General features: G+C 42.7%; 1 protein-coding gene across 3 annotated transcripts; it reads right to left on the bottom strand.

The window, feature by feature from the left end:
• Positions 1-12,978: 12,978 nt before the first annotated feature.
• PGAP5 (Per1-like protein PGAP5) lies at positions 12,979-52,650 on the bottom strand. Of its 3 annotated transcripts, none has more exons than XM_084590211.1 (10): positions 52,447-52,650; positions 44,541-44,646; positions 36,362-36,531; positions 31,231-31,301; positions 28,943-29,084; positions 28,023-28,215; positions 24,517-24,585; positions 21,573-21,695; positions 15,799-15,939; positions 12,979-13,138 (listed from the first exon to the last, which is right to left on the bottom strand). In XM_084590211.1, exons 2-10 carry the CDS (start codon positions 44,622-44,624, stop codon positions 13,007-13,009), a joined length of 1,125 nt encoding a protein of 374 aa, XP_084446337.1. In that variant the 5' UTR covers positions 44,625-44,646; positions 52,447-52,650; the 3' UTR covers positions 12,979-13,006. The 3 variants fall into 3 exon arrangements, with proteins under 3 accessions (XP_084446337.1, XP_084446336.1, XP_084446338.1); XM_084590210.1 differs by lacking the exon at positions 52,447-52,650 and adding an exon at positions 52,340-52,412; XM_084590212.1 differs by lacking the exon at positions 52,447-52,650 and adding an exon at positions 51,751-51,775.
• Between the last annotated feature and the right edge of the window lie 1,699 nt (positions 52,651-54,349).

Genomic DNA, 54,349 nt, shown 5'->3' with positions numbered 1-54,349 from the left:
TAGTACAGTCAAGCGTCGGACGGAATTGGTTGTGACGGAATTTAGGACTGGACCTAAGGGGGTTAAAACCAAGCCCGAGGGCACGGTCCGGCGTTCCGGACTAGGTTTTGATGCTCGGCATCGTCGGCTATGCCGAGGTGGGAATATTTCCCTTTTAGCCGGTTCAACCTTACATCTCTGTCGTAAATGTTGTAAATATTTGCTGTGTGTGTATAAAATTCAGTTTTCTTCTCGTCAACTCCTGCTCTCAAGTCTTCGCTCTTACCGTCTCTGGCGCAAGGAACCTCCGCTGTAACACGTATATACCGTCTCTGGCGGCGCACAAGGTAAAAAGAACCACCATCGGAACTTCACTTTTACCTCTGCAGCGAAGATGGCACGGATTGGGCGTCTTCGCCGAAGTCCAAGATATGCAGCAGCCATTTCGTGGGAAATGCAAAAGCGAAGAAGGGCACCCGTCATGCGACACAAGTATTTTCCCGTCTACAAAAGAGCGCAATTCCCCCAAAGCATGGAACAGCACAAGGCGGACGTTTTACAAACGAGCAGAGACCGTGGCGCGAGGGCTGTACACTGCGAGATATTCCAACGCAAAAATGGCTTGGAAAAAAACCCCACTGTGCTGGACAAAGAGCCGCGCTCACACAGGATACTCTTGCTGGAATCATAGTAGGCGCAAGAAAACATAAACCTGGGCCCGTATTTTGAGTTTAAGTCGCTATCTAAGTATTGCTATCTCACGTACTCGACCTCGAGCCGTCTGATTGGCTGAAACGCTGGAACCGGAAGAGGTGGCAACATCATGTTCCGGCGTATCCACCAATCAGATGACTCGAGGTCACGTGAGATAGCGACACTTTGATAACGACGTAAACTCGAAATACAGGTCCTGTACTAATCCCTCCAAGCACCCCCCCCCCCCCAATCATACATCCACGGGCTACGTTCGGTGAACTAGCGGATGACTGATCGCGGAATAAAAATAAAAAAAGGTAAGCTGCAACTCCCGCACCCTGTCCCTTTAATTTCCGCCGTCCGCAGCTCCGGTGCTTAAGATATTAGATACCAATTGCCGCGGCCGGCAACATTCCGTTACTTCCTCTTTATTTTTAATAAACCACCCCTACCAAGAACTCACTTGCAGTTACACCTGATGAAGGAACCGAGTAGGTTCCGAAACGTCGTTTTTCTTACGCTTCTTGTAGCCGTTCTTGTCTATCACACGTTAAATCCGCCTTTTGCGCGAGTTTTCTGCGCATGCGCAAAGTTGTAGCGGCGACCGATGGAAACACATTGGACGGCGTCGACGGCGTTTCTCGGCGCCGCGCCGCCAGTGCACGGGGGCTGGCGCAACACCCTCTAGACTTTGGCTGGCGGCGCCGGGCGGCACGGTGACCGTCATAGGCTTGGCAAAAGCGATGCCAACCACACCTGCCGCGTACGGTTGCCACTCTCTAAACGTGCCGAGATGCAAGACGCGGTTCTTCAGGTTTCTTTCGGCGAGCCGCGACCAACAACGACGTGAAGCTTGAATTAGGGCCACCAAGCGTCAAGATGTGAATGCCGACCTTAGCAACCGACTGCGTACGCTCGACTGTGCGAAAAACACCTCGTTACAGTCATGTATGCATCTAAAGGAAATGTGCATGCTGAAAAGTATCTACCGGAGTTTGCACCAAGCCTGTAACCCAGTAGTGATAGCCGCAATGAGCATTTGTTCGGCGCGCCTGATAGCGATGTATTTTGTCGTTTGTTTTCTTTATGTGTGAAGGGGCCGGGTAGCGCAGATATCACAGGTGGCTGTGTGCGCCACACCGTAATATTTAGCGTGTTTTATCATGACTGCCGCCTGACTAAAAAGAAGAAAAAAATAGGGCGTTTGTTGTGATGCGTCGCCGTTCGCGAGCCGATTGGTTGGGCTGGTCATGAGGCTCGCGAACGGCAGTGCATTAAAACGCCGTATTAACGCGGCAGCGTAAAGGAGCTCGTGTCGCATAAAAGCCGGTGTCGTCGGCGGCGTTGGCCGTGAGCGATAAATCCCGGCATGCACTTCATAAATAAAAAGCAACTTCCAAGATGGGCTGAGTGGAAATCGAACCAGGGTCTCCGCAGTGTGAGACGGAGACTCTACCACTCAGCCACGAGTTCGATGCTTGAAAGCGGTACAAAAGCGCTTCTAGTGAATGCAGTGTTGCCTTAGAAACGTGCCCTAGAACGTTATACTGCGGTGTATATCGGTAATTATGAGCATGTTACTTACAGAAGTCGCAGTTACACGAGTAGCGAAGTACGTTTCCGCTACATTTCTTCTGCGCTCTGCGCACATGCAGAGCCATCTTGCGGCAAACACAGAACCCCTCCTCGCAATGTGCGGCGCTGCCCCGACACGTGGCGCGCCACTCGCCCCTGACGTTTCGCCGTGCACCCTCACGGGTTGTAGAATCACGCGTCTTTCCTTTCTTTAGATCACTATCTTCGCTCACCCGCTTCTGCCCTTCGGGCCGCGAGGGTACCGGTGCGAGGATGCCCCAATACCCTTGCGTTTAATAAGTTTTCTCGACGAGGTGCAATAACGCTATCGCGTTCCACTCTTGAAGGCGAAGCTTAAGCGTCCTCCAAATTTTTTTTTTCTTGTTAGTCAGGTGGCAGTCACGATAAAACATGCTAAATATTACGGCCTAGCGCACACAGCCGCCTGTGATATATCTAAGCTGCCTAGCCCTTTCGCACATACAGAAAAGAAGCGACAAAATACATCGCCTTCAGGCCCCGGCGCAACTAAAGCAATCACGCACCGAAGAAATCCTCATTGCAGCTATCACTGGTGCGTTACAGGCTGGGTGCAAATTCCAGTAGGTACTTTTCATCATGCATATTTCCTTTAGATGCATACATACCTGTAGTATCTGTGTTTTTGCCGCTCGGAGCATATGATGCACTTGACACTCTTGCATGAAGCACAGTATTTTTTTTTTTTTTTTTACCTTAGAGGCTCGCCTTTGTGCACGCCAAAGCATTCGGATTTTGTTCCTTTGGCGTACGCAATCAGATGCACTTCGTTAGGAAGCTATCGTCGTCTTCGTCCAACCGTTTGCAACGACAAGGAAACCGCGATGAGTCTCCTGGAGGGTTCATGCTCGTTCACTTGCAGAGTGGATCGCTCAGAACGTAGAACAGGGTTGATTCCTGACCGAGATGCGCATCCGATATGTAGGAGATGCACATGTGTCACCAAGTCGTTGATTCCGCAGAAATCGCGGCGGAGGCAGAAAGGTTGTGGATCCCTTCACAACAGAATGACCATTCGCTGTGCACTGAGAACCTTTTCACCACTGCGACCACATCCGTTCTAATTCCTGAGGGCAGAAACCGGCTACAGCTGCTACAGCGCTGAATCATTCGTTGCCAGAAAAATGCCGTGCGTTTCCTGCAGGTGTGCATTCCGGCCGGGACAATGACCTTTGACAATGACATTCCCCCATACTGCGTGAACATGATATACTTCACTGTCACTACTTTCTGCCCCGAGGCCAAAAAAGGGGGGAAGCTTTCGCTTTCTACCTGCGTTGGCGTGGCCTTTTCGTATGGTGCGCTTTCGCGTCGTCTGTTGCACTGCCGTCCAATGTTTCTCGCCCGCTCCCGCATGATGGCGCCACATCCTCCCGCAAAAGGCGGATTGCAAGAATGTAGCGGTAATCCGGCTCAGCTGATACATTGCATAAAGCTAGCAGCGCAACAGTCAGCATGCTAAACGCCAGTAGATATATTTACTTTTGATAGTTTTTGATGGCGCACTGATGCTTGTCTGCACAACGCATTGAGATATTACTTGGACCTCATCACACGAAATTATCTCCTTCACATCGTGTGCACGGCCTGCTTCAAAAAGCTTCGTTCCTTTCCTGATGTTTGTGCCTTGAAAGAATGTTTCAACCTCATTAACAGCTCCAAATCCCGCCTCTACAATCAGTGGCACATCGCTAGGAGACGACATCCCTGCGGAGACGTGGAGGGCGCCTCCACGACAGGGACGAGGAACCGGCCACATGGGGCGCTGAACGCAGCCTCTACGGTGGCGGCGCCTAGCGGGTGAAGGGTCCGGTCCCTATAGGCGGATTTCTACAAGAGATTTCAGCAAAGAGCTCTTGGAGAAAAGGGCACAGATAGGTTGGTTCACCCTTATTGCAAAACACAATTTTTTCTTCTCACCTTTCGATGAAAACACCCTTTGTTCCCTCTGACGCCCCTTTGGGCAGCAGCAGTGGTGAAGGACAAGAACAAGGAGATTTGCACAAAAAGCAGCAGCTTCTTCTGATCTGGTCATCATAACTCGAATCGTAGAGCAACTAGCCTGTTTCAGTTTCAGCGTGGCCTCGCACCGCGAGTAAGCGTTCCAGTTGGTTCCGATGTCCCGCTAGGACAATGCAGTGCCTTACAGGAGAACATCAAAAGTGTGCGAATTTCACACATTCCTGTTTGACATATACCAAAGAAATTTCTCCTAAATGCAGCCACATTTATAAATTACCATCCAAACCTTAATGAGACGTGTGGCACTCAGTGCTTACTCTGTGGATGCAAAAAAAAAGACAAAATGGACAGGATGTTGCACCTTATACACTTCGGAAGCACCCTAAACGCCCTAAATATCAGCAGACCACATTCTGGGCCTTCAAAAAACCGTCAAATTTCCCAACAGACTATTGCGCTAATTTCAATCGGTTCTTTTCGATGACTAGGCCACTTTTTCTGATGTTATCAGATAAATCCCTATTTTTTCAGGTAAACAAAAATTTCCAAAGAATGTCTGGTTTTCCAGCTGATGACGTGTGCGATCACTGAGATACAAAGGTCTAAAGGGCCTATGAAAACTAGTTACTAAAGTTAGAAAATTCTCACGAGCAATAGGCCTCCCATCAGACAACTCCGCAACACAAAATTTTTTTACCCGGAGAACGTCGGCGCGCAAGAAAAAATGAAGAGAACAAACGGCGCTCCGTCCCGCCCCGTCCGCGTCACTTGAGGGTGTCCAATGAATGGGCAAATCCAGTAAGCCCCGATGACGTCATCAGGGAGGTTTGCGCGCAGGAAAGTGTCGCCCAAACTGGTTTCGAGCTGTCATAAGGAGCACTTTCCAAAAATTATTGGAAATTATAGGCTCCATGCACAGCTTTTAAATTTGACTCATATACTCACGATGGCCATCTCTATGGATTTCTTGCATTAGAATATTCCCTCAAGTAGAGTTTCAAAGGCCTTTCAATGACGTCTCTATAACAGAAACAGGTGATTATCTGGTCTATTGGCGCATTCCGAGCGTCAAGTGATTTAGAGCAAGTCCCCCCCCCCCCCAGAAATTAATGAACTTTTTCAACGACCGATTTGAACTCTGATCTTAAGCTCTGATGGACCGCGACAGGACGGTCCGTATGTCGTTTGCTCCGGCCCGGACTCGGAGCGCTCGGATCGCCGATTGGAATTCGCGGCAACAGGGCTCAAGAGGTCAGGTTTTAAAGGTATGCTAAATATGAACAGCGATTTCGAATTCCAACGAGCGATCTGGAGCAGCCCTCCTAATTCTGTGAAACACGATATCTAAGCAGTCCAAGGGTCCTACTTCTGTGGTCCAATCCGAACAAAACATAGTGTTCGGTTTCGCACAGCAAAGAAAACTTGCTACGGGTCTGCAATCAGAATATGCCATAAATTTAGCTTGACTGAAAGATTAGTGTTACAATATTACAAATATGCCCCTTTGACGTCAAACACACAGTGTTCGAACAAAAGTTCGATAACTCAAATGATTGCATAAATGCAAAAGCAGCAAATGACTGCAGAGATGCCGACTGGTTCGAGTCTTTCGCATGCGACAGGACTTCGACAGGAAAAGAAGTTGAAATACGAAACGTCACTCGTTTTGCATGCCATGCATTTGGCCTTCGTGAAACATCGTGCACAGCAAAATGCAAGCCAGGCACAAGCCCTCAAGGTCGTATGAGCCCTTTCCTTCCGGTGAGGTCCTATATAACAGGCCTCAAGGCAAGCAAATATGGTGGCACCATCTAATAAATATTGTAACAAAGGTCGGAGTGATCAGGCCTTATGTCATCCTTGCAACCAATGAGTTTTGTGTGAATTGCGGATAAAAGCACCAGTTTTGTTTTCAGTTGCTTTCATAGATTCTCAATCGCCTTTTTGTTCAATTTACCGGAGGGATATGATGCACAACGCCAGCATTTCGCAAAGCTGTAAATGGAAAAAATCAGGGGCTTGATTTTCGATTTTCTAAATATGCACCGAAAAAAAGTTGTAGCTTGTTGCTTTTGTTGACTTTCTCTTTAATGATAGCTTCAGTCTGAAATTAATTTAGTTGTCTACCCTATCGGTGTACCATGCATTAGTCACTCGAACGTATCAGCTCATTGTGCGATAAGACATGCAATGCCATTTACCTCTTCGTATGACATTGGGGCATATAAGTCCCATTTTGTTCTCCTAATTCAATGGCTAGTAAAAGGCAGCAAGAGGCAGGAGTCTCATTAATGCTGTGCTGTCATCTATCTAGAGGTTCAACTACTTTTTTTTAAATGGATTCGGCCACATTCATTAGATGTGGTATAGAGTCCACAGCTTAAAACTGTTTTTTTTTCAGAGGTGTTGCATATTTTTGACTATACACAAGACAGCAGAACCGAAAGTTCAAAAGCCCAAAACATTATTCCTTTTTTCTACATAGAGAAAAAAGGAATAATGTTTTGGGCTTTTTAACTTTCTGCAGAGGACAAGAACACTAGATCGCATGGAGCTCAAGGTTTTAAGACCTGACGTGCTAAGTAATAGCAGAAAAGCAATTTTTTTGATTACGTGGAAAATAACTGGACATTTCGCTAGGCCTACCTACTGAATTTTGTGCGGTAACTATCAAATATCTTAAACGGTTATAACCTTATGTTCAGTTCAGTTTAGTCGTTCAGTCGTGTCCGACTCTTCGTGACAATATGGACTATGTCACGCCACGCTTTCCGGTCTCTCACTACCTCCCTAACATCACATAACTTCATCTGCAGTGCCTCGAGGATGCCATCTAACCAACGCGTTCGCTGCCTACCCCTTCTCCGGCGACCCTCAACCTTTCCCAACATCAAATCTTTCTCCAGCGACTCCTCTCTTCTCATCAGATGACCAAAGTAGCTGAGCTTTAACTTTAAAATTTGACCCTCCAATGAGCAGTCAGGGTTTATGGTCGACAATATCGACTGATATGATCTTCTGGCAGTCCAAGGAACTCTCAAGAGTCTTCACCAGCACAACAATTCAAACGCGTCAATTCTTCGGCGGTCAGCCTTTTTCACAGTCCAACTCTCGCATCCATACATCACAACTGGAAAGACCATAGCACGAGTTATACGGATCTTGGTTGGCAGACTAATGTCTCTGCTCTTTACTAGGCGGTCAAGGCTAACCATTGCTCTCTTTCCCAGAAGCAGGCGTCTCCTAATTTCATGGCTGCAGTCTCCTTCCGAGGTAATCTTGGAGCCCAAGAACAGAAAATCTGTCACAGCTTCCACTTCTTGTCCATTGATGCTCCAGGACTTGATAGGGCAAGACGCCATGATCTTTGTCTTTTTAATGTTCAGTTTAAGCCCAAACTTCTCACTCTCTTCTTGTATGCGCATCAGAAGTCTCTTGAGTTACACTTCACTTTCTGCCATTAAAGTGGTATCATCCGCATATCTAAGGTTGTTGATACGTTTTCCAGCAATCTTCACTTCAGCTGAAGACTTGTCCAGACCGGCCTTCCTTATGATGCACTCTGCATATAGGTTAAATAGGCAGGGCGACAGTATGCAGCCTTGCCTCACTCCTTTCTCGATCGGAAACCAATCAGTAAGACCATGTCCAGTTCTGACTGTGGCCTCTTGCCCTTCATACAGGTTCCTGAGGAGACAGATGAGGTGAATTGGAACTCCCATCTCTTGGAGAGCTTGCCACAATCTGCTGTGATCTACGCAGTCAAACGCTTTCGCATAATCAATAAAGCAGAAGTAGATGGGTTTCTGGAACTCTCTTGCTTTTTCCATGATCCAGCGAAGGTTAGCAATTTGGTCTCTAGTTCCTCTGCCGTTGCGAAACCGAGCTTGCACGTCCGGAAGCTCCCAATCCACATACTGCTGCAGCCTACCTTGGAGGATTTTCAACATCACCTTGCTAGCATGCGAAATAAGCGCGATGGTGCGGTAGTTGGAACAATCTTTGGCACTGCCTTTCTTTGGAATGGGGATATAAACTGACCTCCTCCAATCCTGTGGCCACTGCAGGGTTGTCCAAATCTTCTGACATAATGTATGCAGAATGTTAACAGCGTCATTGTTGAGGTTTTGAAGCAACTCAGCTGGAATGCCATCAATTCCGCTAGCTTTGTTCTTAGCAAGGCTGGCTAAGGCCCATTCAACTTCACTCTTCAGGATGCCCGGCTCGAGATCAGTAATCACAGCCGTCTTATGTTGGGTTTGCACATTCGGGTCCTTCTTGTACAGTTCTTCTGTGTATTCCTGCCACCTCTTCTTTATCTCTGAGGCTTCAGTGAGGTCCTTGCCTTGTTTGTCCTTTATCACGCCAAGCTTAGCACAGAAGCTTCCTTTGATATCTTTGATTGTCTTATACAGAGCTCCAGTGTTCCTTAATTGGCTGTTGTCCTCAACTGCTTAGCACTTATGTTCAGGAAGGCATTCTTATCTCTCCTTGCTATTTTCTGAAAATCCGCATTGAGAACCTTGTATCTTTCTCTTTCCCCCATAACTTTTGCCATCCTCCTTTCCTCAGCTATTTGCAAAGCCTCTTCAGATAACCAGTTTGCTTTCTTGCATTTCTTTTGCTTTGGAACTACCTTAGTAGCAACTTCTTGTATTATATCACGAACATCAGTCCACATCTCTTCGGGCTCTCTGTCTTCCAGATCTAATTCTTGAAATCGATTCCTCACTTCCACAACATATTCTAATGGAATTTGATCCAGATCATACCTGAAAGTCCTTCTAGTTTTCTGCGTTTTCCTCAATCGAAGCTTAATTTTGGCAACAAGAAGCTGATGATCGGTGCCACAATCAGCCCCAGGCCTTGTTTTTACTGCTTGTATAGCGCTTCTCCATCTCTGCCGGCAAAGAATATAATCGATCTGATTCCTGTACAGACCGTCGGGTGAAGTCCATGTGTACAGGCGCCTCTTGGGTTGTTGAAAATGAGTATTCGCTATGATCAGGTTGTTTTCTTGACAAAACTCTACTAGCCTCCGCCCAGCTTCATTTGGCTCGCCAAGACCGAACTTGCCTATAATTCCGGATATTTCTTCACTCCCGACCTTAGCATTCCAGTCTCCTACGAGAAAAACGACGTCTGATGATGGGGTGCGGTCTAAAAGGCATTGTAGGTCCGCATAAAATCTCTCAACGTCAGCTTCTTCAGCAGCAGTGGTCGGTGCATAGACTTGGATAACTGTTATGTTGAAAGGGTGACCTTGGATGCAACCTTATGTAGAGATAATATATATCAAGTTGCCAATACAAACGGTTACGAATAAGGCAGGTAAGAAGAATGGCCAAGAACTGGTTTGCATGTGCTATATAGTTTGGTTTGCTGGAAAGGACTACAACCATGCGAGTCAAGAAAGGGCACTATGAACAAATTTTTTGTGCAAGAAATGCTCAGTACCGCTTTGTGCCACATTTGTGCCACATTTGGGACCATTTCATGATTACAGCTTTTGGAAAATAATTCAGTGCTAAAACCTCCGAGAGTCAATAGGACATATAAGTCCTACTTTTATCTATTTATTAAAGCATTTGCAAGAAAATTGTGAAATCTGTTTAGAACTGTTTATGTGCACCACCTCATCTGCATATACAATAAAACCTATTTCACTATTTCTTCAAAATATATTTGCCACGAGACTGCCCTAGAGGTAATGCCGCCGTCACTCTGATAATGTAGATTGACAGTCGGCAGCATTTGCAGAAACGTACGTGGCGCGTTTGTTTTCAAGTTGAAGGTGGGTTTTCTGGCAAACAAAATGTGACCTCTACGATGGAATGAATGAGTTACTACTTACAGTGTTCCAATTTTGAAGGAAAAACAATAGAATATGCCAATGCTCCGGAAAATAAGCGTGGAATACAGGAAAAGAATGGCACACAACCACCTCTCTTTTGGAGTTATTGGTGACATTTCGCACATATTTTGCGTTGTATCGTGCTCAAGGGACTGATATTTTCGTTGACAGGTATCAGATTAGTTTTTTCTTCGCTTTATCACCAGCGTGCGCACGCCTAATACTGGTGTTGGGCAGGCAAATTCAGTGTCAGTTCCAGCAAGTGCATTTCACGTCATAAGATCTCACTGTGGCGTCACGGTTCTATGTAGGGAAGAAAATTGCCACTGAAAATTTACTTTTTGTGAGTAACATACAACACATGCGCTTTCCCTCATCCTCCTCTATTTTTGTATGGCGTAGCCGTTGCCATTTTCCATGACTGGTGCACTGCAGGGCATGATGGAATGCAGAACAATATGCCAGTTGCTGTGGTAGCATCTTCTAAGCCCATGTTGATGCAAACTTTGTTCTGACCTGGCTTAAGAAAGGATCGGTACAGCATGGTTTCCTATATTTTCAGTATCTACAGGATTAATACAGTTCAGACAGCATACTGCCCGGTGAGTTTGCCACAGACTAACCGCACATCAGTTGGCTAAACAACACTGGCACTGCTGCGACAGTCTACAGGAAATCTGGCTGCACAGGAAAGCTGACTGTTAATGCATGTGTAGCGCGCTGAATGGAGTGAGTTCGTCCAACTCTATGAGGCGAATACCTTTTGCAGATGTCAGCAAATTTGAAATTGCAACGCTGCGCCGATGGATATAAAACTGATTATAAAAAGAACGCTAGCATTCACCGAAACCGAATAAAGCATATCGGAACTTTTTGTGTATGTGGCGTTAATAATTGATAAATTATCAGTGCAATAATTTTTGGAGATGAGACTAAATATGGTTTTATGACAAGAATATACTGCACATTAGCGAAAATGTAGTACCCTCTGGAATTATTTTTTTCAATGAAGAGCAAGCCACGAATATTAGTCGCAGCGAATACACTGAAAATAACTGTGCGTGGGTATGGTTTTGCTCGGGCAAGACGCTCTGAGAGAATTATTTCTTTGGTGCTGTAAATATAGAGCAGTGATCTCCAGTCTTATGCACCTCAAAAGTTTAGGATTATTATCTGAACAAGGGCCAGATATTAAACTGTTTTGAAAGAAATGGATTCTCTACGCATTCTTGCGACTGTCAAATCTATTTATATCCCCAAAGTAAACACGGTCAAGCTAGAAGGAAAGCGAGATAGTCAAGCCCATATGAAATTTGGTGTTTTCTGCTTTTCTCAGCAACGGCTTTGCCCAGAAGTGAGCAGCAGCACCTTGCCGAATAGAGACTTTACCAAAATGATTCACATGGCGAGAAGAAACTATTCAACTTGATCGTCTGTACAGAGGGCACAGAATGGCCCGTGAAACTGCATCTGCTCGGCAAAAAGTATTAGGCCAGCTCATGATTCAGTAGCTGTTGCATTCCGAACAGAAATGAGAGTATATAATTTTTGGGCGATTACATAAGTTGTACAGACATCAGCTACCTGTTCATATTGCTTTAACATGACACCTAATTACATTGTTGCTGTGTATGCTATGCCGCGCGGCAAAGAATATCAAGCGCCAAAGACCGAAAGAGGGTGTCATCATCCAGTATGACGTACTCGATAAGGGCAATTATTGCCTTCATTGTAGTATGAGAAGATAGCCTGCTCATATTTCGTTCATAAGAGGCAGACAGGTAAATAAAAGCACACTGGAGTCGCAAAACAAACAGCCGACACCTGGCTGTGCCTGTGCATGTAAGCACTGCTGGCTAGCAGACGACGCGAGCACGCATCCACTTGAAGTAAGATTCACCACTGCGCCACACAGTGATCTTGAGGCCAATTGCGTGTCCTAAAAAGAATCAAGGCGCAAAATACAAGAAACAAATGTTCTTCACCCACCTAGAGAAAAAGCAAGACAGGAGCCCCCCCCCCCCCCCCCCCCCCCCCCATAAACATTTAACAAAGAGGCAGTATACTCAAATTCACTGCATTGTATGTGCATTTTTCAAAAGTGCCACAGGCCAATCAGCCACCAATATTTATTGTCCACCAGTTTGTCAGGCAATTGCTGGTGAACAGTAACATCCTGCAACATTTATAAGCATGACGAAAATCCTTCAAAACGAAACAGGCCTTGGCGCATTATAGCACTATGGATATGAAAAAAAAACACAAAATGGCCTTGATGTTAAATTTAATAGTACCACGTCTCAAAAAAGAAATGTAGCAGTACACATATTTACAACTTAAAACCTCACAGTTCTAAACAGTACCATTGACTTGCGAACTTGAGCAGGATTCCTGCCTCAGACTTCGGGTGTGAGGTCCATGAATTTTCTTCGAAGAAAACTTTCTTGAGCAGGATGAGCCTTAACTTCATTACAGGACACAGCGAAGGGGGGAAATTCCAGTGCTGATAAGTCGAGCAGTTTAACTGATATGATGCGGACAGGATTTCAGCGCCATGGGAGAAACCAGGCCTATTTTCAGGAAAATTCTTTTCCACTACACCTTTACACACCCCAGCTGCAAAGTTTCTAAAGTGCGGTATTGACGGTTCGGATGGCACGAAACCGGTGTGAGCACTAGATTTTGGCAGAAAGGGCGACCTTGTTCGCTGTCATAGGCACCCTAATGACTGCTGCAAGGTGTATCTTCACAGCCGCTCCATAAATCTCATAACAAAAAGCTTTTAAAATTAGCTTCAAGTATATTTACAAGGGCACAAAGCAAAGAGTATGTAAAACTGGCACAGCACCATAATGTAAAGCTACAATCCAGAATGAAAACAAACATACACAATTTATTTAATTAAAATCTTTGACGGCCATGTAGTGAAAACACAATCAGCACAATGGTTGCTATAATGTACAAAAAGATCACAGTTGTCTCTCTTGGTATGTAGCACTTTGATACTGCCATGTCATTTGGTGTAAGAACTGCCTGTGAAATGACAAAAGCAAGAAAAAACACCCCATAAGAAAAAAAGTGAATGCTTGCAGGAACATCTATCACTCTTCAAAGATTACAACGCTAAATTTTGGTTGTGTGGTCTTTCTTTGTAATAATGCAGAAAACATTAGTAAACATAGATCAATATATGAAATTCACCTGTGCTCACAAATAATTTCTACCTGAATTTATTTGCGTGTTTTATCACTTTCGACTTCAACAGCCATACAGTGGCTGTGGAGTCAAGTTCATTGTAGGTCGTGTGCAGCATAAAAAATTTGCTATATTGTCACTCCTCGTTCATTTGTTGTCATTCCGGCTCTTGGAACAGGGTACTATAATAGTGAAACTAATTAAGATTATGAAGCAATGATTACATCACAGTTTCTTTACGTTTACCTCACTTGATCTAGAGTCAACCTTGACATCAGTGGCACCATTCAGCTGCTGACACCAAGAAAGTGTGACATCAAAAATTCAATAAACAAATTGCACGTGGCATTCAATCTATTTATGCACCACTCCAACAAGGAATATATGGAACTGACAGTTTGGTGTCTGTACGTCATTAACAACCAAAGCTGGCATATATACAAGGGAGAGCTCTTCCCAACCTTCATTCTATACGGGCAGTGCTCTTGTTAGGCATCCCCAACCCCATCCAATACAGCAAATTGTTTTGAGCCCTTCCCCACTTTGAATTCATTATCAATATGAATTCAATATTCATATACCCCTTGATTTCAGAAGTAAGAATAAATTGAATAAAAATGACAAAAATAATGCAAACACAAAAGTCACGACACATTCATATTGATCTCAATGAGAGGAAAAGCCCAATTGTTTGATTGTAAGTTTAACACAACAGTTAATTCTTGCATGACACGCAGCTGACCTATACTTGCGCAGAGTATATATACGTCTCTCAGTACCGAAAAATTGGGGCTTTGCATGGTTTTCCAAGAGAATTTTTTACTTTGGGGATGTGGGGCAGCCACCTGCCACTACGTACGAAAATATTCCGGCTGCTCGTCAACGTAGCTGCTGTGTTTTCTGCACCCAGTTAGCCTGTCCGACAGAGGGAAAGCATGTGCAGTGAGAACCACAGAATATGGCGGAGGTGAACAGACAAGCTGACTATTATATAATCCTTAACTAACCTGTGGTTCAGTCAACAGGGTGACAACAAGTTTTGAACAAAGACTTCCTGAATTAAAAAAGTGCATTCTACGGCATAGCACTGGCAGTGGTACAGTGCGTCCCAATACAGCTAAGATGTTCCAAGAGTGGGCTGGTTAACTTAATACCATTAGGCTCCTTATTTTTTAGAGGCTTGTAGCGCACTGTAAGTAATATCCTTATCATTTTTAGAATTCTAAAGTTGTAGTCTTCTTTGCTGCTGTACCGAGAGGAATTTCGAGGCCTCACTCGGGTGAAAACAAAACTAAGTGACCGGGGGAAGCACTTGCCATGCCTATGAGCGTACGTCGCACAGCACTGTGCCTATCCTATGGTCTCATTTTGTAACGTCCAGTTTGGAGTGGTGAGCAGGGCCCGTATTCCGAGTTTGCATCGTTATCGAAGTGTCGCTATCTCAAGTGACCTCGAGTGATCTGATTGGTCGAAAAGCCGGTACCACTACAGAACCAGAAGAGGCGGCAACATCATATTCCGGCGTTTCCACCAATCAGATGACTCGAGGTCGGGGAGATAGCGACACTTTCGATAATGACACAAACTCGGAATACGGGCCCAGGTGGAAACTTTACAGATGCTCATTACAGTTTCATCAGTGGCTGCAAGCAGAAGCAGCACAAAGAAAACACCTTGTATCTGTTCCATTGTAACCTGTGGGCTAAGAAACAGGCAGGCGAAACACAAAACCCTGCTGGCAGCGTTCTAATTGCCGTTTCAGCCACATGAGAAGCAGCTTTCGGACAGGACGTTGTGCAAAGTTTAGTAGGAAAGAAAATCTGCATAAAGTGTCAAGCAACTCTGCTCTCTGAGAATGCATATGCAGGAACAGTAGTACGGCTTTTGGGCGGCGGCACAACATGTTTTCACTATCCGTGTGCTTTAGGCGGTGCGGGCTAGGAATTCTATTTTCAGTTGCATTTCAGCAGACCACTCTACTTCACATCCAGCGTGCACTATGCACATTTCACTATAACCTCCAAGACCTTCTCCAAGTTCTTTCTTTTCCTGAGCAGCTGGAGCAGATGAAGGAAGCAGCAGCCGAGTAGCACTAACATGATGCCGACATGTGTAGGCCGCTGCTACATAACCGTCATCTGTTTGCAGAGACCAGCTACCGAACAAGTGTGAAATGGCCTAGTGCGGGTTGACGCGTGTGCACAACAGTTACTTGCTTAACCTACTTCCTCCTTTTGACAGGGCTCCCTTTAGTACAAATGATGGCTAATTGAAACAAACTTTCCGCACCTTTCAAGTTCACATTATCAACACCCACTAACACTAGCATATGAATTTAATTTCACATAAACTAGTCCGTTTAATTTTTGTAACCCTCTGACAGCTCGCGTACAACTAGATATGATTGAAGGTTGCAGATATCTCTAGTTACTGGTTAACTGAATCACACAAGCTACCAGTTCGTTTGCGAAAGTTAAATAAAATTTACATTTCCTTACGAGAGCAAAGCTGGGGGCCCGCTTGTTTCTCCAGCTGATTGATGGCAATGTCCATTCTGGGATGGACTGGCGGTGAACTGTCAGACAGCCATGATGGGTATGGCCAGTGAAGACAGCACGAGGATTTAGGGCATCCAAAAGCTAAACAAAGTAATGCACAAAAATCACATATACCTATTGTACAAACAATAAATAAATAGCAGTCATGTTCTAACATGTACCACACAGTCTGCTTCTGTATGCAAGAGCTGAAAAAGCATTTTCAGCGAAAACTAGTCATAGATTAATGGTAACAAAATATGCTGCTTTAGGTAATAACTCTAGACTGCTGGCCGTAAAAGACATATTTGTTACTCCCTCATGAAAACTGAAACAAATTTGTATTTGCAAAAGAATACCACAATTAGCTTAATCATTCACAGAAGTAACAGTATCTGCAATGAACAGCAAGGCAACACTGCCAAGCAGTTGCTGGCAGAATGAACATTACTCTGAAAATGAACCAAATTATCAGCAATGCACCACAGCTCAGTCAGATTCCATAAGATCAAGGCAAAACTGTTTTGAGCCCTGTAATAAAACATTCCAGAAGCCTAAGTGAACACTAGGAGGTTATGGCATCATTTCAGCTAAAAAGCTATGACTAGTGAGCACATGTACTCTATCTCGGTAGTCCCATGCAGCACTACCAAAGCTGAGAAGAGTGCAGAGGCAACATTCTGATGCTGAGGAATCTAGTGTCAGTATAAAATGGCAATATGGGCATATAGGCCCATGAGATTGCGTGCTGTAGTGTGTCCAATTGCCAAACTTCATTTCAAATTGAAACTTAATGTACGTTTAAGTTACACATGCTATTTCCAGAGTTAAGCATGTGCAATTCTTGGGTACGAATAGCATTGCTAACATAGTGGACCCACCTCAAAGCAAGATGTCTTTCCTCAGAGTGAGCTTACTGTTACATTAGCTAAACGTAAATTATGCATTGGGCCTTTGTTTGGCCTCATCCCACCTACAGCAACAAAGAGCTGAGCATGCGCTCAGGCCAGCCCGAAACCCGTACATGGCCTTGCCCACGGACCAGGTTAGGCCTGAGCAAGGGTATACGCCTTGGGCGGGTCGAGCTCCCTAATCCTGGATACATGTGAATATGGCCATGGTGCCCTAGGTGCCTTGAATGCACAGCAACAGTGTTTTTCTGCATCCTCTCCGTGTGTGAGCGTCTAATTTCTCTGTCCATCCCTCCAATCCCCCTCTTTGTCAACGGATATCTGCTAGCCGCCAACAACCGAACAGAAAGGGTCACCTGTGGGCTATTGAGTTTTGATTTTCACACCTCCCACTCCGATAACACGAGCCCAGATGATTCAGTATCCATTCCATGATCCGTAGTGCACTGTTGCCTCTCATGCATGTCTGTTGTGGCGACTGAAATTATTTCTTTCTGCGTCGCCACTTAAACTGCAATTATAGCAGGTTACGCTGGGCTCAAGTTCTTTTATCGTTGGGCCGGGTCATGGCCCAGGATTAAAAAAATTCATTATAGTAAAGCTCAATGAGAGATGGATGCAGATGTGTACGTCTGTGCACCAGCATCAAACCACAGTGACAAAATATTCAATAGTTTCTATGATGTCAAAACAGTAATGACAGTAAACACACACTAAAAAGTATTTTTGTGGGTGTGCAGAAGTCAGTAAGCACAGTGACAAAATATTCAATAGTTTCTATGATTTCAAAACAGTAATGACAGTAAACACACACTAAAAAGTATTTTTGTGGGTGCGCAGAAGTCAGTAAGCAAGAAGGCGGTTAGAAGCTAGGGCACAAGCTCTAGAACTGGTTGAAGAGAAGTAACACAAAATTTTCATTGAAGAAGACCAGCAGGACAAAAACGTAGTGAAAACAAAGCAGACCAAAATAGTCACAGAGTTGCAAGGGAAAAGCGAAAGGCAAGGAAATTGTACAAAGCATAAGCATCGTTTAGTGGAAAACAATGGACTTCACTAAAAGGCACCAGACAGTTGTTAAAATTCACCAGTGAATGAATGAAGGCAGCAATTAGAAGTACTATAGATAGGCAGAGCAAGAAAGTATTTAGGCAGATAGGGCACAGTAGGGTTAAAAGCTTCCCCTAACATTTCCAGAAATTGAAAAGAAAAAAAAAAAACATTTAAATTGTTTTACGGTCCTTTCAAAAGAGAAATTTGAAATGAGCAGGGCACAAAAACATAGTTGAAGGATGGCAGAGAGTAAGATAAACAGACAAGTCCAGGAAAAGTGCAGGGACAGTGTAGCCAAGGCTGACACAAGACAGGAGTAACTAGAGGCCACTGGGATGGACATTTGTGCTCCAGTGAACTTAACTCAGCAACAGTGGAAAATGATAATGATTATTATAATACATGTGCAAGAGTATATGTACATATTATGCTTAATGTTTCGAAGCAATGCATGGGTTATGGGGTGCTTTAGTGGAAGGCTCCACATTAAGTTAGGCCAGCTGGGGTTCAGTAATGTGTGAAAACAAACAACAAAGCACAGTACATGGACACTGCAGCATTTTGCCTCCGTCGACATGCAGCTGCCATGGCCAAGATTTGATCCTGCAATCTCCAACAATGGTTGCAAAGAGGCCCGAAATCACAAAAATTTTTTTCATGTCATCTGCATCATCTACAGAATCTGTGGAACAGGAATGAAGCAATGCTATCGTAATGATGTCACTAACTAGCACTGCTGCCACATCTATGAAATTTGGGGACATTCAACAGCTAGCACTCTGAGCAGCTTCAGTGTAAAGCTTGTAAGTTTGCTATTGTCAAAGTGGCAGAAATAGCTGTAACAACCATTCTCGATCTCCTTCCTGTACAGCCAAACCACTCTATAAAGTGCTAGCTATAATTTCCAATGAGACAATGAAACTGGTACACTTTACATAGCAATCAGAGTAATATCCTCTGGTAACATCAATATTCACAAACTGCTATAATTCTTACTTGCAGTCAAAACCGCCTAAAATGTGACAACAATGTGGAAGCATTACCATTTCTTGTGAACTTTAACAAGCCCAAAATGCAGAAGACTGTGAAGATTCTCTGGCTGCTGTGAAATTCACTTGCAGGCAAAGGACAGCACAGATGAAGTAATACGTGGGAACAATGGCGCAAGTGTCGGGTGCTAAAATAATATTATGCTAGTCTCTCTCTCTCTCTCTCTCTCTCTCTCTCTCTCTCTCTCTCTCTCTCTCTCACACACACACACACACACACACACACACACACACACACACACACACACACACACACACACACACACACACACACACACACACACACACACACACACACACACACACACAACTTTCTGGAAGCCAGTTTAGCCTTGATTTATTCCCAGTTCCAGAACTTGCTCCCAGAACAGTAGCAGCAATCCACACAAGATCGCCACGGTTGGTCTAGCCCCCACCTTTCCCTCTTTCCGACACCCCACCAGACTATGTGCCTCCAATGTCCCACATTTGTATAGTGCATATTCCGATTTATGACTGGCATCAGTAGCCGTGCTGTGCAGTCTCACCTGGTCTATGTTCATCCTAGTGCTGCAAGTAGCTTTTGAGACAGAGTGTAGGCCCACACTGACACCCAGAGAAATGATGTCTTTTGTGACATGTGCACACACCCCCTCATAGAGGGGTAGAATTGTCCCTTGTACGAATCCCACATAACTTGCACCAGTTGCCAAAAGTCCGCCACACATCCATGGCTGAGAACCACTGATATAAGGAACTAACAAGAACAGAATGAGCACAGAGGGCAGTACACCATGGCATAGACTCGCTGGTCTCTGCTTACATTTTCAGCATGAACAATATTTATAAAGGAATCCTGGAGTCATATAACGATTCTCCTAATAAGTGGGCACCTCAGAAAGGAGAAAAGACCAGTGCACAGGCATTCAACATTTACTTTGATTTTTTATCAGTTTTTCTTCACAAGAATGACTTACAGATAGGAGCTATGATATATAAAAATATTTAACACGAAGAACGCTCGATACATTTTGCAGGCCTTTCCACTCCTGAATTGAACTAACTGCTTAGCACATGCCGCAGCTAGAGCTTCCTTCTCCGAGTTGCACGAAGCGGAAAAAATATAACACCTCTCATTTATGTAGGCAATGAGAGCTACAAAAGACCTGATGCAAAAACTGGCACCCAACTCACGTTTCTGCCATGTTGGGGGATTCAGGATACCGCAGTATATGGTAGTGCAAGGTTAGCGATGCACAAGTTGGCATTTATTGTCATCTAAGGTACCCAAATACTCCTCTACCTCGCTCAACAAAAAAGAACCTATTATACCCAGGGAAATAAGATGAAGCTGCTAACTAGCTTAGTACACTGTTTTCTATTTCTCGCCGGGAGCTCAATGCTAGGCAGGTGGAAAGCCGCTTATGGATTTTCAGTTTCTTTCGACAGGTAATAATGTCACAAAAGTTGCATTGCAGAAAAAGACCCAAAAATGAGCTGTTTGCTTATTTTGGTCAAGAAGCAATCCTGCCAGCTGGCACACTAAGTAGATCACCTAGTAGTTTCTCACGCAGGATTAGTTTTTCATCTGCCTCTCGGCTTCACGTGCGCATTTTTTATCCTTAATGTTTGCTCTGTTTTAATGCAAGTCTTCTGCACTCCTTCGTTTCCGAAGTGTGACAAGCGAACGGGTTCACGCTGGATCTTGACATAGCCCCAGTGTATGGAAGCACACACTAGGCCGCGTAAATCAGTCATCTACCGCTCGTGGTCAGCTGTTCGGTCTTGGCATACTTTGCGAAGATTAAATTTTCAAAGAGGAATTGCCCAAGCGATAGCGTGCACCCACAGTGCAGCATTGGCAGTGATGGTTTGGCCGTCACTCCGCCAAACGGCTGCTATCGTGCAGCACAGAAATGCAAGCAGCAACGCAAAATATCAGGCCACTTTAACTTCTCGAAACTACACCAGGACTATGAGGTGCTAAGCAGTGAAGGGCTAAGAAATAATTTCGAGAACCTAGGAATCTTTACTGTGTGCTGAAATCTCGACACAAGGGCGTTTTCGTTTTTCACCATCAGAAAAACTGCCGCCGCACCTGGAATTGAGCCCGTGTCCTCTGGCTCAGCAGTAGAAAGACATTGGATGGCCTTAAAAATTTTAGCAATCTGCAAGTTTCACCAAGGTGTACTTATAACATAGTGTGTGATCGTGGTATGCCGTCGTCTACGCAATGTGTGCACCGTAATTACCTTAATCTCAATGATGTGATCGCCAACGCAATAAGACTGCGAACGAACACAGCCCAACAAGTGCAGATAAGGTTGAGTCTTACATTTCAAAATGAAAAAAGAAAAAAGAAAACTGCCCAGTACATTTCCTAGTCTCTAAAGTCGACAGGCTCACATATGACACCATTGTGAATTTCTTCGCTGCTGGTGCCCTTACGCTGCATTTTTGACATATATTTATAACCACAACTGGTACCTGCAAAGTTGCTCAGCAATGTGGACAAATCAGAAAGGGCCATGGGTCACCTGTAGCTATCATTTCTCTCTTAAACCTTAAAGTAAAAAGATCACCAAATCAAGAAAGCCGCTGATATGCTCTGCACCAGGCAATCCTGCGATCCCAATCCCCCAACATGGCGTCACTTGCTCGTTTCGATTTCCTTCAGGTAGATGGCAGAATTTTTGCATAAGGTCTATGTGCAACCATAGAAATCCATGAAAAGGTTGCTTACCAATGCTGTAGCCTCTCGTGATAAGCACTCCCAGTTTTCACGAAACAATTCCTGTTTCTCTGCTGGGGATGCAGCATCCGGTTCTGAGCATGCACCATCAGAGCTCCTATACAAGGGGAAGTGCTGCAATAGACAGCCATTTTAAAAGCACTCAAGTTTGTGTACTAAGAGAAAACACACTGAGAAAAAGCATTCGTGGCTCTAACAGTCCTTTAAAACTTGACCGCCTAAGTTGCCAAATCACACAAAATACAATAAATTAATAATTGAACGCTTGTGTGGTAGATTCAAATAAATGTTAAATTCCAGTTTTGGACTTACAAAAACAGGGCAGGCATTTAAAAATTGCGGCATTTCCAAAGAGCAGTATCCTGCACTCGTCCCGCAAGTTAACCTACCCTTTCTTCATATAGTCAAGGGCCAGTATATGTGGCACAGGCCCTTAATGCAGTGTTAGAAGAGTTGTGCATCACACTCAAACGCACTATCAGAGATGGGATAACAATCACAACATTGACAATTACGAAATATGCTGCCTTCCTAAGTATCGTGTTGCATCATTGTTTTAAGCTTAAAACATGAACATGATGAAACTTTATATAAGCTGAAATATTCCCTACTTATGTCACTTTGGTCCTTTCTGGTCATATTCTGAAATCACTCGCCCAGTTCGACAGCAGTGATAGAGGTCACATTTAGCCACTAACATAAAAGAAAGTCCCAGTGTAGCAACGCGTGTGGCTGGCACCGGCCACGTGCCCAAGAGAACAAGCCGGCACCGGCACGACCGATTCAGAACGCTCGGGACTTTAGCCTCAGCCGGCCGCTTGGCCACTGCTCCTCCAACTCTCTGCAATAAATGTGGATGTGGTCGCTCCTTGCCAGCGACCTCCACACCAGAAGTTTTATGAATGATCAAAGGCTAACAGCATATAATAAAACATAAGCATCATACATATGCAATCCGGAGAGTGCAACTGCACAGCAGTTTAAGAATTGTAATTTCCATGCATTATGTATTATACTAGAGGAGGCGGTAGCCACCACCCTCAATTCTGCGGACTACACCGCTTTCCTGCTTCATTCAGAACTGCACGGGGAGTATGTTGCTGATAACGCAGCGAACCCCTCCCGGTGTGTGAAGCTACAACAGCTGCATTCTGAAAAGTCAGTTTATTTTGTCTTCATAACGCGCCAATGTCATTAGGGCAGTATCCCTTTCCGAAATCTGAATCCCCCTTTTCTTCTTGTCACCATGCTACAAACATCCTGCCACAGTCTCTGCTGCAAACAATACACTGAGAGAATTTATTCATGAGCTTGAAAGCAAAATCTGAGTTTACAGCATCCTAGAATTTTGTCTTCACCAATGTAATACCCCTTAAATGGGGCCTTTGAGGTATCAATAAATAAATAAATAAGTCTTTTTTTGGGCTTCCAGTGTACTGGGTGCTTTAGCAGACACTTTGTACATTGATAAGTTTGAAATAGAAAAAAAAAATTTTGGGTGGGGGGTAACAAACTCTTAGCCACAGAAAATGTAATTTACTGCAAAGATGTATCTAACTGTGTAGGTAATAAACTAAAATCACTAATTAACTTTTAAATTAGCCTAGCCTGCTGGTTAGCACTCAAGAGAAGTCCGAAGCTGTGGACAAGACGATTCCACACCATATTTTGAAATGTAGCATAAGAACATACAGTACATTTTTCCACACAAAACTAAAATCGCTGGTGACATGTAGCAGTAACTACAGCACCAAATTTAAACTGCCTGCTCTACCATGCCATTTTATGCCGTACATTTCACTTTGTCGTTCTAACATATGACCACACAATTGGCAATGACTGCCCTTTTTCTTGTGTCAAGCTGTGGGGCAAAAGAATGAAAACGACAAGGCACAATAGCTCAAACAGTTTGAACTGAGCTCCACAGTCACTGCAACCTGTAATCAGCGGATGTCATGTTTCCACACAGCTTCCTGTGCGTCTGATGCGCTCAGTTTCGGTACTGTTCAGAAAAAAAAAAAAAGAGCAGGATTTCCTCGGGCTGCGGGCTTTTTCAAAAACTGACACAAGCATAGTCCTGTCCATGGTTCCGTGGCATGAAGTTGGGCTACTTGGTTTTGGTTCAGCATAACTGAAAACTGCATGCATAACAGGATCAAAAAACATAGCACAAAATGAGGGCTCATGTTCTTTTGTCCTGTTCTGTATGCAATTTCTGTTTTTTTTTCTGTTCTGCGGATGGTTTTCAGCTATGCTTTTCTATCGCTTTCAACTCCAGGTTAGCACAAGCCAATGAACTAAGTTAATCAAAATATGAATTAGTAAGTTTTGGTCAGTTAGCTTCATAATTATGAAAGTTCTCACAGAGAGTTATGTTCGTCACAGCTGGAAGTTCGTTTTCGAAAAAAAAAAAATTCTATTTAGGACTCCCTATATTTAGGAATTTTTGAAAGTGTTTGCAGAATTTAGGTGGTATTGTGTTCCCGCTATTTAGGAGCACAGCTATTGCTATAACATGCCCGTGCTTGCTCAAGAAAGCAAATACTCGAGTGTTGTATTACTTAAACTCAGCTACTGGCCCATTCTTTCTGAAATTCCATGCACATCCAGCCTGCTTCGGTTATGCACTACCAAAGACTATACATACATCAATTTATTTCTATCAAACAGGCCGGAACAACACCCAAATGTTGTATTAATCATGCCCCAACAATAAAATGCCACCACAAGCTGTCGAACAAGAAGAGAGTGGAAGGTGTGAGTTTTACTCAGATCCCAGTTGGCTCCAATCAGCTGATTAGTCCACACTTGCCTGAAAGCTCAAGGGGACTTCTAGAGCTAATGAATGCCACTTTTGTGCACAACCTGATAATGACTGCTGAGCCTGCAGCTTAATAGATAAAACCTGAGCGTGGAGAACATAGCAGTGTCTCACCATAAGTATAATAGGACGACCACTTGTCCCCAGATGGTCCCCTTTCTGGCAGCTCTTCTGCCTAGTCACCTGCACAAAAGAGCAGTGACTCAGGCTCACATGCAGTAATAGCTTTTGATAGGATCTTAGTGCAGCATTTACAGGAATCGTGCAGAGGTTTAAACCAATATAAAGCAAAAGAAACAACTATTTAATTTTAATCAATCAAGGGCAGTTTGGCCAAAGAGTATGACAAGCATACTTTGGTCAGCATGATGCGGGCCGAAAGTTCAAATTTTTCCAGGCATTTCATCCGAAAGAAGCCAAGCACCACGCCAGGTAAAAGCTCATCAGGGAGCCAATGGTGCCCTAGCAGTACTGGGGATTGAAACCCGGCACTTACTACATATGAGGCAGATACTCAAACTACAAGGCCACTTGTAGGGAGCAAGAAAAAAAAAGCCATGTTTTTTGTTTTTTTTTCCTACATTTGGTACGCCAGACATAAGCAACTATTGCTTTTATTTTTGTTGCAAAGAGAGAAAAATATATCAAAGTGTCAAAACTTGGCACTTGAATGTTATCATAGCGAGCCTAAAAAAGTAGTCACAATAAAGAAACAAAAGCAATACTTCCAATACTGTAAGCCTCTTAAATGTTAAAAAAAAAATAATAGTAATAAAGCTTTGAAATTTTGCATGACAAAAAGACTGTAATATGCATTTTCAAGAGTTTAAAATAAAAAACTACCACTTAATAAAATAAAATTATTCACTGCAGCATGCAGCACCATGAAATGGAAAGCACTAAGCGGTTACCTTCACACTAGTATTACGCTCCGCTGGCCAGTCAGAATAAAAATGTGTATGCCAGGTGTGCCAGCCAAATATAACCAAGCTTTAAAACAACATTCGAGTGTTCTAGCCCAGTAGCCCAATTATAGTCTACAGTATCTTTTTCATTTGTGAAAGTTAATTAAATATTAAAGACTAGATAGATAACTTTTTAATTATTCCCTAGAGGAAGAAAGCGAATTGACTATTGCTAATTTGGCTTTCAAAGGACCAGGAAATATTTTCGAATTACGGGCATGAAAACCACTATAAATTGTTTACATCACAGTAATTTAATTCAAAATTTGCATGATGGCTCTCTGCATTTGGCATAAAACTCAGATGAGAGCGATAGTTTTTCATGATTTCGTCAAGTGCTTCACTTAAATCCAATGTCCAAAATGGCGTGGCTGGCAGATGCATACACCTGATTGCAGCTGCGACATGGCATGAAGGTCAGGAAAACGAAACCGAAACTATGCGTTCGAGCTATATTTCGAAAATGGAGAGCTTCCGATTCTAGTTTTGCCTGCCACAGCACGCACAAAGTGTGCGGGCACTATTGTTTTATGGAATTCAGGTTCGGAGAGATCTATTTCGGTGACCGCTAGTTGCGTGGGTTGCCCCTCGGCATGATCCCTCGTTCGAATTAGCGAGCGTCCAGCGCCGTCACAGACGTCATAGGTGCCAGCCAGGACAGTGCTTCTAGTTTGAATTTCTGAATTAATGGGGATCGAAATAACGAGATTTTACTGTAGCAGATGATCTTGAAAAACAGCTAGCTACATTGATTCCATCAGCCTACGACTTATGTAGCTTTATTTAGTAACCTTCAAAGAAGGGTATCATGCGACCAGCAGCTGACTTGCATCTCTCAAGCGCTCCAGTGAAAAGTGGACTTTGTTCCATGAGGCACATCTCGGGACGCTTAGGTAGCACTGCTGTCACATAAAGCTTTTTTTATTGTGTGAGTCATTGTTTAAGCCAGGTTAAAAGAATTATTCTATGTAAATGCTAGCCTGGTGTGAACATTTAAGTCAGCTGTTCAAATATTCAGGGGAATCCCCTAAGGTAGAGTTGACCTGTAACAAGCGAGTAATTACTCATTGATATCCACTTAAATATTCGACCAACACAGTTCCCACTTCCGAGTTTTTGATCAATTTGCTCTCGCCCTATCATCTGACCTGCAGACTGTACTGGTTAGCTCAGTTGGTGGAGAGACTGTCCCGGAAAGGTGGTGGTCCCAGGTTCGTTCCCCGGACTAGGACGAATCTTTCTTTAACAATGAAGTTTCTGGGAAAGCTGTATAGGTTTCCTTTGTAGCCATATTGCTGCATTTGGGTGGATGTCAATAAGTAATTACATCCTTATTACATTTCAGTCAGCTATTTCTCAACACGACCTACAACTTCTGCATTGATACTTTGTTCCTGAGGCAAATAATAAGTTAGCTAATCAGTTTTCGCTAATCAACAGTTTGGAAAATAAAAAATACCACAGGCTAGGCCAAGCGACTCTCAAAACAGCTTTCAGTCATTTCAAAGGGCTAGGACAACTCGTCTTTTTTTAAAAACTTGGCTACATTTAGCTCGGACATCCAGTGCACAAGTCACTCTGAGTAAAATTTAGAACACATTTAGAACCCTGTACCAAGCAAAACTTCAAGGACTGCTAAACGCCATGAAAATGAAAAACAATCCTGCTAGCCTAAACAGCCATCACTGCGCATATCAAACACAAAGCGAATGTAATGCTACCGCACAATGTGACCTACTACCATTTTTTGTACCAGGTGAACCGCACTGCTTGCCAAGACTTGCCTTTGCCGCACACAAGTCAACAAAGCCACTGGCTGGCCGTTTTCTACATACAACTTCAACTACCCTATCTAGCATGGATTTTTTTATTGTGCATTATATTTTCACATGAAATTGGATGTGACTGGCTTATTTTCTCATTCCCATTACATGCAGCTGTTCTTTACAACAGCAGAACAATATGCACCTGAAATATATTTACACCAGCCAATTTTGCTACCCTCAGCATTGAATGGGCCCATGTATTAAGGTGGATAACTGATGTAGGATTTCACTTTTTTCTTTTATGGCTTTAACTTTAACAAGTACTACCGACAAGTGCCAATTTACAGAAACTGCCTCAGGTTATGGCAAGAAGCAGCCACAATTCCAAGAAAGGAAAGAGTTAAATTTCAAGTCAATTGCCACCTTAGAACACTGCATCAGAAAAAAATACTTTGCTAAAACCTTCGCTGCTGTACACTGTATTCATCAGAAACTCCCTCGTGATAAATCAGTCAAACGGAAACTTGAGCTGCTTGGTAGGCCATTATTTGTAGAAACAGCCCCACGATACTACAGACAAGCAAGGAGACAGGACAAGCATTATTCAGTCTTCCTGCTGATCTGCTTTGTTTAGTGCTGTTTCTACGAAAAATTGTGCGAAAGCACCGTAAGGTAATTACAAGCATAGCACAATAGCACAATTTGACACCAACTAGCAAAAACACATCCCTTTTCCTCTAAATTAGAAGTTAATGCTGCTTACACATCAGTTTTCCATAGCAACAATAAAAGGAAGGGTCCTACATAGCATGAGCTGCTTTGGGACATTAAATGCCATAAAAACAAAAGATGGAAACCAAATAAAAGAAAGGCATTTATGATCACCAACCTTTCCTTCTGAGCATCGTAGCTTGTGTCGAATTTTCTCCAGCTCCATTTTAGCCCGGGCACAAAAGTTGCAGTTGTCCCCGTACATTGCCATGCTATTGACGGTGATGAACAAGTTGCCCTTTATAATAGTCAACTTCACAGCAGAAATGTTGAAACTGTCTTCAAAACGATCCACAAAATATTCATGCATCCTGAAATAGCAACCAGCCAAGTTACAGGCAGGCAAACGTTTCCTGCTACACATGACACCTAGCATACATGGCAAAATTACTTTTGAAAAGGAATTAAATTACATTACTAATTACCTTGCTGAAAATTGCAGAAAAGTAATTAAATTACATTACTCATTACTGCTCCCCAAAAGTAATGAAATTACATCACAATTACTTCTACTCAGTAATTCAATTACTTTAAAATTACTTTCTAGTTTCCATAAATGCAAAAACTAAGTAAAGCTATTAAACAAAACTATTCTAGTTGACTAAAGTTCTGCTCAGTTCTGTCTCCTTTTGCCAATCCGTTACGCTGGTTTCGGATTGCAGCACGTCGTTCCTGCTTTCGCGCACTCTACTTCGTTTTCTATTGAAAGAGTGATGGCGCACTTTAGTAAAAGTAATTTCGAGAGGAATTGATTACTTTGCTGTGAAATTACTACCAAAAAGTAATTCTCTACATTACTAAATTACCAAACTGAAAAAGTCATTACATTACAAATTACCGAAAAATGTAATTGAATTACAGTAATTTCATTACTGCAATTCAATTACTGCCATGTCTGATACCTAGTAATGCTGAAACAAAGAACACTGCAAAGAATAACACAATGACATGTGGCCTCTTTCAGCCCTCCTTGGCATCACATCAGCAGCCACCACTGATAGGATCACATCTTGCTTACAGCTACCTACCTTACCTTACCTGTAATGAAATCCAACATCATGGTTGCCAACTGCAACAAGGACCTTCACATTAGCAGGCACATAAAAGAGGTCCCAGAACCGCTTCATGTAAGCCTTGAACTCGTCATCATTGCTCCACTGGCCTTCATCAAAAATGTCACCTGTAGAAGTATATAATAAGTTGTAATTTTTAAGGCAGCATAGCAGTTAGCAACCGTTTTTGAGCACGCTGATAATACCTGGCTACTCAGCATAAATATATAGTTCTACATAAAACATTTTGTGGAATCCCAATTCTGCAAAAGAAAAACACTTATGGAGGTTGAACCTAACCTAACCTACCCTACCCTATAGCCTAACCTAACTTAGGAGTTTATTTTAGCATCCCAAAGCAACTCAGGCTATGAAGGACATCGCACAGTACACGGGTGCCTTGCTGCTCACTTGAGTTGAAAAGTTGCTGCCACAACTGGGATCGACTACACTTTCATGGGATCAGCTGCTCAGCACTTAACCATTGAGTCGCGATGACAAGGGCCTTTTTTGTCAACTATTTTTACATCACACAAATTGTGTAGATGGCAAGTGATCTAATTAAAAGAGTAACACTGATTACCAGTTAAAATCAAAACAAAGAACCAGAAATAAGGATGGGAGAAGTCTTAGTATAGCTTTCATCCTGTGCCTACCTTTTCTGCAGGTCTACATCTTACAAAACCACTGGGCAAGAGTGGTCATTACTGAATGAACCATTTCTGCACAAAAAAAAATTCAAAATACTGAGCTCTTCAAGAGGTGGCATGTCATATAATGAATTACAATACAAACTGTATTCAGGAATCACCCCCACTTAGCTCTGAAGCAACACTGTACAACAGTAAACTGGACTTAAAATCCTTCTGAAACGACTTTAGTGAAATCTTGCATTTTTATTTTTCTGTTTTCATTTTAATTCACATTTTAGAGTACATTCTGACACATCAGCAATTCATGCTGCAGGCAATTTGCGAAGCAGCCTAAAACATTTTTTCTTCAAAGGTGGCTTCATAAATAAAAAGGTATCAACAAATTATAGGCAACCTGCATTTATTTACAGCTTAAAAAATTGTGCATGCCACATTTTCAACATTAGAAGTTCGCGTGCAGGAAAAATAAAAAAAACATTGACCTACACACAATGATGATGAAAAGTGAGCCACCCATGATCTGCTTCTGTACACAGCTGACCAGTTCTTAAATAGAAGAAACTCCATCACAGTTAATAATCCTTTCACCATAGAAGCCTTACAAATTTTTTTGCTGAAGGCATAACTTAGCTTTTAATAATTTTGATAGCCAAAATCTTTATCACAAAATTGTCCTCTGTATGAGATTTGAGAGGAATAAGCATTTTACTGCTTGCACTACAGTAATCCAACAAAATGAAAAGAGGAAGTGCATATATGGTTTGGTTGGTTTGTATATATATATATATATATATATATATATATAATGAAAAAGAATCTAAATATACATATAAAGGCATATAAATGTATATAAAGCATATAGAAATAAATGAAAAATACAAAAGAAAAATCCATTCCTTATGATATAATGGTAAACTCAGCCACCAGCCACACTTGCCAACCAAGTGAGCCTTAAGCAATCCAAATTTTGCATTGCCCTAAACTACTCAGTCAAAAAAAAAAAAAAAAAAAAAAAAATGATTTCAAATTTTTTTAAGGGCACCTGGTGAGTTCTACTGCACAGCAACAGCATTGGCTATTATCAAGCGAAAGCTACATTCTTGCAACGAAAACTATCGTTGCCCATGGACATGTGAATATAATGCTGTAAAAACGTAGTAACTTACAAAACATTATGGAATGCTGATTCACTGGAAATTATTTTTGCGCTGCCTGACTAGCTAGTCAGTCTATACTTATTCCAGCAGCAACGTACCTGTCCACTCAAACTTCTATGCTTTTCACAGACCTGCTTTGCCTCGCTGTGGAAAAAAATTTTTGGACAAGACTTCATCCAGTAAACTTTTGCACGTAATTGTACAAAGCAGTATTTGGCCTATGACAGCAATCTGGCAGAAGTCTAGCAGTAATCTTTAGCTGCTTTAGTTCATATGAAATCACTCTAGAAACATACTCGACTGCCCTGCTTTATACAGGATTTTAAGGAGCCTCAGTTTGCAAATAAGTTTTTCACTATTTCCGAATATCTTTATTTCTCCCTTTTCATTTTCGCCCACAATGAGAAGCTTCAAGCAGTACAAAACAGAAAAATGCGTACAAGACAATATGATAAAAGCCTCACCTAGAAAAGCCACCACCTCTGGACGATGCAGTGCCAAAGAAGTCTGAAATGTCCGGTGCATCTGCCATTCCCTTTGAAGAAGACAAAATTAAATTTCAAGTTGTTATAATCAAATTTCACTGCCATTGTGGACGTACCTAGCCATTGTGGTCTTCTAACAAAAAAAAAAATGAAATGAAAGAAAGAAAGCTAAGTCTAGCATGTTGACAAAAACTGCTCGGAACCTTTGAGAGAGAACCTATCTCAGCAGCACTGTATCAGTCAGGTTTGGTTTAAGGGGTTTAACATCACAAAGCGACTCAGGCTACAGGGGATGCCACAGTGAAGGGCTCTGTATAATTTTGGCCACCTGAGATTCTTTAACGTGCACTGACACTACACACTGCACAGGCACAATGTATTTTGCCTCCATCCAATTGCAGCCGCCGAGGCCGGGATCAAACCTGCTTCAACAGATCAGCAGTCAAGCACTCTAACCACTGAGCCACCACGGTGGAGAAATAAAAGATTGGATCCATTTTTCACAGTACAAAATTTTTTATATTCCTTTACTCCTCACACATCAAAAGACCAGAACTACTTTCCCTTGCCTTCGTTTCCATTGAAACACGACTGCACTGTCCGTGACCAAACCCAGGTCACTCAGCTCAGTAGTTGGCCCTCATGTTAACCCTATAGTCATAGTCTGCAGCATCTAAACCCCAGGCAGAAAATGCAGTTCCACAACAGAAGGTGTCAGCTGACAACAGTGATTTCCGGTAGTACATATAAAAGAAGGGCAATTTTTAGTTTCAAACAAAGTGGCTGGCTGTGTTATGTGAAGATGCACACTGGTCAAAATGGACGGGTTTATTTCAGCATCGTTTCCAAATTGAACTCATTAAAATGCAAAACAGGCGTGGCAAGACCGCTTATGTAGTGTGATGTGATGTGGTGTGATGCATGAGACATACAGAGCAAAAAGGGCTTCATGCCCATGCAAAGTGCAAGCTCACGACTGCAGCGCCGATAACAGCCTGGTCGCGGCCAAATATACAAAACCGCAAAACACCACATTTCCTCCTGCTTCAATGAGCCCCCAATCCCATAGTTTTATGGCAACATGTAGTATTCACAACCTCTGCGAGTACCTGCGGACATGAGCAATGGTCACCACTGCTTCACTGCCCCTTGAATTGTTGGGCACTACAGCAGGAACCACATGGTACCCCCATGGGGTGTCTTGACTGCTGGAATGGTGCAGCATGTATAAGCTTAACATGGTGTTGATGCTACAGCATAATATTGCCTACATTGAGACGCTTGCAACTGCACAATGTAAGAAACATGACCCTTTAGCTTCACTACAGTGCCAAACCCGCTTTGGCATTCCTCAGTCAGTTCAAGTAAAAAAGAATCCCTACTCTGAACGTACAAGGAGTGGAACTGTATCGGCAAGATTGCACAAGATGCTTATGATAGGCCCGCCACTCCACTGCCGATTAATGGATGACCATCTTGGAGGGAAGACACTTCCTATTTCCTATACATGAGGGTGGCCCAAGCTTCTTTCATTGCAGCATGAGAAGTGTTCTTGTACACAAACAGAAAGGTCCAAAGTGCTGCCACCTTTATTTAATGCTTTCTTGCAACTGGTGAAACGTTCAACCAGGCCATTTGAACTTGGATGGCATGGCGCTTTTGTGATATGACATGCATCTAACTTACAAATAGATCTTGAACTCTTTATGATGCACAATTCATGTCATTTTGGATGTGCCTCGATGATGAGAAACATTCGCTGATACAGCGGTCCTGTGAGTGAATGTGTACACATTTCAAAGGCGACATTGGACCATGACCATGGCTGCAATGGAGCGTCAATATAGGGATGACTTGAAACCTTTGACTTGTGATTTTATGTCAGCTTCTTCGTATAAGAACAATTCCATGGTGCCTCTATATATCATAGCTGTTCCTTGAAGAGGGCATGACACTTGTGCAAGAATTTGCTCATGCCAGCCTCCGTTTCTGCACCAATTAGCCCATGCACTGATGAGAACTTCCTGCATGAGAAGACTGCCTTCTAGTCCAGATGTTCAAGCCACTACTGAACCAGGAGTGGCGCACAACTTTCCTCAGTGACGTACAAAGGAAAGACATGTCTGTCCACTGCGATGGTTATCAATTAGGATCACGCCTGCAGGCCACACAAAGGCTGTGTGAGATCTCAGTTGTGTGCTTGTAGTCTGTAGCATGAGGCGAAGAAAAAATTCACGCTCTTGCTTTCTTGATATCACTGACAGTGCTGCTCCCACACCCACTTTCCCATTAGGCGATGTTTCCTTGATCACAATGCATACTAGTAATGGCTTCTGGGTAGAGCAGCTGACGTCATTTAAAGACATGTCTCTGTCCTCAGAAAGAACTTTTATGTCCTCCTTCCCTGGGCTTAATATGAGTAGTTTTTGACTGCCAGTCATAGGCGCTGAATATTCCTTTAATTTCCACAGCAGTAACATGTAGCCGATATGTGCATGCAACTTTTGCCACAATGCTTGGATGAACAGCATCGGAAGCAAGACTTCAGTGTTGAGCTTGCTCCAATGCACTTTCTTAAAGAAAAGGTTTGCTTCTGCCTAGGATTCTTTGTGGCATGCACATCACAGACAGAACATCATATGCTGTCATGACCACTACATTTTTCATGATGGCTTCCATTGCTAATGCTTGTCCGAGAGCCTTATTAAAAAAAAAAATCCTTATCTTCCATGCTACTTCCTTATCGTTTCAAGCTACAGACGAAGCTGTCTCTTAAAGCCTGATCCTAAAATGCTGCAAAGTGGCATGGCTGAGAAAGCGTTTTCAATTTGGCAACAAAATCGTCAACAGACTCCTGTGAATGAAAGTAAAATTTGGCTCGCTGACCAATTACAGAGGGCTTGGGTGCCAGAGGACCACCAGGTGACTTCTGCAGCTCATCAAAGCTCTTGCTTGACAACAGACTGGGTGCGGTCAGAAACTTGAGCAGGCTGCAGGTCTTGGGTCTGCTGAAATTCAGGAATGCATGGACTTTGTCTTGTTCAGACACCTCGTAGAAGCGAAGCGAGCAGCCACGCTCAGCCGCTCGCTCCGCTCGTGCCGGAGAAGTGACGTCATAACCACAGCCGGCGCCAGCTGCGCATCACTGCGCATCACTCTCTCCGTTGGCTGTGCCGAAAAGAGGTGTGTGCGGTGCACGGTGTTGTGGTGTATATATAGCTAGGAGCGTGCGGCCAGAATCGACCAACTATGGAGCAGGAGATCCCGGGCACTGCTCGGCACGTAGCTTAAGCTATCCTAAACGTAGCTATGCAGCTGTTGCTATTGCAACTCAACTACGTTTAACCGGAGCTAAACCACTGATATTATTACTGAGTGCGCAGTAGAAGTAGGCGGTAGGATAGTTAGAGAGGATACCGGTAAGCTGTCTAAGGAGACGAAAGATTTGATTAAGAAACGCCAGAGTAAGAAAGCTTCCAATCCAACAGACCAGATCGAACTGGCCAAGATATCAAAGCTAATCAATAAGCGCAAGCTGGCTGATATAAGGAACTATAACATGGAAAAAATTGAGCATGCTGTAAAGAACGGGGGAAGCCTTAAAGCGGTAAAGAAGAAATTGGGCATAGGCAAAAACCAGATGTATGCGATAAGGGACAAGGTGGGCAACGTCATCACGAATATGGACAAGACAGTCAAAGTAGCCGAGGAGTTCTATACAGATCTCTACAGCAGCCAAAGTAGTCAGGACCGTAACGAGATTGGCGGCAGGGAAAAGCAGTCAGACGTTCCACCAGTGATGAAGGACGAGGTCAAGAAAGCATTAGAAGCTATGAAAAGGGGGAAATCAGCTGGAGAGGATCAGATAACTACAGATTTGCTAAAAGATGGGGGGGATATCATGTTAGAAAAACTGGCCACCCTGTATACACAGTGCCTGGTGTCATCGATGGTACCGGAACCATGGAAGAATGCAAACATTATCCTCATTCATAAGAAAGGGGACTCTAAGGACCTTAAAAATTACAGACCAATCAGCTTACTGTCTGTTACGTATAAGGTATTTACTAAGGTACTCGCTAATAGAATCAGGACAACCTTAGACTGCAATCAAGCAAAGAATCAAGCAGGTTTTCGGAAACGGTACTCTACTATCGATCATATCCATACCATCAATCAGGTGATAGAAAAATACTCGGAATATAACCAGCCCTTATACATGGCATTCATTGATTACGAAAAAGCACTTGACTCAGTTGAAACATCGGCGGTGATGCAGGCATTGCGAAATCAGGGGGTAGACGAGCCGTATGTGAAAGTTTGTATGTGAAAGTGTTTTTTAACAGTCACAAAAACCAGTCACAGCCTCATGAGTTGCATCCCACCTTCACTTCCTCCTGCAATATGCAATGCGGGCACCAGATCGAGCTCAGAAAAAAGACAGATTGATCCTATATTTATACTGTCAGTGATTAACACTCAATGTGCCATCAATATATTAGCAGTTTCATAAAGATACATGTGCACTGAAAGTAGTATGGAGCACACAAGTGGTGGCAAAGCAGGAAAAAAATGGCATGTCAGCGCTCTCTATCAACAGATGTGCAGCAGATGGTTTGGTTTGGTTTGTGGGGTTTAACGTCCCAAAGCAACTCAGGCTATGAGAGACGCCGTAGTGGAGGACTCCGGAAATTTTGACCACCTGGGGTTCTTTAACATGCACTGACATCGCACAGCACACGGACGCCTTGCTTTTCGCCTCCATCGAAAAGCGGCCGCCAAGGCCGGGATTCAATCCCGCATCCTTGGGAACAGTAGCCGAACGCCGTAACCACTGCGCCACCCTGGCGGGGCAGATGTGCAGCAGAGAGCAAGGGTGTGTCGGCACATCCAGCTGACCCATCTCGATGATCATCTGCTGATCTGATGCGCATCTGCTGATACAGCGCGATGGCATGCAGTTTTTTTCTAGTTTGGGCACCGCTCGGATGTTCCATACTAATTTTGGTGCACCTGTACATAACACAAAGCAAAAAGTATGTGTAACCAGTTGCCATTTCTTGATACTGACACATCAATGCCTTCGAAAGAAATGCACTTCACAGCTCACCTGCGCAACTTGTCAAACCAATGTCCACGTTTAGGACCCAGAAGATGAGTGTCAGCGAGCAGCATCATTTTTAATGGCTCTCTTTCCTCCTTCCTGGAAAGCCTGTCCTTTTCTGATTTTTGCAGATGAGGCCATGAGCACTGCCCAATCACCACATAATAAATGACAACCTGAAGAAGAACAACAAGTGCCATCCCAACATATTTTGGCTTTTCATATTGGAATGACAAAAGTTTGGTGCTTCTTCAATTAATTACAATGCAAACTGCATAACTGTAATTATTATGACCAGACTCTGAGTCCATCATAATTCATTTAAGGTATATTTGATAGATGTTAACACATGAGACAAAAATGTCAACACCCTGTCACATAGACCAAGTAATACTGTCAGTGTGCCACCAGTTACAAGTTATAGGGGCCAGTACATGACATTTATCATTCAGTAATCTAAAGAAGAGTCGGACATGACTGAACGACTGAACTGAACTGAACTGAATCTAAAGAAAAAGAAAACATTCCAAAAATGATGTTTCTAGCTTCCAAAGGAAACTGAAATAGTTTAAAAAGCAAAAAGCTGATGAGGTGCAAGGTAAACAAAGGGAAAAGAATAAGCCAAGTGCTTGACTGCATGTGAAGCTGGCAAACATCCCCAACACTCTTCTGATGGACGTCCACTTACAGGTGCGAACATAAGTAAACGGAGCACGCTTTTCCATTCAAATTAAAATCACGTTTTCTACACTGCAGATATGAAAACAATATTTGTCCAAGTGCAAGGGCACTGGAGTCTACTACCGGTTCGTACATACCACGACTGCCAGTTTAAATTATGCAACGCGTAAAAAATTTAGAAGGAAATTGCGTGCTCAGTTTACTTTTGTCCGCACCGGTACAACGCCTTTTGGTCACTGACATCGCTTTTTAGATCAAACATTCAGCAGAGAAAGTGTCCAACGCTTCTTTTTTTCTAATACATAGACATACTTTAATGGTAGTTTTCATGCCAAACACCCCCCAAATTACTTTTCTAAGATAACTGACAGCAATGTTTAATATTTAAATAAGGGTAATCACCTTTACATTTTAAGCTAAAACATCCGACGGTTGCTATGACTTGATGAAAGCTACATAAGCAACAAAATAAAATATTCTTTTTGCAGTTACTGCGCTAGCCTGTTTTATCTAAAAACAAGATGGAACTGATAATTACATCTGCTAAAGTACCTAATTTTTGCAAACATAAAATACATAAATGGCTGCTTACATTTATGGTTTGAGCAGCATTGCTTAATTCATAATTTAGAGCACACATGATAAGAAGCAGAATTCTTTCCTATAATAATGAAATTTATATCATAATTTTGAGCTACATCATGCAGCAGAAACATCTGCTTGTCTGCCTAATTGTTACACAGTCTGCTTTCCACAAATGTTCAAAAATTTATACACACATGAACAATACCTGTCTGGGTTAGCATTATTAAACCACTGCAGCCTTGTTAAACCTTTGTTTCATTTTTGCATTACATTTCACCTTACTTCCCTTCCTGTCAAAAAAAAAAGGAGCTGGGACTAAACACTGTGAAAAAAAGAGTGACAGGGATCCTGACACTTTACTTAATGGCAGTGCAGCGTGTCAGAAACAATGTGAACAGTATTACAGATGAAAAAAAAAAAAAACAATCGAAAAAATTTTAACAAAACCAACTCAGAAGCCACGTGTACTGCTTTGTGCAATATAGCACAAAGTGGGCAATTTAATGAAGTTAAAAATGCAATATGACAATGCTTCATAATACAACAGTCACATTTTTGCATAAACAACAGGTACAATGTGCAGTAACTTGTACACAGCATGCACAAATTTGCACAAAAGAAAATGAGGCAATAGGTAACTTCCTAGTAAGGTGTGTTCAATGTGTACAGCTCAAAGATATTTCATTGAATCCCAAAATTCACAGAACTAACAGCTTCTCCAGGCAGAACGAACCAATAGAATGTTTCCATTTGTATGCTGGGCCGAAATTTGTCACATGCAAGCTACTGAGCAATGCAGGCATTGTACAGACCGTTCTCGCGGTGAGGAGGAAAATAGTGGAACTCTGAGCACTAATCCTCCTCTTTGGTATGTGGGGATGCGGTGGTAGCAGCAGGGGTGCCAGAGCGTAATACGCAGACAGTGCACGTGCTACACAGTCTTTTGCACATAAAGTGTCTTGAATGGCGGCAAAAGCGTCTAAGGTGCTCCTCTGATACCACAACAGCAGGCGGGTGGCGAACTATCCCTACAACTTTTTATATTCTGTACGGTTTTGCATACCCCACCCCTGTCCTTTTTTAATTTGGCCCCCTTCTTTCCTTCCCCTCTCTATCTCCTCCTGATCATTTCATTTCCACTAGCCGCAGCTTAGGTGCTAACAAGTTACGCGGCCATTAAAATCTTTTTTTTTTTTTTTACTATTTTGTTCAAATAAACAATAGAATGACAGCCGAAGGCAGATTATTAACAAAAGATAAAAAGATCAACAGTGATGGTAGGCGGGTATATGGCTGTAAGCTGTTCCAGTTGCAGCTATATTTCAATGGGGCGAAGATGAGCGGTCTATGAATTTCAAGCACCAGCCGAAAGGGTTTCGCCTTAGCAGCCTTGCGTATGAGTTTAGAACGCTTTGTTGTTGAGAGAGGGACAGGAAAAACTGAATACTCTAGCAACAAGTGCTCTTTGGGAAAGAGGTAGATGATAGTCGCGACAAAATTTACAAAATGCCCTTTGGTGAACAAAAACTATTTCAGCGCAGTCGTCTTAAATTTATGAAGGTGTGAAAAAACATTCATGTCTCGATTGAAGACAATGATGCCTCAAACTGACTGTCAACTTATAATTTAGTGAAACAGCACTACAATATTTTTCTGGAAAAATGCATCATGCAAGCTTTTGCAGCAATAATAAACGTGAATGTGGTCATGGGAACAACAGCCATTCCTTAAAATAAGCAAGTTTTGCAGCAACATATGGGCTATAATATAATTCTTCATAAATCAACTTGTGCTCACGTCATTATGGGACATTATTCGATAAGGATCACTATTCCATAAGGATCAATTGATTATTTTCTGTTTTATCAGCATGGATGTCAGCACGATGACGTGTCAAATGTGCGGAACTCACGGCCAGTCACAGAAATTTCAAGATAGCAGGTCTCACGGTCCATGACAGTCATCGCTACTCTTGCACACACCCGCAAACCAGTGACTGAGTCATGCAGCCAATGCTGAAATCTGATCACCTAATAGCCAATGCTACAGTTTGAACGCCGTGGCTTTGTTACCCAACAACAGTCACCTAGGGTAGACTAAATGAATCCAAAATAAATAATGAACCCTTACTGAATAGAATTCCTGTAGAGTTGTCAGAACTAAACGCAGCAACCACTCAAGCAGTAAACAAGGTATATACACTAAAAAGGGCACAACAAATGTAGCATGATTAGCCTTGCTCCTAAAAATTCCATGCAACGGCTAAATTCGCTTGCTTTCACTTCTCAATTTGCTACAGTAACCCGTCTATAAAAATCATGCAAGGATAAAAAGTAGATTAAAAGCTGCCCCGCAGTGCTTGCTTCACCACCCCCGCAGCCAATGGTGCACCACCTCCATACGACATAAAATTTACACACTAATTGTAATCATGCTTATAGTCCTCGGCCGACAGGTGCAGAAGTTCCGGTCATTTCCTACCAAATGGCTTAACTGCTGCTGAAAATGCCCTTTTCTTTCAGTCAGGTGCTTTCAGAATGAAACAATTTGAATGCGAAAGCTCGCAACTGCCGATGTGCGCTACTTGTCTCCTGTTTCACGGATGCGGCCGCACATACCACCATGGTGCTTGTTCCCAACTTAGCCACTAGATGGCACTACCTAAACAAAATGACAGCGCCCATGATGAAACGGTCTACAGATAAACCGTTTGTTAAAAAAAAAAAAAAAAAAAAAAAAGTCAAAGGGTGCTGCCATACTTAACAGTCAGCTGCACTTGTGACACAATAAAGAGTTCAGAATTCATCTCTCACACGACCACCCCACAGCCCAAAAAACTGGTTTCTCCGGGGGTCATCAAATGGTCCAGTTGGCTGCTTTATCGGGTTTAAGCTCACAGAGAGACTCAGGTTGTGAGGAGCACTGTAATGAAGGGCTCTGGATAATCGACCACCTGGGCCTGTTTTAAAGCACATCAACATCTCACAGCACATGGATGCCCTACTTTTGCCTTTTGCCTCCATCGAAAAGTGGCCTATATCTCAAAGATTGTGTGTTGTAAGTTGCACAATGTGTGTATGCATGACATTTTTCCTTGTATCCCATCAGTTGAGAATGCGTGTTTGCTTGCAGCTGGGCTAAAGAAATTATAAAAGTTATTTTTCTCTTTCACAAGACTTATAGGTTAGCAGTAACTTATATTTATAAAAACAGAGTACTAGGCAAATGTCATAGTTTTCTAAAAGAGGAGTGACAGGATGCCAGAAAAAAACAGCAGTATAATCACCAGCTTTCTGTTAAAGTAGTGATTATAGAGATGGATTTTGGCTTTAACTGGCAAAATTTCTCTCAATCTCACAATAACGCCAACAGCTCTAGATACTTTTGAATTCAGGTGCTCAACACACTTTTTACAAGTTGGATATTTAAAAAAAATGAACACCAAGTATTTTCTGAATAAACTATCTCTATACAATCTGTATCTAGTCATAGATTTAATGATGTTAGCTCATGTTTTTGTCTTGATAAATATTCAAAACAAAAGAGGTTTACCTGGAAATAACTGCTGCAAACATACCCACACAATGGATAGTGCTAATGAGCGATAGAGCAAGCCAAGTTGTTATGAGAGCAAATTAAATTTTATTGAACAATCCAAAACTAGGTAGCAAAAGCTAAGTGCGCATAATTGTCAAATTTCATGATATGCCATTAATACACTTGACGGTATCACCAGCTAATGAGCCCCTCATTATGTCTTCTACTGCTGTGTTGAACTGCACTTACCTTTCAGTTATATTTTCTCAACTTTCAACATTATACACTGCTGAAGCAACTTCAGCAATAGCTTCATATTTGTCACATTACCTTGCAGTAAGGCTTCAACAACAACTAAGTCATGAGAAAAACCTACTAAATACCCTGGTTCTACTCTACTTTACTTTACTTTTAACAAAAAATCGAATTCAAACAAGAGAACTAAAGTATGAACACCCACACACACGAAAAAAACATACTATTGCCCAGAAAATAAATACAAGCAAGTTTGATTAACTCTCCTAAAGGGAAGCCTTCATGCCTTCAAAATGAAACTAACCTGCGCAATTATTGAGCTTTCCTCAGCTAAAATGTTTTCATTTTATCATTTTTGCTTCAATTCTCTTGCTCATAATTCACTGTTTGCTAAAGTAGCAGCGCATTAAAAAGAACTGCGAGCTGCATGACATCTACACACTGAACTGTTAGTTTTTTTTCATCGTGCTTCAATATGAGTATTAAAGCAAAAAATAATCCATGTTAGGTTCATAGACCGAAAAGCGTCATTTTGTTACTGTCCATGTACGAGCGCAATGGAAAGAAATTCAACCAGAGGAGTGCATAGGCAGTGCGCTGTATGCATTTCTTTTTATCGCTCCTGTACTTGTACTGATGGGCAAAATGCATCAAAATGTGAAACAAATAAAACACTACATAGGTAACTGATCTAAAGTTTCTACGCTTTTTATCACTACTGCAGTTCTATAGCTACAACTAGAAATTTACCACTTCATGCTAGTTTCCAAACTAAACACATTTGAAATACCATTTATTAAAGGACCATAGACTGCAAATTTTGGTGGCATTTTTCTTCTTGTTAATGATGAGTAAGTCATTCCTGTATAGATGGATTGCAGAAACCTAGAAGTCAGCTTCTCCACAGAGCAAAAACTTCACCATGGCGGCCAAACCTGTTTTGGGGGCAGAAATTGGGTGCAGTGCAGAAGACGTGTATTGTGACAATAATGGCCACATCCATTTCCTGCATCCCTCTGCTTGCTGCCACACTTACGGGATTAAGAACCCCTCCGCGAAGCAAGTACCTCGTGAGTGCCATTCATAGCGCCTCCCCTGCACTTACCTCCTCCAGGCTTTCAATAGCCAAGGAATTCTGCTCGATAGGTTTGTGCATGACATCAGGCAGGACATAGAAGTATTCTGGGCTGCACTCAACTTCTGCCCCCAAAACAGGTTTGGCCACCATGGTGATGGAATTTTTGCTCTGCAGAGAAGTCGATCCGCACGCAGTTCTCGCCTATGACCGCGAAATAATTTATCATTTAATTTTCTTTTCTCACCAGTTTCGGTTTCAGCAGCCGAGAGATGACTGTAACGTCACAATCCTGTCTAGATGCGCGGCATGAAAAAACAGCGATATAATCGCTAATTCTTCACTTGTAGTAATTCCTGTTCTTGAGGCAGGCTGGCTTTACTATCGTAGTGAATTCAAATGACACAACAATGACTATATCACTCTATTTTCATCCTTCGCATGACCTAGACTTGACTGTGACATCACAGCCATCGCTCGGTTGTTGAAATTGAAATCGAAACAGGTGAGAAAAGAAATTCGATTATAAATTATTCAGCAGTCGTAAACAAATATGACATGGCGATCCGTGTGCACTAATGTGTTAGGCATCATTACTAAAATACGAACCCAAAAATTATGTGTCTACAATCCTTTAAACAACTTCCAGACCATAATTATTATAACCAACATAAAAATAGTATTCTACACTGCACTTCTTATAATGAACAGCTTTTTGTTAAGGTAGTGAGTGAATTGCTATTTTGCATCGAAATAAGAGAAAGAACAAAAGAAAAGATAGACTTATTTATGAAAACAGGTAAGTGCACCACTAGTAACCACCACCAGCTTTTTGTTTTTGGCAAAGCGCGTGAGGAACAGTACAAGGTATGGAAAAGTCACAGGGGTTGAATACTCTCCAGTTAGGTTCGGCCATATTAGGTAGTATTATATTAAAAAACCTTCGTGAAACAAGTAACAAGCAAAATGCGCATTATTTTGAGTTACTAAAAGGTATTATACCACTGTAAGTGCTTTCAGTTCTTGAAATTTAGCACCCGATATTTTTAAAGTCATAGCTTAGTGATGATTATCAACCATTTATGAAGCTGCCATTCATCCCTTAATTGTTCCTACCTGGCACAAAATGAAAATCCTGACAAGAGCGGCTCAGTTCACTCCCTTTGGTCCTGTTGTATGAACAAGTGAGGGTGCCTGCTCAAAGAATAATTTATTTCTTGTCCATATGTCCAGAGATTCACTTACCACCCTTTTTCCTTCATAAACATATTAAACTTTTTGTGATGTAATGAACTTGTGCAAAATAGTAATTTCCTCAGTAACTGCCTTCTAAAGAACCCTTTTTGTAAAGAGGCGTTGCCATGAACTGTAAAATGACCACTTCCTTCAATTACACAAAACCAAACATGCATGCATCTTTTCTTCCGAAATAAATGCTTTACTTCAATAAAGAAAGCCCAAGATGAGCTCAAGACAAGACTGTAACATCCATTATACTTGTAATAAGGGAGCAATTACTCATTGACATCCACCCAAGCGCAGCCATATGGCTACAAAGGAAAGCTGACCATTTGACCATCCATTATAGTCAAACAAAACATCAAAAGATTTAAGCACTCATTTTACTTCACAAATTTGTTATCGCATGCAGTATCAGTTCCAAAACAGAGGCGGTTTCTTCAGACTTTCAGTTCAGTCAAGTTTACTGGACCCTTTTAGTGGCATCACACAAAAAATGAGCACAATGTTCACCACATTACATCAAAATGAAAAATGATGGACAGGTGAGAGCAATGATGATGCCTAAGGGGGCCCACATAAATCAGTAAGTTTTGCATAAGTATTAGAAATTTGTGGTGCACACTCCAGCTCCCCACAAATTTAAAATTTTCGTATACCAAGAGAGGTTACCAGTTTTTAAATCTAGAATGAAAGGTTTCATTCGAATGATTTTAGTTTATGATAGAATAAAAATTAAAGAACCATTTCTGGATATTACTTATCTTGAGGAAAACCACAACAGTCCATAGCATTAGCACATTAAAATCTTACCTCACAATATATCAAAACAAGAAATGCAAAGGTCAACTGTTTTAAGATGCCTGAACGGCGCCTTCTCAGAAGCCTTAGTGACATCTATATGGTGTCATCAGGTCACCTATAAAAAAATGGAAAAGCAAATCAGCAAAGAAATGCACAGAGCAAAACAATAAAAATTGTCAGAAAAATTAAATAGGCACAAAACAAAAAAAGACACAGCTTAAAAACTACTTTGCAAAATGACCATGCCTTCCACACAATGGGACATTCATACTAAGCACACAATAGCCTGCCTTAAACAGAGCATTGTTATGCATATCATACGAGGGTTAAAAACAGTAACATAGTACACTACTTATTTTAGGACTTGTTTGCAGCTGGTATGAACCAAGAGCTAGTAAGCTAGTAGTGGCCCTATAAGAGTTGAATATTATCTGCTTGGCTAACATACTACTATATAGGATGAAAACCGTGCAGTTTTATTACTTATAGCCATTTTGCAAATTGACTGGCATTTTGCAAAATGCCATTCAGCCACAAAATTAGGGCTTACATAAGAGTAGCAAGAAAAAAAAAAATAAAGGCTGAAGAAGCAGCCTCTGAACTTTCCCACAAATGCTGAGGTGAGGCAATATGACAAAGCCCACCAAAGAATCCATCTGCTTGGGCTTCTTTTATGTCCATGGAGTGGTTTAGTTTATGGGTTTAATGTCCCTCCCCCCAAAGCAACCCCTCTACTAGTACAAACTAGCTCTAGGCTCAGTGATGCACATGCTACCAGCACTATTTGCACTTACACTTCAGGTGCCTTTTAATGACAGCTGGCCTGCCGGCAAACTGGTGATAAACCCTACCCAAATTGCCTTCAAAATAAGGTACAACCTAGAGCTGCACCATGTATGGTGTTAACAGTGTAACCTGTAACCTTCTGTAACCTGGAACAAGCAATAACCTCAACATGACAATGCAAATGTTTGCTCACTGCTGATTGATTAATTTCATGTTATGCTACCAGCTGCAGCAATTTGCAAAAGTAAAAGGTGCTCTCTTTGTTTTGCTAAAAAACAAGGTCAAAAATGGAAACAAATTATTGGCGCTCTTGGTATTAAGCAGGGTTGAACCAAATATTACAATTTTCAAGTATGAATCAAATATGATTGTCCGTTAATTTATATTCCATTAGAGAAATCTATATCTGAGTTTCTATATATTTCCCAGTAATCGGATACCCCGCCCACTTTCACAAATTCGATTGTGGCAAACCATAGGGTTCGGGCAAATTATTTGGAGAGAGAGTTTATAGCATCCGGAAAACACTATAAGGGCATATTCTTCACTTTATTCTCCTCTGTGTATTGCACGGACAGATCCCACTCCATCCTGGTCGCGGCGGCCGCTTTTCGATGGAGATGAAAAGCAAGGCGCCTGTGTGCTGTGCGATGTCAGTACACATTCAAGAGCCTCAGGTGGTCGAAATTTCTGCAGCCCTCCACTACGGCGTCTCTCATAGCCTGAGTCGCTTTGGGACGTTAAACCCCGTAAACCAAACCAATGAAACCAAACCAGATCCCATTCCCATGGTAGACTTGAGCTTCATGTGAAATTCCATAAGTGAGCTTTCTAACACCACACAAGAAATGCGAGCAAGGTTAGAAGGTTAGTGATCATCTACTCGGAACAATCTCGATGCTTTAGTATGAGTTTTTTTTGTTCAACAATTACATAGTGCGTCACTTCACTCCCACACCCATGGCATTCGTCCTGTTGCCTTGATAACTCTACTAGGATGAGTTCAGGCATACTGTTTTGGCCAACTATGACATACGGGGAGAAATTGCATGGGGCTGATCACTGCCTTGTCATGGCGGAGGGGCTTGCGAAACTCGAAGTCGTGAGCTCTGCTGTGTAGGGCCACCCAAGATAGACAGGTCACGGCAGAGAGTTCTGACAAAATGTGATTCACTGGAGAAGGTAATGGCAACCCACTCCAGTATTTCCTGCCAAGAAAACCCTATGGCCAGTCACAATACCATTCATGATATGGCGCCGGAAGATGAGCCCCCCAGGTTGGAAGGCGTCCCACATGTTACTGGGGATGAACAAAGGGCGATTCCTAGTAGCTACAGGACGAATGAAGCGGCTGGGCTAAAGCCAAAAGGACGCTCAGTTGTGGATGTGTCGGGAAGCGACCGGAAAGTCCGATGTTGCAAGGAGATATATCACATAGCAACATCGAATGTAAGATCTATGACGCAAGGTAAACTGGATGTCGTCAAGCGAGAAATGGACAGATTGAACATTGATATCTTGGGTATCAGCGAGCTCAAGTGGACCGGAATGGGAGAATTTAACTCCGGCGACCATTATGTCTTTTATTGTGGGCACGAATACAAGAGAAGGAATGAGGTCGCTCTCATAGTAAACAGAAGAATGGGCAAAGCAGTGCTAGGGTACAACCCCAAAAACGACCGAATGATTTCACTTCGGATCCAAGGTCACCCTTTCAACATAACAGTTATCCAAGTCTATGCACCGACCACTACTGCTGAAGAAGCTGACGTTAAGAGATTTTATGCGGACCTACAATGCCTTTTAGACCGCACCCCATCATCAGACGTCGTTTTTCTCATAGGAGACTGGAATGCTAAGGTCGGGAGTGAAGAAATATCCGGAATTATAGGCAAGTTCGGTCTTGGCGAGCCAAATGAAGCTGGGCAGAGGCTAGTAGAGTTTTGTCAAGAAAACAACCTGACCATAGCGAATACTCATTTTCAACAGCACAAGAGGCGCCTGTACACATGGACTTCACCGGACGGTCTGTACAGGAATCAGATCGATTATATTCTTCGCCGGCAGAGATGGAGAAGCGCTATACAAGCAGTAAAAACAAGGCCTGGGGCCGATTGTGGCACCGATCATCAGCTTTTTGTTGCCAATATTAAGCTTCGATTGAGGAAAACGCAGAAAACTAGAAGGCCTTTCAGGTATGATCTGGATCAAATTCCATTAGAATATGCTGTGGAAGTGAGGAATCGATTTCAAGAATTAGATCTAGAAGACAGACAGCCCGAAGAGATGTGGACTGATGTTCGTGACATAATACAAAAAGTTGCTACTAAGGTAGTTCCAAAGCAAAAGAAATGCAAGAAAGCAAACTGGTTATCTGAAGAGGCTTTGCAAATAGCTGAGGAAAGGAGGATGGTAAAAGTTATGGGGGGAAGAGAAAGATACAAGGTTCTCAATGCGGATTTTCAGAAAATAGCAAGGAGGGATAAGAATGCCTTCCTGAACATACAGTGCCAAGCAGTTGAGGACAACAGCCAATTAGGGAACACAAGAGCTCTGTATAAGACAATCAAACACATAAAAGGAAGCTTCTGTGCTAAGCTGGGCGTGATAAAGGACAAACGAGGCAAGGACCTCACTGAAGCCTCAGAGATAAAGAAGAGGTGGCAGGAATACGCAGAAGAACTGTACAAGAAGGATCCGAATGTGCAAACCCAACATAAGACTGTTGTGATTACTGATCTCGAGCTGGGCATCCTGAAGAGTGAAGTTGAATGGGCCTTAGCCAGCCTTGCTAAGAACAAAGCTAGCGGAATTGATGGCATTCCTGTTGAGTTGCTTCAAAATCTCAACCATGACGCTGTTAACATTATGCATACATTATGTCAGAAGATTTGGACAACCCTGCAGTGGCCACAGGATTGGAGGAGGTCAGTTTACATCCCCATTCCAAAGAAAGGCAGTGCCAAAGATTGTTCCAACTACCGCACGATCGCGCTTATTTCGCATGCTAGCAAGGTGATGTTGAAAATCTTCCAAGGTAGGCTGCAGCAATATTTGGATCGGGAGCTTCCGGACGTGCAAGCTGGGTTTCGCAAGGGCAGAGGAACTAGAGATCAAATTGCCAACCTTCGCTGGATCATGGAAAAAGCAAGAGAGTTCCAAAAACCCATCTATTTCTGCTTTATTGATTATGCGAAAGCATTTGACTGCATAGATCACAGCAGATTGTGGCAAGCTCTCCAAGAGATGGGAGTTCCGATTCACCTCATCTGTCTCCTCAGGAACCTGTATGAAGGACAAGAGGCCACAGTCAGAACTGGGCATGGTCTTACTGATTGGTTTCCGATTGAGAAAGGAGTGAGGTAAGGCTGCATACTGTCGCCCTGCCTAGTTAACCTATATGCAGAGTGCACCATGAGGAAGGCCGGTCTGGACGAGTCTTCAGCTGGAGTGAAGATTGCTGGAAAACGTATCAACAAACTTAGATATGCGGATGATACCACTTTAATGGCAGAAAGTGAAGTGGAACTCAAGAGACTTCTGATGCGCGTACAAGAAGAGAGTGAGAAGTTTGGGCCTAAACTGAACATTAAAAAGACAAAGATCATGGCGTCTTGCCCTATCAAGTCCTGTAGCATCAATGGACAAGAAGTGGAAGCTGTGACAGATTTTCTCTTCTTGGGCTCCAAGATTACCTCAGAAGGAGACTGCATCCATGAAATTAGGAGACGCCTGCTTCTGGGAAAGAGAGCAATGGTTAGTCTTGACCGCCTAGTAAAGAGCAGAGACATTAGTCTGCCAACCAAGATCCGTATAACTCGTGCTATGGTCTTTCCAGTTGTGATGTATGGATGCGAGAGTTGGGCTGTGAAAAAGGCCGACCGCTGAAGAATTGACGCGTTTTAATTGTGGTGCTGGCGAAGACTCTTGAGAGTTCCTTGGACTGCCAGAAGATCAAATCAGTCGATATTGTCGACCATAAACCCTGACTGCTCATTGGAGGGTCAAATTCTAAAGTTAAAGCTCAGCTACTTTGGTCATCTGATAAGAAGAGAGGAGTCGCTGGAGAAAGATTTGATGTTGGGAAAGGTTGAGGGTCGCCGGAGAAGGGGTAGGCAGCGAACGTGATGGTTAGATGGCATCCTCGAGGCACTGCAGATGAAGTTATGTGATGTTAGGAAGATTGTGAGAGACCGGAAAGCGTGGCGTGACATGGTCCATAGGGTCACGAAGTCGGACACGACTGAACGACTGAACTGAACTGACATGAGGGGGGGCAGAGTTGAGGGTTCATCAGCAGGACAAGCAATCGTGTAAAAATCCTGCCCATTGCATGGTGCATTGTAAGCAGTTCATCTCTTACATGAATATAACAGCAGGCGTAACAAAGATCAGAGAACCCCTATTCCTAGGCCTAAATAATAGCCTTGCGATACAGTTTCACCTCCCAAGCTTCACCAGCAGCCTGTGGCGATGGTGGCTACAAGCCAACCACCAGCAGAATTGTCAGCCGCTCACTGGCACATCACTAGTCCATTTCTTTCCTTTTGCCAGCTGTGTTACCATTAATTTAGGTTTGCAGTGCTCTTCCAGCATGCCTAAACGGCATGGCTGCCAGGTCTTGTGGCTGTTCGTGCAATGGAGTTTCTTTACAAGTGTTTCTCACATTTCTGCATTTTCAGCACTCTTCTAAGGCGAAAGCTTTATTAGCCCCATTGACCACAAAAGCTGTCAGCATTGTTGCCACTCACACAGTACCAAAACCCAGCTGTCGTCAGCAGCAGTACAAAGCCAGCAAGTACATGTGGAGAGGGAGAGATATGGACTGTCGAAACATGCATGCAAGGGGAGTAGTGGCGAGTATGTAAGGTCATCATCCAAAGAGTATGCCAAGGACACCATCTATTCGCGTGTCTATGTGTCCCTTACATGTCATAACACACACAGAAAGCGAACCATCCACATCAACTTGAAGCGCCCCTGCAAGTATGCAGATGGTGACAAGGTGTGTGACGAAAGAACGAGCGCACCATGCGAAAAGAGCTTTGCCTGGTACAGGGAAAAAGGTCTGCATTTCATTGTCCACACACTGCGCAAGCCTTCAATGTGCCTGATGACCGGCCGACAAATTTCGACTACAAGAGGTCAAGGCGATGAGGCAAAATCGCCACCAAATTGTGGCAATGACAGACACAGGCAAAACGACAGGCATAGATCTGAGAGGAAGAATTGAGATGAGAAGCAGCAGTAATCCTTTCGCATCAAAACATCTAAGCAGTCTTGTATGTCTATACAGAATTTTGTTTTTAAAGAGGTGGTAGAGGGAAAGAGAGGAATTTTATGACATGACTATGTTATTAGCACGATGCTCTAACCAAATGAGCTAGATGGCCACAACTATGACTTGACATTCAAATAGTTTGAGGCCTTTCTTAATGAATAACATTGTTAAACCTGATATGCTATACCAGGACTACAGCAAATAAACACTGAATTCACTTAGATAACTATATGCACCCATTTTCCACTGGCAGATAAGAAAGAAATCTCCTACATCGGTACCTAGATGTGAGAGAACAGTGGCGTAGCCAAAAATAACTTTTGGAGGTGTTACACACTACTGGTCAAAAAAAGTCTGAAAGGAGGTAGCGAGAAAAAGGGGATACAACGCTAAGAAAATTTCGGGGGTTGTTCCGACACCGAAACACTACTCCTGGCTACGCCCATGTAAATGAAGGTTAACTGAGTTGAGGCAGATACTTAGGCAAGTTGATATGTCATTAGAGATTATTAAACACAGCACAAAACACTGGATGAGGAAGTAGAGGACACAATGTGCTATCAAGTACACCTTTATTCCACCAGCCACGAATAAAATGTAGAATGTAGAAAAAAGGCTAGAAAACCAACAAAGAAACGACAACACAAGAAAATGCAATAATTGCCAGATTAATTGCACAGCGTAAGCACCCAATCTGTCAGCCTTCATGAAAAATCACTAGCTTACATGACTACATGACTTGGTATGCAATGAACGCAAAAATGATTGCATCTTGGTGTCACCTGGGTTGTCTTACCTATAAGCAAACACTCTTGAGCAAGTTAGTCATACGCCACTATAAAAGGTACTGTGTCCATGTTTGTTCTGTGCACTTGCTTTATGATATTATTGCTTCCGTTGCTTCACACCAGACAGAATGAAAAAATCATTTGATAAGCACCGTGTGTTGTCTACTTCTTTCTGGCCCATGTTGTGCCCTGTTTTCTCATCTTTAAAGGTTAGCTGCTTGAGTCTACAATAAGTACCAAGTGTTGTTTAGTCTATTATAGTGCAACCTTTCTTTCAGGCGTTTCTGTATACCACATGGTGTTAATTTATGACTGGTGTTAGCAAAAATATAGAGTGCATGCTGCATTTGTTTTTTCCACCTACTTTTCTGTGAGGCACCTTCCTCAACAATGCAACTGTTGAAGTCAAAACAGCATGTGAAACTTGCGGATGAACATCTAGAATTATGTTCATCCAAACCAAACTTCAAGGTGCTTGGAAAAAATTAAAAAAAAAATTGCCACGGTCCTTTTTTTATTGCAACTCATATATATATATATATATATATATATATATATATATATATATATATATATATATATATATATATAATTTTTTTTAACGGCTTTTTGCACATGCTTGTCTCATCTATCATACATGCGCTTTCATGTCTCCGCTGGTGGTACTGCTGTGTACCTAGAATCGCCCTCCTTTAATCAAGTTCTTGATTTGTTTTATTAAGGCAGAAAGACCAAAACTGCAGCCAAAACGTAAATTTCTCAATTCAAGGCAGCAAAGAATGTTGTCACATGAAGCAATAGCCAAAATTTTCTCGTTTCGTTCAAATCAGACATATCCACAATCCCCTTCGCAAGCACGCATTCAGAGGTTCGGGTCACTTTTGTGTCTCAAACACACGCAAAAGTGCAAAAGCATGCATGAACAAGCAAAATCACCAAAAGTAGCAAGGCACCTGGGGAATTGCAAAAAGCCGCAGGCTGTAGGCAGGAGCACCGATGGCATTTATATGCGTTGCACACCCACAAAAAAAAAAAGAAAAAAAAAAAAACATGGCCTTACCAGTGGCTAGGGATGGGCTACGACACGGAATGGCTAATGAAATTGCAGAGTGGTTTGCCAAGTCTGCGTTTCTGCGTTCCTCTCCCAAGAAGTTTTATCAGTTTTATGCTTCCAGGTTCTTCCAAATCTTTCTTCTTCCATGCTTGAAAGGCCGCCTAGCAAGTAACGTTGGCCTAGCCAAACATTGCCAAGATCAGGGAGGAAATGAAACAAAAAGCAAACGCAGTGCAAACAGTGTAAGAATGAAAAATATTCATTTTATGCGTGTCGAACTTTTTGCCAAATTTGCACAGCTTTAAATTCATTTTTTTCTTTTTGCGGGTTTAACGGGTGCTAAGAACGAAGGTATGGTAACGCAGTGGACAGCTGACATGATAGCTGAATCAAAGAATCAAAGAATCCATTATGCCCATAGTAACGTTGACCGTGGTTATGCCATAATAGCCTGTTGTAGGTGGCAGTACTAGACAGTGAATTCATCACCGTGGGGTCGCTCGTTGTCAGGCCATAGGGCCTAGTCCGCTCCGGAACAAGTAGCGCCACCTCCCGCCGGCGCACCCATATGTGGTATGTCTGCTCGTCGGAGAGAGGCGACGGAGTGAACGCGAAGTTTACTCTTCTCGGCAGAAACCTTGTGAGAAGAAAACTTTTGTCGGTAATTTCCTGCCTCGTGTCACACGCGTACATAACTGACACATGTACCATGTGTGTGTGTGTGTTTTCAAAAATAAACCAAAAGCAAAGCGAAGAAAGCCGCTACCCATTCATTCCATCTGGGAGAAGGCCGCCGGCGCTTTGGGCGCAGCGCATGTCGGCGCGCGAGCGCGCGTCTGCTGGTGGCTCTATGGTTGTTTTTTTTTTTTTTTTCCTTTGAAGTAGGAATTCGGAACCCGAACAATATGGCACTTTGAGAGTAAAGACATAAATAAAGCAAAAACTAAACCAGTGTGCAATGCGCAGCACTGGCTTTTCCCTTCGGTGGCAGTGTATGTGGAAACGGCATGCTAGGCCCCCCAGAAGCAACAGCCGAGAGCTGGGCTCCGTTGGTCAATAGAAAGGCGACAGTTCAGTGCGCGGAAAAACAGCCATGGCTGAGCAAGCTCCACAGCGCGTGCTGTTCGGGGGATTTAATTCGCGTGATCGGGAATTTTGAGACTTAATTTAAGAATAACTGCTTGGTGCGCGGTGAGAAACTGTACGAAGCCAGCATGTGCGTGGAGTGCGCGGGGAACTTCACAGTGCAGAAGGGCCCTCGGATATCTTCAGAAAATGCGCTAACGAAATGAAAACCGCCTTCTACGAAGTCAGCTTGGAGGTAAGTTTTATTCGGCCCTTTCGGCGTCTTTTCACCACATATGTAATTCATTTTTTTTTTATGTAGTTGTTGGCAAACCCACGCAACATCACGGATGCCAGTTGCATCTGCAAGGCCGGGTGCCACTGTTAACGATGCGACACATCGCTCCGTATGATTTCCAAGGAAACCGAAAAAAAAAAAAAAAAAAAAAAACTTGATTTGCGATTGCCTTCCGACGGTTTTTTTTTTTTATATATAACTATTATGACACCCATAAACACAACAGCAGATAGAGCTGTTAGTTTAAAAGGACGTTTTCTCTTTGCGGGGAGCCATGAACGTGTGTCAAGTCAGAAAGCGCGCACTCCTGCAATGTGCTTCGCTCTCCATGTCGTGCTTCTACGTCTTCTACGTCAGGCTAGGCTTCTCAAAAGCGAGCGCCGAGAACAGCTGGAAACTATCATTAGGAAGTCGTTAGAAAAAAAAAAAAAAAAAAAAGCTCCCGTTGGGCAGGAATGCTCCGCGCTCTCTACAACACAGGCCTTTCCCGAAGACCTGCCAGCGCTGGTTACAACTTTTAGTAGTTGTTACAACTTTTAGAGCTCG

This window comes from Amblyomma maculatum, chromosome 1 (genome assembly GCF_055883805.1).
Source record: "Amblyomma maculatum isolate TAMU_Amacu chromosome 1, ASM5588380v1, whole genome shotgun sequence".
NCBI classification, from domain to species: Eukaryota; Metazoa; Arthropoda; class Arachnida; order Ixodida; family Ixodidae; genus Amblyomma; species Amblyomma maculatum.
This window is presented reverse-complemented; position numbering and strand designations above follow the sequence as displayed.

Excerpts from the sequence above, each read along its gene's own strand:
- PGAP5 (XM_084590211.1), bottom strand. The coding sequence starts at position 44,624 with ATGTCACTAAGGCTTCTGAGAAGGCGCCGTTCAGGCATCTTAAAACAG. Across the intron at positions 31,302-36,361 it reads TGGTTTGACAAGTTGCGCAG|GGAATGGCAGATGCACCGGA; the intron begins GTGAGCTGTGAA and ends TCTTCTTCAAAG. Across the intron at positions 24,586-28,022 it reads TACGATGCTCAGAAGGAAAG|GTGACTAGGCAGAAGAGCTG; the intron begins GTTGGTGATCAT and ends TCTTTTGTGCAG.